General features: G+C 37.4%; 7 protein-coding genes and 1 pseudogene across 15 annotated transcripts in view; 4 read left to right on the forward strand and 4 right to left on the reverse strand.

Moving 5' to 3' along the window:
• Positions 1-8: 8 nt before the first annotated feature.
• On the reverse strand, positions 9-3,208 carry LOC131670768 (retinol dehydrogenase 14-like; annotated as a pseudogene).
• A 555-nt stretch (positions 3,209-3,763) lies between these two features.
• Positions 3,764-5,684, reverse strand: LOC131670769 (uncharacterized). The gene is made up of 5 exons (XM_058946668.1): positions 5,646-5,684; positions 4,951-5,199; positions 4,600-4,878; positions 4,323-4,535; positions 3,764-4,253 (listed from the first exon to the last, which is right to left on the reverse strand). The coding sequence occupies exons 2-5, from the start codon at positions 5,123-5,125 to the stop codon at positions 3,958-3,960; spliced, it is 963 nt and encodes a 320-aa protein (XP_058802651.1). The 5' UTR covers positions 5,126-5,199; positions 5,646-5,684; the 3' UTR covers positions 3,764-3,957.
• Positions 5,685-5,818: 134 nt separating this feature from the next.
• LOC131670767 (beta-1,4-galactosyltransferase 7) lies at positions 5,819-7,671 on the forward strand. The gene is made up of 5 exons (XM_058946667.1): positions 5,819-6,071; positions 6,301-6,503; positions 6,562-6,785; positions 6,861-7,007; positions 7,087-7,671. The coding sequence occupies exons 1-5, from the start codon at positions 5,969-5,971 to the stop codon at positions 7,343-7,345; spliced, it is 936 nt and encodes a 311-aa protein (XP_058802650.1). The 5' UTR covers positions 5,819-5,968; the 3' UTR covers positions 7,346-7,671.
• Positions 7,672-7,857: 186 nt separating this feature from the next.
• On the forward strand, positions 7,858-9,681 carry LOC131670750 (cytosolic non-specific dipeptidase-like). The gene is made up of 6 exons (XM_058946637.1): positions 7,858-8,076; positions 8,135-8,396; positions 8,463-8,721; positions 8,785-9,066; positions 9,125-9,305; positions 9,378-9,681. The coding sequence occupies exons 1-6, from the start codon at positions 7,858-7,860 to the stop codon at positions 9,651-9,653; spliced, it is 1,479 nt and encodes a 492-aa protein (XP_058802620.1). The 3' UTR covers positions 9,654-9,681.
• Positions 9,682-9,696: 15 nt separating this feature from the next.
• Positions 9,697-13,289, reverse strand: LOC131670749 (repetitive organellar protein-like). 2 transcript variants are annotated; one of them, XM_058946634.1, is made up of 3 exons: positions 13,214-13,289; positions 12,229-12,733; positions 9,697-12,156 (listed from the first exon to the last, which is right to left on the reverse strand). In XM_058946634.1, exons 2-3 carry the CDS (start codon positions 12,637-12,639, stop codon positions 10,357-10,359), a joined length of 2,211 nt encoding a protein of 736 aa, XP_058802617.1. In that variant the 5' UTR covers positions 12,640-12,733; positions 13,214-13,289; the 3' UTR covers positions 9,697-10,356. The 2 variants fall into 2 exon arrangements, with proteins under 2 accessions (XP_058802617.1, XP_058802619.1); XM_058946636.1 differs by having other exon boundaries at positions 13,168-13,215.
• A 308-nt stretch (positions 13,290-13,597) lies between these two features.
• On the forward strand, positions 13,598-25,308 carry LOC131670764 (huntingtin). 4 transcript variants are annotated; one of them, XM_058946660.1, is made up of 27 exons: positions 13,598-13,752; positions 13,908-14,025; positions 14,117-14,291; positions 14,365-14,643; positions 14,716-14,857; positions 14,923-15,546; positions 15,616-16,199; positions 16,265-16,578; positions 16,652-17,073; positions 17,133-17,461; positions 17,530-18,185; positions 18,251-18,836; positions 18,895-19,164; positions 19,240-19,875; positions 19,937-20,416; positions 20,478-20,660; positions 20,774-20,957; positions 21,104-21,239; positions 21,335-21,979; positions 22,038-22,427; positions 22,494-22,971; positions 23,203-23,408; positions 23,486-23,660; positions 23,986-24,402; positions 24,541-24,701; positions 24,789-24,876; positions 24,958-25,308. In XM_058946660.1, exons 2-27 carry the CDS (start codon positions 13,937-13,939, stop codon positions 25,054-25,056), a joined length of 8,748 nt encoding a protein of 2,915 aa, XP_058802643.1. In that variant the 5' UTR covers positions 13,598-13,752; positions 13,908-13,936; the 3' UTR covers positions 25,057-25,308. The 4 variants fall into 4 exon arrangements, with proteins under 4 accessions (XP_058802643.1, XP_058802644.1, XP_058802642.1 ...); XM_058946661.1 differs by having other exon boundaries at positions 13,935-14,025; XM_058946659.1 differs by lacking the exon at positions 13,598-13,752 and having other exon boundaries at positions 13,901-14,025.
• A 59-nt stretch (positions 25,309-25,367) lies between these two features.
• On the reverse strand, positions 25,368-30,805 carry LOC131670765 (uncharacterized). The gene is made up of 9 exons (XM_058946663.1): positions 30,731-30,805; positions 29,903-30,211; positions 29,202-29,402; positions 28,441-28,632; positions 28,045-28,165; positions 27,230-27,506; positions 26,202-26,358; positions 26,044-26,144; positions 25,368-25,949 (listed from the first exon to the last, which is right to left on the reverse strand). Exons 1-9 carry the CDS (start codon positions 30,739-30,741, stop codon positions 25,795-25,797), a joined length of 1,524 nt encoding a protein of 507 aa, XP_058802646.1. The 5' UTR covers positions 30,742-30,805; the 3' UTR covers positions 25,368-25,794.
• Positions 30,806-43,133: 12,328 nt separating this feature from the next.
• LOC131670743 (5-hydroxytryptamine receptor 1D-like) overlaps positions 43,134-70,355 on the forward strand; it is a 78,626-nt gene continuing 51,404 nt past the window's right edge. Inside the window, exons 1-2 of one of the 5 annotated variants that reach the window (XM_058946620.1) lie at positions 43,134-43,675; positions 43,822-44,252. The gene's annotated coding sequence lies outside the window, so the exon portion shown is untranslated. Of the gene's footprint in view, positions 44,253-70,355 lie in introns of all 5 variants that reach the window. The other 4 variants (XM_058946621.1, XM_058946622.1, XM_058946623.1 and 1 more) reach the window with 4 other exon arrangements.

The raw sequence follows: 70,355 nt of genomic DNA on the forward strand, positions 1-70,355 counted from the left end.
AATCCCTTGATAATCAACCACAGTCCCCATGACAAAGGAGCAGGAACATTGCGCCCAGATTCCACTGTCGATCATGCCAGGATGCAGGCAGTTCGCGGTAACGCCTGTACCCTCGAGTCCTGCGTGCCAGTTCGAGGTGAACACGATGTTTGCGTGATTTGGAAACGTAGTACAAAGTAAGGCTGGCAGTGACATTGTTGGGTTGACGTTGTCGAGGTTCAAACTTGCCAGGCGATACAGTTCAGACGCGACGACTACCACGCGACTGGGCGCCGAGCGTTTCAGCAAATCTTGAAAATTAAAAAAAAAAAGAATCTTTGATCGGGACATCCTTGACCACGTAAAACTGCGTGGTTGGTGTTTTATTGTTAATCAGAAAGAAAAGGAAAGAAAAGATGCAAAGTCATCGCTCACCAATGAGCAAAATGGGTAAGTAAGAACGGTCCGTAATGATTGGTACGCCATGGTCATCTCAATGCCATCCTCGCTGACCTTCTGGCAAAAGTCTCAGCTGTGCCGCATTGTGAATCAGAACGTCCAGACGGCTCTCCTCGCGGTTTATTTTGCTTGGCAAAATCGCGCACTGACTCCAATGATGACAGGTCCAGTTTGCGAACCACCAACTCGGTCGTTGCCGGTTTCTTTCGCCAACTCGTCTGAAATGAATATTGCGAGCAAATTGAGCAGACCGCGAATTGAATACAATGCTCCCATTAGGCGTCAGCATTGCAATCGAAATGATCGACGCTCTGATGCAATATCAAGATTGCACCTTTGTTTTTGGATTGTATTACGAGTTCATTTTGCACGGCGAATAAGAATTGAATGCAACACGGGACAAGTATAAGTTAGTAATACTAATTGTAAGAAGTCTAAAGTGTTCTTCAAATGAGAAATATATTCTCTTGCAAAGAATAAAAGTATTCAAAATAAAAAACAAATGATTTTTAATTGAAAAACTATGTCAAGTTCAGGATTTTTTATTCTTATCAAAAGAATAGTTATTAAGCAATTTAATTAAGATTTATACTCGAAATAAGAAACTTTCATAAAAAAAGATATTTCGTAGCGTGTGAAATATCAAATATAACGTGACTACTTCCACGATGAGAGAAAACCTTGCAAATTCAGTACACAAGAAAACAAGTGACACTAATTGAGTACTCACGTCGTGACCGATTAGCCAACGCGAATGCAAAAAAAAACACAACAATGAGTCAAAGTTGCAATCATAACGAAATCTACTTTACATAACGACATAGCGGTTAAATAGTGTCGCAATATACAGTCGCACAAAGTAAGTCGAAGTTTTTGAAGGTTGATCGTATTTCGGCAATTAAGACGTTCGGTCGACGCGCGGCCACATAAAAAAAAAAGAAAACGAATTCTAAAGTTCAACGGTCCACGATGCTTTCACTTGGCGCATCGGCAGAGATGCTTCGACCGCGGCATCCGGCAAATAGTAACGTGTGCGAGATTATTTTTATTCGGTCGTGACGCTCGAAAGTCGCGATACACGCGGAGGTTTCAGTTCGCGCGGCACACTTTTAAAAATTGGGAAAACTGCAAGTAGCACCTGGGGTGCACGAGCCTACGATCGCATCCGCAACGAAACAACGCGTTCACGCGTACGCATAGTCAATGACTTGAACTCTGCTCGATCCTCGCGGCGGAATCGACTGATCGACAAGCAATAGACGTGTAAATGTAAACATCGACGCACTCATCGAACTTACCTCGGATGTCGTAGCAGCTTCGACGTTTCGACAGGGCCATCACAACTTTCGCGCCTCTCTTGGCTAAATCTTTAGCAGTTTCACGACCGATGCCAGATGTGCATCCCGTGATGATAACGGTTTTGCCCTTCATACTTGCTTTACTTTTGCAAACGCCGAGACTCAAGTAGACGTAGAGACGTAGAAGCCCGAGGAGGAAGACAATGCCAGCGATCGCTAAGACTGCGGCCACCAGGCATATTATCGAGCACGTCCATAAGTTTAGAATCGCCATGCTATTTTATATGATCTGTCTGTGTCTGTTTTTTTATCGTACGAAGCAGAGAGTGAGAAAGAATAAGAAATAAGAGAAGATGAGTACCTGATTTTCTCATTCGGTGCATACATTTTTCTTTTCAACTTTCATGAGAATGGATGATTGCTCGTCATTGTCGTTATGTACGTCATGGAGATTTTTCATTCAGCCCACAATCATTACGATCCGGCGAAGCGTATTTATCGCGCAGACTTACACATCGATCGTACAGACGAAATATGTAATTGAGTAAGACACGAGGACACATAATTAACGGTGAAAGTAAACATCGACAAACAATCAATCAATTTTCACTTAGTCAGCCGACGAGTTTCATATCAATATTATATCCTCTACGGGCAGGAAAAACACGAAAGAACTTTCAAAACTTTCTCGAGACTGTGCCCGAGTGAAATATCCGCTCGCGTGCGTATGTGGAAAGAGATTCCGACTGTCAAGGTGAACGGCGCGAACGACCGGTTCCACGTGGAAGTTTGCCCGCGGTTTTTATCATTGCCATCCGATGGCGATTTTCAATATTTTCAGGACGTTTTCACGTAAAGCCTTGCTGTTCGTTGCGTCAATCATGTAAGTTTGTCGTCGAAGAACTGGACCATTGAGAGACTGAGATTTCTACGGGGATCAGGCGCGAATTCGAGCAGGAGAGAGAAAGAAACTACAGAGAAAATGTTGTTTTGACTTTAGGCTAATGGGTTAATCTTTGCTTCGCACTTTCTTATTGGAGAGACTCTTTAGAAAATTCTTTCGCGCGTCGCAATACGATTGTGGTTCGTTTGGAGAAATTATTTTCGAGTACGAAATGGTCGTTTCGTGTAGAACGAGGACAGTTCAAATAAATATATGAAAATTACCGAGGACAACGATTGATTATCCATCGATTCATTGTATTTTTCATTTTTAAATATGAATATCACAGTAGGAAATGAACGTAACAACCACGCAACTGTGCAATGCGAAATAAATAATTACCCTCACCGTCAAAACACAATGAACAATAATCTCTACTATGAAAATGCTACGTACTAAGATTTAGCAATAGCAATCATACCGAATCTCAAAGAAAACATGAAACGAAAAAAAATCTGTTATTACTTACAAGTATCCGGATGTACGCTTGAAGGCAGCTTCGAAGCGTCTGAGTAGCGTTCGTCCACTCCTTTACGGTGTAGCACCTGATTTGACCAACGTATAGGTATATTCTCCCCTCCTCTTACACGCGAACTTATTGCGCTTTACGGGGGCCTTGAACTCGAACTCTACTCTCTCTCTCTCTCTCTCTCTCTCTCTCTCTCTCTCTCTCTCTCTCTCTCTCTTCTCTTCCCTCCCCCTCTCTCTAGATCCTGCGAGAGGAAAGAGTTTCGAGGCGCTACGTGGGGATGGTTCGTTTCTCTTTTGTCGAATAGAAATTTACTAGCAAATCGCAATTTCTTGATCAGAGATGAAGGAAAATTTAGATGCAGCGCTGTTGATGCTACGTCTGTTGGGTTGCATGTGATGAGATGTAAAAAATGTTTTGACGAGTGTATTTCGAACTAATGTTTGTCGGAAAAATTTTAGAATAAGCGAAGCTGCTTGATTTATATTTCGCCCAGTCCAACTCCCCAATAAGACTAATAACGTCAAAGATTCATTTTTTATTTCCCATGGGTAAAAATGTAATTTCAGAAAAAAAGTGTAAATCTAATTTATCGAAATAGTTGTTGCGGAAAAAGTGGAATAATGAGAATTTTTATCCATCTTCAATTCAAATCTCAGAAACAAATTTCGTCGGCAGCATTTTCTTACGCGATGCTAAAAAGAGAAAGATCTCTATGCTTTTGATGGCTTGTCCAAAGTCCTATTTCGTTGACCTGTTATTGATCATTAATGCACATTCGCGAGAGTGCGAGTGTTGCGCTTCCCGCTTTAGATTTGCGTTCGCGGCCTCTTTCTTATCTTCGTCGTTGGATTGGAGGCTGCGTTAGACTTAGCCGACAATTCCGGTACTTGGAGTTGCTGCTGCTGCTGCATTTGGAATTGCTGCTGGGCGTCGAGTTGATTCGCCAGCCCACTGATTTTCATGTCTTTGAGCTTCATCGTTCCCTCAAGGAATGCAACTTTGTGGCACAAAGTTTTTATCACATCTGCTTTTACGCGTAGTTCTTCCAGCGTCTGAGCGTATGACTCGCGTAAATGGCTTAACTCATCTTCGTGCCGTTGCTCTACAAATATTTAATGGCCAAATGTTCCTGTAGTTCGTAACAAAACAACAAACATTAGATTGACGTTACCTTCCGATTCAGGTAGAGCTTTGGATTCCAGTTTGACGGATTGTGGCTTGGATTTTCTCGAGAACCATCGCCAAAAGCATAATATAGCCAAGATTATTCCAAAAATTGTAGCGAAAAAATGTACAATCGCTCCGAGCATTCTAGAAAATATGGATCTTTCGTTGCGCGGCTCGTCTTCAACTTTCTTTTGCGTAGTTACCGTTCGCGGTCGTTCTAAAAAATCAAACACACCTCAGAATACGCGCAACGCATTTCTCCCTATATAAATAAATCCTACCCAAATGATGCAGATTAACATCGCTGAAATCGGTGTCCTTAATTTTCGTTGCCATCTGTTTGTCGCGAAACTCATTGAGAAGCCTCTCAATAGCGCCCACCTGCGAGTGCGCCAATTGATCGATGGTCTCTTGATTCAGGCGCAAATCGATCTTCGTCAAAACTTTGCGATTCAGTGTGTTCCAATTTTCCTTCTTATTTTGAATGCTGTTCGCCGGTATGTAGTTGTGTGAGTTTACGAGGTTCGGATAGTAAAACTTGAGAATTTCGGACATCAGCACTGAAACGGTTATTCGATTAATGAGTACAGGTTATTACAGAAGCTTAAATCGACAAAGATTTGCCAAAGTACCGGCGTCGGAAAAATCACGAGCGAGATTTTTGGTAGTTTTGGAGAGGGGAATGCCATCGATCCACTCGAAAATGTCCTCGATTCTCGCTGGATTTTCGCTTTCGATTGAGTTCGCCTCGCTTTTCTCCGACATTTGCTCATCCTTAAGCTGCATTAGCCCTTGACTTAATACCATGATTGTTTGCTATTCTTGTCCTTTACCCGCGTCACTTTGATTTTTCGTCTAGTTCATCTTGTTGAAGGAGACGCCTATTGACAGTTACGCAGCTTAATGGAACCTTCAGCTTCATTTTTCTAACCCATGCATGTTTTTCAGCGTGAAGATGTATATATTTTTTCAATTTTAGCTTTTAAGGTGGTTTGATCGCGAGAAGAGGTTTTTAATTCTGTCAAAACTGCGTTTCGGAAGTTTGCAAGCTTTACAAATGTCGAGTCTTCTTTATTTTACCAATCAATGATAATAAGATGAACAACTTAATTAATTCTTTGTTAAAAACATACTTTTTAAATTTCTTGCTAATTTGATAAAATTGTACGGTATTTTATGTATCTTCTAAAAATAAATTTTCATTATTTAATATGAAAATAAATATGTTAAGAATTGTTATGTATTGAAGACGGATAATTACATTCATACATATTTCAAAATTCTGGTTTTTACACCATATCATATAAAATAAAAAATTATAACTTACGGTTAACTATAGAGCCGATATTTGGAAATTCGTAATACGTGGTAACCGGTAAAATATAAAATACGAATTATGAAATGTCAAGTATAGGTTATGTACATCAGCTGGAGAATAAAGAAAACATATGGCCACCCACCCGGGCCAACTAGTTCGCACAATATGTGTGTTGATTAATGTCAAAATGTAATTGGAATTACATTAAAATGTGGCATTATTTTCGCTAATCTGAACGAGTACAACGGCAAAAAATGTCGTGGACTCATTTGCTTACTAACAACTCTTACAGGTGCTTAATACTCTAAAACAGTCAAACCTATACAGAAATCATGGAGATTCTATTTAAAAATCTCAAATTTAAATACATTTTTACGTGTATCTTCGTTACTTTTGTTATTTCTTGCTTGATTAGCATTGCTCCTATTAGTATAGGTAAGTTAAAAATAGTAGTAGATATTTTTAATCAATCCCTTTTTAATTTAAATTTCATTCTTTTGTGCAAAATTGTAGGTTAAAAATGTTTGTTTACATCTACTGATTAAAGTCCTGGTTATCTATTAGTGAATACTTAGTTTTTCTATATTTAGTTTTTGTAAATTTATGAAATTTTCAATAATCAAAATTCCTTAGCGTAAAGCTCACATAATTTATTGTTTTACAGAAGAATGTAAATGTAATAATAAACCAGAAGTAACCAATGTGAAGGACTCTGCGGCTCGAAGAAAATTATTTAAGTATGAACATCGTTTAGCCATACTGGTGCCATTTAGAGACCGCTTTGAGGAATTGTTGATATTTGCACCACACATGAAAAAATTTCTAGATAAGCAAGACATTAATTATCATATATTTATATTGAATCAGGTAAAAGTAAAACTAGACCATTAACTTGTCATACATTAAATTTATATTCAAATTGCAGATTGATAGGTACAGATTCAATAGGGCTTCACTTATAAATGTAGGATTTTTAGAAACACAAAAAGACTTTGACTATATAGCTATGCATGATGTTGATCTCTTACCAATGAACAGTGAGTTGCAATACTTTTACCCTGACAAAGGTCCTTTACACATTTCATCACCTGGACTTCATCCCAGATATCATTACCCTACTTTCATAGGTGGAATTTTATTGGTTAAGAGGTACTTCAACAGAAAGTTTAAAATCTTTTTAATAGTTGAATTTTAAACTATATTAATGTTATATTTTATTTTTAGGGAGCATTTTCTGCAAGTAAATGGTATGTCGAATAAGTATTGGGGTTGGGGTTTAGAAGATGATGAATTTTATGTAAGGCTGAAAGAAGCAGGACTTGATGTTACAAGGCCACCAAATCTTCTAACTGGAACTACAAGTACTTTCAAGTAAGTAAAAGTGAATTACTTAATAATATCGAAAAATATGAAAGCAAGTTGATAATTATGAAATATAATATTATTTTAGACATGTTCATGATAGGAATTATCGTAAAAGGGACATGGTGAAATGTTTTAATCAAAGAGAAGTCACAAGAAAGCGTGATCGTCAGACTGGACTACACAACGTAGCTTACAAACTAGAAAAATCGATCAATGCAACTATTACCGATACTCACATAACTATTTTAAATATTTCCTTGATGTGTGATGAGTCTATTACGCCTTGGTGTGTTTGCGAGTCTGTTAGTATCGTCAAGGAAAAGAAAGTTAAAACCCGACGGTAAATTTGATTGATTTTAATCGATCTATCGTGTGTTTGTTATCCTATTTTTAAAGTGCACGAAGTAGGACTTGATATTGTGAACATTAGCACATTGTACAGTGAAGAATGACTATAGAAGAAGTTTTGTACAGCTTGTAATTTTTAATTCAATAGGAAACCGTTGCAAACAAATAGAAAGAACAAAAAATACGTTGCGCATGTGATAAATAGAATTAAGTAATTAAAAAAATATTGTTTGTATGGAAATTGCTAAACATTTTATTAATTTATTTTATCAAAATACATAAACAGCTGAGCCCATCTGCAAAAATGCTCTTATTTGCAAGATTGAAATAATATAAAAATATATATAAAACAATCTTAGCCGTTTTTGTAAATTGAACTTTATGATTGTGAGACGCGTTGAAAAAAAATATATTCATAATTTACCTTAGATCAAACAGTTGAATAACTTTCTCAATTTTAACCTAAATAATTAGATCCTTCTGCTGTTAATATTGACTGTAAACTAAAATGCCTATACCACCAGATCTGGTAAAATGTTACAAATATCTAGATTTGAATAGTCAAAATCATATCGAGGAGTTGCGAAAACTTGTCAACGTCCCCAATGTTAGCGCTGATCCATACGCGAAGGATCACTTGTCAGCTTTAGTTAGGTGGATATCTAAACGATTGAAAAATCTAGGTTTCAATTTAGTTACGAAGATACCTGACTATAAAAATTACAAGGTAAAGCAGCTATTAATCAATTAACAATAATATTTTTAATAAATAATTTATTTTATAGGGAAATAAGCCACCAGTAGTCGTTGGAATTCTTGGAAAAGATCCAGAAAAGACAACACTCTTGTACTACTGTCACCTTGACGTTCTTAAAGTTCAAAAAGCACAATGGAAAACTGATCCATTTGAATTAACTGAAATCGATGGAAAGCTCTACGGACGTGGCACAGCGAAAATGAAAGGACCGCTATTGTGCTTCATCCACGCAATTGAAGCTTATCGTGAGGTGGGAGTTGAGTTACCTATCAACATACGCATAATATGTGGTAAATGATGAAAAGTAAATCAAGTTGCTTGCGAAAAAAATATGCTAAATTGATATTCGACTATAGAATCGATGTTTGAGTGCAAGAATAAAGGCTTGAATAGCGTCTTGGAAGATTTGAAACCTACTTTTCTAACACAAGTCGATTGCATTATGATGATGGAAAGCCGATGGTTAGGCAAAGACTATCCCTGTATTGTCTACGGGATGCGAGGAGTTTGCTATTTTAATTGTACGATTGAAGGTCCAAAGAACGATCTACACAGTGGTGATTTTGGTGGCATTATTCGCGAGCCCATGCAAGATCTTATTTTTATATTAAATAGGTTTTGCCAAAGCTTTATTTTTAATTATCGCTTTTCAATAGCATTAATTTGTATTTTGCGTAGTCTAGCAGATGCATTTGGTCACGTAAATGTGCCACATTTTTACGACGATGTCGTCGAAGTTACACCTGATGAGGAATCATTGAAGAAAAAGATAAAATTGGACGTTGAAGATTATCGAAAAGATGTTGGCGTTGATACTCTTGGCCACAACAATAATTTAAAGTTGGTTCTGATGCATACTTGGAGGTACCCGTGGTTCAATTTGCACTATATCAATAACTCGTGCGAAAATTCGAATATTTTGGATATACCCAAGAAAGTTTTCGCGCGATTTTCAGTGCGGTAAATTATTGACGCGGCAATTTTGTTAACGCGATATTTACGGAAAAATGATTTTTAGTACGGTGCCCAATCAAAGGCATGAAAAAGTATCTAATTCGCTTGTGGCTTATGTGAAGGAATTGGAACAGCAGTTGAAAACGCCAAACAAAATTGAAATAAATGCTGATATGTCTTTGGATCCTTGGTGTGAAAACCATTTGCATTGGAACTATGAAGCTGCTAGCGTGGCTATAAAACAGGTTGGAGACTTTGTATTTAAATTAGCTAGTACCGGTTGTTTTTTCAATGGAATTGTTAAAAAAAATGTATAGGTTTACAAGGAAGAAGCAAGTTTTATCCGAGAGGGTAATGGTTTTCCTACTCTCCTCAAACTTCGCGACGCAATGCCAAAGCTTAACATCTTGATGTTGCCAATTGTAAACAATGAAGCAAAAGCACACACTGAAGAGGAAAATATTTCCATTAGATGCTACATCGAGGGAGCAAAAGTTCTTGCAAGTTATTTCTATGAATTACCAACAGCGAGATTAAGAAGTACATTAAGGAAAAAAATAGGAAAATTGAATGTTTGCAGAGATAAATTGTAATTAATTGACAAGATTTCCTTTCATTTCAAAAGATCTTTGTATTTCCATGAATCAATATTTACATGAGTTTTTGCTCAGTAAGAGTATGTGTATAAAAATTCTTTTGATAAACGCGTTAACCTCGAATTTCACATGAATAAAGAATGTTTACAATTGTCTTCCATGGTTTTTATTACGGAAGTGTCTTTCTTTGTTAGTTTTTCATAAACAGTGTCGTATAAAAACATGTGCATTCATAAAATTCTATTTTTTGTGTTAAACATGAAAAAAATTTTATACATTCTAATCTATGTACAATATACAATATACGCGCGCGCGCGCGCGCGCGCGTGTGTGTTTGTGTGTGTGTTTGTGTGTGTGTGTGCGCGTGTGTGTGTGCGTGTGTGTGTGTGCGCGCGCGCGCCTGTTCACCAATTTCTTTGGCAATTTCTTTAAAATTTTTCAATTTTTAATGTACTACCCCCTTTATTGTAACGAATTGGATAAAACAATAAGTACATTAATTATCAAGACTGTTCGATTTTTGCATATATTTACATCACTCCTATAAAAAATCATTCAACTTAATCGATAATACTTGAATGAGTCGATGTTATAAAAAAAAATTCAACTTTCGTTTTAGCTAGCTACATGGATATAAATGATTTTTTAGATCCGTCAAGTCAACAAAATTTTTTTACATAAAATTTACATTTTTATGTGACTACGTGTTATCATTAAAATTAATCATGATATGCTTTTTTAATTCATCCAAATCCATTTCCTCATTGTCACTGTTTTCATTGAAGATGTCCTGTACAGTACCACTCACAGTTTCATGCGATTCATTCAATAAATCCAAATCTATAAATTCTACATACTCCATATCTTCACTATCTTTTTTTTCATTTTCGTTGGTTTCGTTATTCTCTACAATCTCATTCTTTTCCTCTTTTACATTTTCGATATAAATCATATCGTTATTTTTATCCGAATTTTTACTTTCAGCTATAATATCTTCATCTCCAAGTTCATTTACATTTCCGTTAAAACTTCCGTGCAAATCCTTCAAATTTGGCAATGGAAATTCGTATTCCATTAATTTTAAATAACCCTGTTGACCACAAGCTTTCTCGATTTCCAAAGCCATTCTTCGAGCGTTTTCGGAATAATTTTGGTCAGATTGTCCAATAAGGAATTCATCTAATAAACTATTCTTCTCGTGCATAAGCTTTTTTCGCCTGACAAGAGCTTGCATACTTAACATTTTTTTTCTGTAGTTGTAGGCATTTTTTTCGGCTCTGTCTAAAAATTTGGATGCTTTCTCGAGTTTCCAATTTAATTCTTTTATTTTATTGTCTCGATTTTTCACTCGACACTCTAATTTCCGACGATTTTGAGTTTCTAACGTAACTGTTTTCAGGAGCTTTTTGTTTTTGTCTTCTAAGAAGTCTATTTTATTTTGGAAATCCATTACATTACCATTATTCAAATTTAGAAAGTCGCTTTTAAAACTTTTTTTCTCAAGTGAATATTTGGATGCTGCTCTGCGGTTTAGCAATTCTATTTCCTTATTTTTATTTTGTAGTTCCTGAGTTAATTTTTTTATTTTATAATCCATATCTTTATACATAATCACTTGATGTGTTAGTCTCTCTATTACTTCTCCTTGTATATCTAATTTGTTTAACAACTCATTAGAACATGTAGGATTAATCGTACTAGTTGCATTTTTCTGTTTAATTTGTAGTGGCCTATTAAGAATTTCACTTCTGAATTCTAATTGTATATCATTTTTAATAATAGGTTTATTTGATTTAATTATTTGAGTATTTTGAACAGTTTCACTTGTCAATAAAGAAACAGATTTGGTTTGTACATCACTCGATTCTGCAGACTTGTTTGATTCTAGGTCTTGAATGATATTGCTAATATTTTCTGGTAGTCGTGTATCATCAATTTCATTAGTAATTTGACTAGTTGCTATGACACTATTATCAATTAGAGATTCTATTTTTTTTATTGTTTTGCGCTTAGTACCTGTTTTTGTGATGGTTAATTCTGTTTCTTGAATTGAATTGTCACTTGTACTATCTACACCATTTTCTAGGTCATCCAAACTAAATGTACTAGTTGATTCAATTGATTGACTATTTATTTTTCTAGTGTTTTCAGCATTATTAGAATAATCAGTTTCGTTTCCAGATTGACAAATTTCTTCAAGTTTCCTCTCAATTTGATCATAGTCATCATTACTTAAACCATTTTCAATTACTTCCTCCTTCACTTCTACTTTAATTCTTGATGCACTAGTAGTTTTCTCTGAATGTGGCAAAATGTGCACATTTTCTTTTCCTATATCATTTCTTAAAAATATAAAGTTATTATCACTTACTATTTTTCCAATTTCCCTACTACTCTCATCGGATACAATGATTATGTTTTCATTTCTCAAATCCTTCAAGGCATCACTACTTACAATTTTAATATTTTGTAAAAATTGGCCAGTTGGTATCACTGCATTCTACAAATAAAAATATGATAAACTAAAATTCTTTGTATGATAACACAAATAGTGGAAAGTTATTATGTTTACCTGAGTTTGTACATTAATATAATTTGGCACAACAGTCTGATTAGGCAAGTTTAATATGATAGGTCGATCGCCATCCAAAAATTCAACCTCATACTCTTCATCAAAATCCTCTTCAATTATTTCTTGAGATCCTAGTTTTTGCCTTTTCTTGGGAGATTTCCTTGTGGAAGTTACTGTAAATATGGAAGGTACAGCACCTTTTTTTAATTTCACTCTCCCACTTGGTGTCAATACCCATTGATTTGCTTCAAAATGGGTATGACAGAGAAATGAGTTGTTAGATGGTTCCCAATCAGCTCTTCCTACTCTCTGTTTCCAAAGGTTTCTCAAGTTTGGATCCCGAGGAAAACATTTCATTGTGTAACCTTTCTCACTTCGATTATTACAACCTATTGCTGCACAACCAGGCATTTTGATAGTTGTGATTTAGAATAACTTTGATAATATTTTAATACTTTGAATACTATAGTTTCATATTTATTTTGTAATAATTCAAATGGTAATTCTGAAATAAAAGTTTTTATAAAAATTAGTGTTGCAATAAAATAAAAATAAAAATATGAATTGTTAATGTTAATTACAGCTAAATGTAACCAAATTAATTAATATATAACACTGATTTGAAATTCAAATGAAAAAGTGAATTTAATAGCATGTTAAAAATTAATCTTTATTTTTATTTGATATAGTAATTTCAAAATCTCAGAAGACAAACAAATTCATTCATTTACTACTAGTATATTTGCACTTTCTCATAGAATATTCTAATAACCTTTGTTTATACGTTGATTTTACGACATAAGAAAACTATTATTAAACTATTAAGAAAACTGTCAGGTTTTTAAGATAACTAATTAAAAAGTAAGCCAAAAAATGTATTATTTCTAGTATAAATACAATAATATTATTCGTTTAGGGTAAGAATGAAAAATTGCTCACGATTTCCAATTTTACTTTATAGGATTTAAATATTGAATATTATTACACTATTGTATTTTAAAGTTGTCCAACAAAATGTGTGTTGGTGAGTAACACAATCACACTAGCAGATATTTGATTACATATAACCTATGTAATTCCATTACAATGTGTTAAAGTAACAGATTAAAAACAAAAGTTGACATCATGTCTGGTCAAACTAACCCGAACCTGAGACGAAGCATCAGACGCGCGTAAGCCCTAACCTAACACTAACCTTCACGATATTCGGATAATTATAACTGTATATAGGCAGATACATTGTAATTTGTATAACCTATAATCTAACACTACTCGTACAGTTGATTCTTGCTGCCATCTGCTTTTTTTAACACGTCGCGACACCTGCTATGCATGCATTCCAGTTTCTGTTTATCAAATAAGTGTTTTTGTTCTAAGAAATGACAATAAATAATAGGTCCAGTGTTGAAAAAAATTAATGTGTTTATTTGTATTCGTAATTAGCAAACGTTCAAATTAGCACAGCTTATAAATTTAATTGACTATAAAAATATTCCAGACTACTGTAAATTTGTTGATTAATAGGTAAATACTCTCTTAATCATTTTAAAATTTTTTCAATTACTATAATTGTGAAAAGTTGAACTTTTAAATCAATAAATTATCTTGTATTAAAATTGAATACTTAATGAACTGTTATTGATTGGAGTAGGTATTTTTAATTGTGATTAGATTTTCAGACAAATAAATTACTTGCATTGTCATAGAAATGGCTACATTTGGTTTAATTGCAAAGGCTGTGGAAAATTTAAGAAGTTTACAACTTAATGAACAATTGACACCTGACCATGACACGAAGTAAATATTAACCATATTGTTTGTTATTGTTTATATAAAGATTTATAATTGTATAATATGTTTTATAATTGTATTTATATATAATCTATAGGAAAAAAGAAAAAATATCCAATTGCCTGGTTTTAACAAGTGGAGTTTCATTATCAACTGTGAAAACTGCACCTCAAGTATTAAATCTTTCTATTGAAACTCTTTTGTGTTTGTGTGATGATAGTGATTCAGATGTGAGAACTGTTGCAGATGAGTGCCTAAATAAAATAATCAGAGTAAATTTTATAAATTTTATATTCACTTAAGATGTATAAAATTAATTTGTATTAACTTTTTATTGATTTCTAGGCTGTATCTGACAGTTATGTATTGAAAGTACAATTTGAGTTGTACCGTGAAATCAAAAGGAATGGAGCAGCTCGTTGTTTAAAAGCAGCATTATGGAGATTTGGACTGCTTAGCCATATGATCAGGCCTGTTAAAGCTAAAGTGTTTGCTTCTCAATTGACTCCATGCATTTTAGAAATAGCTAAACGTAAAGAAGACATACTTATAGAAACTCTTTCACAATCATTACCATTAATACTGAAAACATTAGGCCACTATATTCCTGATAAAGATATACAAGTGAGTAGTAGTTTTTTAGACAAATGAATGAAAATGAATTTCACAATTAAAAATATTGTTACTTTTCAACAGATATTATTGAAAGCTTTCTTTCAAAATGTTACATCAAATGAAGCTGTTTTAAGAAGAGCATCAGCAAATATGATTTTAACAACTTGTTTAAGCTCCCGCAGACCCTATTTCTTTATAAATTTTGTAATAGAACAATTACTAGGTAATAATAAGGAAGTAGCATAATAAAAGGAATATTAATATTAAACAATTTTTATTTTATTTTAGATATGTTGTCTCGATTTGTTGATGAAGAAACCGATGAAAATGAAGGAAAAAATGATCATGTAAATACAGTGTTTGGTGTTTTTGCATGTTTGAGATTATTATTACCTAGTATTGATGCTAATTCAGATTTTTATCAAGATTTTAATGAAGATCATATACTTAATCATTACATTTGTATATATGAACTTTGTTTATTCTATGCCAAATTCTATACAAATCATAATGTGATAAATGCAGCTCTGGAGACTCTAATTCAGCTGCTACAAAATCCACCTAAAAATGTTATAGCATCTCTGCTTTCAAAGGAGGGCATAACACAGCGTGTAAATAAATTGAAGGAGAGAGGAAAAAAATGGCCAAGTAGAATAAGTCTGTCAAACACTGTTGCGTCCGAGGATAATTTGGAATCTTCGAGTAGTCTTCTTGAATCTGATATAATGGACATTCCAGAGATAGCTCCTAAAGTAGAGAAATGGATGACTGATATTCCAGATGTGGTGCCAGTAACACATAAAATATCAAGTAGAGTAGATCAGAATCAGACTCTTGAATCAGATTCTAGTCAAATTATCGATACCAAAGATTTGGAAGATTACAGCGGTCTTATAATCGGATCTATCGAAAGTAATATTCAGTTTCTATCATCAATTTGAAATCAATTTCAAAATCGATAAGTATGTTTCTTGTTTGCAGACGAAGATATCGAGGTAGAAAGTAATGCAAGTAGCGACGTTGATAGATTCGAAAAACCAATAGACACGAGCTTATCTCTATATCTAGATCTAAAAAAAGAGGAACTCGACGAGACCACAATGTCTGTAATGTCAACACACGAATTCTCGTTAGATCAATTCATGATGCAACGTGATTTGGCTATCGGTGGTTTCACTGACAATGCCCCTGTACTTCGATATTGCAGTCGTCTTTTAGTTTCTTCATTTCTACTCACAGGCACTCCAAACCAACTTATTTCCGATAAATTATGTCGTGTGAGTGTAAAGTCCTTGGCGCTGACATGTTTGGGTAATATTTTAAAGTTTCATCCGGATATTTTTTTGGAGACTCTGTCGAATTCGCCAAGTAAAAACGAAGAAATTCAAATGATTTCTGACATCTTATTATTTGCTGACCACTCGGATCCACAAATCAGGGGAAATTTGTCGATGATGATTGGTTATTTTTTGCAAGGCATGCTAGTGTGCAATAAAAGGTATTTTGAAGAAGATAATGAAAAACATTGCGTTACGATGGGGAATCTCATTAAATTAATATTAAAGGTATTGTTATCTCAATTTTTTTATAAATGTCGAAAAACCAATATATTATGAATTCAATTTTTCAGGGTCTTGAAGACGAATCTGCAACTACCTGCCGTCAGACTCTAACATCCCTTGGTGTATTTTTACCAAGTCTCTTGGAATCTAACAAAAGCGAGTACGCAATTGTTATTTTAAACGTGCTACCGTGTCTCGTACAGAATCCGTATTTTCTTGTCAAAATTAAGTTAACAGAAATTCTTAGTGATCTACCTTACACAACGATAGAATATGTGACTGGCGATATCAAATTTCAAGAAAGTATTATTAATGTTTTATTGAGGTTGCTTAGCGATCAAGATCAACGGGTGCGAAAAGCAGCTGGTACTGCTATTGTGAAGTGAGTAATTTTTCTAATTTTTCTATAAATGAAACACTAGTCAATTTGTTTTTTTACAATTGACCATTTTTAGAATAATCCCATCGTTATACTATGAGAGCCCCTATGAGGATTCGGTAACCCGCAAAGCAAGTTACTACGCAGACTATCATTTAGCTGCGATGCTCGAGTCTCCAACAACGTCGACCTATACCGAGCACAAGTTGTTAATTAGTAGCTTAACAAAACCATATGATGCTTTGTTTCAACCACCAAAACGTAATTCTCATGAAGAGGCGTTGTCAAGAATACTGGGTTTGCTAGCTGACAGATTACTTGTGTTTTCGTCAAAGTACTTAGCTTATGGCTGTTGTGAGACGTTGAGTTTATTAAGCGAGACTTACGCGACGAGTGTTTATGCCAAAGCTTGGGATTATGTGGTACTAGCTGGCAAGCGAGATGTTAGAAAAACGACGAAAAAAGTATCAAGAAGCGAGGCTGCAGATATTTGTCCTAGTGAGTACATTTAAAATTGACTCTTTTTTTCTCAACTATACTGAATGAAAATGTTCTAGGATTCACCAACGAAATTTTATCTTCAATATCCAATAGTCTATTTTCACAATCGATAATTATGCTTACATCATCGCAGCTTAGTCATGATCTCTCTATGCATCGACATTTACTACTTTTGGCTGGTAATTTAGCGTCAGGGATTGCTTGCAGTCACGCTCGACCGAAAGAGAATTCTCAATATAACAAGAATGAAGCTGAATCTGCGAGTGACTTTAAGTACTGGATGTTTTTCAAGGACAAGCAAAGTTCAAAAAACATGGAGCAGCTATTGATGCACTTGATGAGAGTGTTGAATATTTTCCATCATGTCGTCGAAGATTTACCTTCAGTAAGTTGATTTAAAACAACCACATGGTTGGTTCAATTAATAATTAATTGATTCGTGTTAAATTCCAGCCGATTCAACCAGTATCAAAGTCTTCCTTGCCGTCCCTCTCAACAGCTCAATCACTTTCACCAAAGCGCAAGCTCCTCCCAGACATATCCTCTAAATCAAAAACTTCCAATCCAGAGAAATCTTCAGAACATCACCGACTATCATTTCGTTTCCTCGGTAAAGATCCTTTAGGCTCTATTACCAACCATTCACACTATCTACGCTTGTATGAGTTACTGAAAGCAGCTCACTCGAATTATCAAACGACACTCGATCAAGAAGCAAGTGAATTATATCTCGGTCTTCTCAATACTGTTCTTCAAGTACTGTCGCAGATTTTCGAAGTTGCGACGGTCAATGAAGGGGGCAGATTAGCCGAGGAGTTGTTGCATTATTTGCAGTCGACAGTTTTATTATCGAGTACAATGACTATTCAGTGTGTTAGGCAGTTGCTCAAGTGCTTGTTCGGAACTAATTTGATTGTTAGGTGGCAAGAAATTTACGAGGTGCAATGCAAACAAGAAAAAAAAGAGGCTGCAGTAGACGAGGGAAATGTTGAGGTGGAGAAGGGATTTTATGAACAATGCTTCCAGAGGCCAGCTAAGCTTATCAGTGAGAGGATCAAGAGAATTGGTAGTAATTGTAGAGGTGGTAACGACCCTGACTCAAGCCATAGGTATGCTTTTCTTTTTTAAATTAAATTATTGAATATAAAATTAATAATCATCAAATTGATTCCAGACCTGTTGCCGCATTGCATCGAAAGGAAGAGCATAACTCTTCATCGATTCTCAAGATTCTTCGACGAAATTCCGATCAGAATTCCGTTAGTTCTTTCATTCGTCTCTTCGAGCCCCTAGTTATTAAGTCACTCATTCAGTATACGATTTCGAATTCGATCCCCCTGCAATGCCAAGTATTAATGCTATTAAGTCAACTTGTTCAGCTGCATATAAACTACTGTCTAATGGACTCTGACAAGATCTTCATTGGTTTCGTGATGAAGCAATTCGAATTTATTGAAGAAGGACACATATCACAAACGGAAATGTTGCTGCCGAAAATCTTTGACTTTTTGGTACGATTATCGTACGAGAAGTATCACTCGAAACTCATAATTGGCGTGCCTAAGATTATACAATTGTGCGATGGTTTGATGGCAAGTGGAAGACCACCATTATCACACTGCATTCCTGCTTTGGTGCCGGTTGTCGAAGAGATGTTCTTAGCACGAAATCCGTCGTCGAATATTAACGAGGAAAAGGAGCTTGAGACTACGAGGGAGGTATTGATATCTATGATGTTGAGATTGGCTGAATATCCACAGGTAATCAAAAAATTCTCCTATTTTTTTAAAGCCGTTAAAATAAAATTATCGATTGCAGATAATCGATCTAATCGCAAGATGCTTAACGGAATCAAGGCTCAGCAACGATGGCAATGGCGAAGAGAAATGGAGAAAGTGGTCGAGACAGACTATAGACACTGTCCTCCCATTGCTATCGTCTCGAAAGCTGAGGCTTGAGTCAAAACAGGCTCACTTTGCCCTCGTCAAATTATTATCATCAGTTTCGCCAACGGTATTTCGACCTATTGATCCACTTCTGAAAGTATTATTTATGACCCCGCCGAGTGTAGGGAATAGTTTGCTACCGGTAAAGACACTTCAACACAATAAACTATTCAATGAATTTGTAATTTATAAAAAGAATAATTCATTTTTTTCGTAGCATTATATTTTTTTGACGAGCAAAACAATTTTCGATTTCAAACGTTGGATAGGCATAGTGAACGTCATGATACTGTCGATAATTTCATACGCGAAGGAAGAAGTTATGTTGGCAAGGTTATCAGACGTAACAGCTTCAATAATCGATTTACCGGAAATACTCTTGATACCAGATTCTAGCCGGCCAATCAGCGGAGATCCCTTAAATGTATCCGGAATTTTAGAGTCTTTCACTATGCCACCTGAGAGGATATTTTCGAGATTTATATTCAGAGTTATTGGAGCTATGAGCTCGGTGCTTACGGAACTTTATCAGGGTGCTAATTCTAAATTATTTAATGATTCTACGAGTAATCGTGATATCGAGTACCTAATACAACAGTTTGCTTTACTTTTGCAACTGTGTATTTACATGTTTGAAACTGGCAGTCACTGTAAATTGGCCAACGCAAGTATGCAGCTTATACAAGGACACGATATTCCTTTAAATGAAAAGTTACATTTGAACATTTTGAATGAGGCAATGATGGAAATTGGTGCTAACTGTCCAGTACTAACTTGTCAATGGACTTATTTGCTGATGATTCTTGAATTTAACGACATGAGCTTTTGGTCCAGAGCTATTGGATCCGCACAGGTAAATTTTGAAAGTCTCTGTCGACTTTTTCGTGGATTATTAATAACTGATATTCTTTCAGCAATTGCATAAGCTACCGCTTCTATCGTTAAACACCGAAATCCAACGACGAGCATCAATTATTCTATTTTGTGATTACGTTTGCGAGAACGCAACGAGTGATTCTGCGCGACTTGGCTGGTTACTCAACCACCACGTAAAGACGATGATAAGTTTAGCGGATGAATCTCCAGTTCGCGAATTGCTTACCGTAGCTGTGCATCGAGATGCAGGAGCCAGTGGTTTGTTTTTACGCGCTGTCGGTGATAAGTGTTCGTGTAACGGTCGACCGTCTTTCGTTAAAAGACTATTACAGTGCCTCGAAGGCGCGCATCAGAGTCAGTCTGGACTATTACTGTTGACGTTAGTACCGAAATTGTTGAAATCCAAGTATTTGGTGTTGTCAAGGATGGCTGCTAAGATTGCTAGTAGAAGAGTTGAAGTGCTGCTTGCACTTGGAAAGAATGAAGCATTGATGCAAATGACGAGGGAAGCCTTTGAGGTAAGTGTTTTTTTTAGTTTTATAGAAAGAATACGAGAGGTAAATTATTTTATACGTGTAGGGGATGATGAAAGAGTTAAGAAAAGATGGACTGATTAAAAAACATGAGGCGTTGGTTGCCTTGTTGAACAAGTTGGCGACCAATCATTATCAATTGGAACCTTTGCGGTTAGATTATTCGAATTCATTCGATCCAAAAGAGATTAAAGCTATTACACTTGATCGTAGTTGGTTTTTATTGCAGGTATTATTTTTAATTTCTTTTTCTCAACTACACTGTGTAGTCTTTTATCACTACACAAAAATTCATTCAATAGAACAGCTTGACAATGTCAAATAAAAATAAAAATTTCAAAGGTAAAATCACGATGCTGCCAATCATACGTGGGTTACAGTTGCTTTGAATCAGCATGGCTTTTGAGCCACTTGAGCTTGAACGAGTGCCTCGACGTCTTCTCGACGAAAGATTTCAACGTGAAGCTGCTGCGTGAATGCGTGATAATTGGCGCTCGATTAACTGCACAAGCAGTTCAAGAAGCTGGTAAGATAAAGTTTTCCTTTTTCATGCGGTTTTTAAAAGTGTTTTACACTTACATAAGACTTTTCTTCGAAAGAGTTAATGTTGTAGAAAAAAAGTGATAAAAGTCAGTTTTCAATCAGCCGCGTAACTTCATTTTTTTTCATTAGAGCTCAACGACTCTACGGCAACGGAAAGTATTCTATACACGGCAACGAAGCATCACATAGCCCAACGAGTTTGTGAAATCCTACATAATCTCCGTGTAACTAATACGACAAACATTACGCATCGCCAGCAAACAAAGTAACGTATCTCTTTTTAATATCACATGAAAAACTCAATTTGAACTTTCAAAACAGAGAAACTTTGATTAAAAAAAGAAAAAAAAAACTACATAGGACCGAAAGTCCGTACTGGAAAAACTTGACTGATCAGCTCTCGAGCAATGCATTTCGTGAAAGACTCTTCTCGCTCGTGCCATCGGTAACAGCATACCTGAACTCTCAAGCGAAGCACTTGAAAGTGGTGGAGACCGACCATGAGGAAACCCTTGCGAACTTTGGCCTGCTGTGCCTCGAGACCGCTCACAACCTTGTTATCAACGCCAGTGTCAGTCCTCGCGAGCTCGAGCTTGTCCTCAAGTGCGCCAGCGTAATTTTCAGCGACACGTCGATAAGTCGAGTATTTGGTAATAACAATACTTGGATATGCTCGGCTGCTGCGGCACTTACGGAAATCATTCAATATTTTGCGGACAATCGCAAGGACGATGCGTTAGTGGAATGCAGTGGATTAAAGGAGACGATGGCAGATGAGAACACGCGAAAGTTCGGTGTTACGTGTCTGAGGATGGCAAGATTAGTCTGTTGGCTCGAGACAAGACAAGGAATGGAAAAGGAAGATAATATTCCCGAGTATTTCGAAAAGCTGTTGAAGAGTTTGATTATTAGCGTAGCTAGGCATCCGTTGGTCAATTCATTCGTGCTCACACCACCCTTGCTATGGAAGCACGGATGCAACATCGTTGGATCCGGCCCGACAAAGTAAGTTTTTCTAAACATTTTCTCTCTCGATTCGAAATAATATTCATGTTCTCCTCAGATGCCACTTCACTCTATTTTTATCGGAGCCCAATTACATTCCCGAATTGGACGTACTCGAGGAATTTATATATCGCGTGTCCTTACTCGGTTGGAGTTCGCGACAACAATTCGAAGAGATCTGGATGGTACTGCTAGGCGTGCTGAACGTCTCACAAATGCAAGGCGAAACGGACTCGGACGTCGCCAATAATCTCAGTCATACTGCAAGTTTGGCGGTTCAAGCTATTACTCAACTGTTGATGCAAACCCTTATTCTTCCTTGTCCCGGTAACCCGAATAATGGCACGTCTATACATCATCCTCGTGATCCTCAGCTGTCGTTGGCTAAAAAGAGTACGAAGAGGTTGCTTTACGTACAGAATTTGCTGCTGTGGAAATATGAAAACAGGTACATTTACGCGACTATTTAACTATTAATTTTCGAATTCACGTTGCTTCTTTTTGCATCGTTTAGTGAGATCGCGACAACGGACTCAGGAATGCCACAGTTAGAGCACATTTTTCAACGCGGTAATCTCGAGCCTCGTACCGTCGATTCGCACCACCACTGCTACGAACAACTATCGATCTCGTATCTTTGGTCTCAGTGTTCTTTGCACGAGGATAAACTAAGCTCGTCAACTTTGGCGTTGAAGAAGCGAAGAGACGAAGCTTTAGCTGCATCGTCTCTCGATGTCAACTCATGCGTGAGATTTTTATTGGAATTATATGCCTCGTGGTTAAGTCCCGGGAACAAGTTATCGCTCAGATTACTTTACGAAATTGTGCGTTCGTTATTACTCGTCTCGGAACTGTTTGTCGAAAGATCACAGTTTCAGTGGATGCTAGAGTCGTGTATGGAATTGTGGAAGAATCATCAGGTCGAGGACGAAATACTGAGGAGACATTTAATTGTTTCTATTTGCAAGACATCTGCTGTTCTTACTCCTTTGGTAAGGACGATTGTTTGCATTATTTCGTTTAATCAAAAGAAAATTTTTTTTTTCATTCAAGTGCACTTTTATATTTTTTCCGAATTTCATTTTTTACTTTAATATAGAGCTCTAACACTCGAAAAAATACAAAAAATAATCGAACTCAACTGTTGTCATCATTATTTTAGATTATACTTAATGTCTCTTCACTTAACAGAATTAACATTGCAAACTATACTGTGTTTACAGGATGCGGAAACCATGGACAAAGTGAAACGTTTAATCGACGGAAGTTTGAAGTGCGGTTCACTGTCGATGCGAATAGCCACGTTGCACGGTATTTTGTATTTATTGCAAAGTGCAGTTTTGGCGAACTGCGAGGAAACCATGAGCGCCGTACACCCGTTGGTCATTGAATATATACAACGTCATATCGACGTTCAAGATTCAACGAAGTTCGTTTGTTGTTATTACGAGAGTTTCCAAACTTAAATTACCTTTGTTGCTTAATTTATCTCGTTGACTTTCCTAGAGTGTCGAGTCAAAGCGAAGAGCATCAATGTGTCTTATGGTCTCTTGTGTTTTTTTTACTCGAGCATGCTGAAGGTTCACCACCGGATGTCGAGGCTCCCGCAGTATTAGAGTTGATAATGTCACTCGTTTCTTCACAAAATATTTCAACTTCGCTTCATCGTATGCTACTTCAGGTATTTAAATTTTCTCATGCAAAATACGTACCAAGACAACTATGATTTTTTTAAATAAAATTTAATATTTAACGCGATCTTTGATATCTAGCTAGCGTGTCAAACTTTCGCAGACCATTAATATTGATGATGTACTCAAAATTCAATCGACTCACGAAAAACTTACCTTTCATAAGGTAACCGTATGAAACTTTGTCGGAGAGTGTAAACGAGGTTGCGAAACTTGTCTTTCGTTCCAAAAGTCGCGTAATACGTATTGCTTTTGTCTCAGAGTGTCTTGAAAATGTCTAAATATACTTAAGTTTTATACTGGAATCTTGCATAGGGTTTGGAGCGTTTGGTGGCAACCAAGAGTGTAATTGGAAAAGTTTCCGAACAAGTGGTTAAGATCTCAATCGAGCGTCTTCGACAAACGAATCCCACGCTGTCCTTGCCTGCATTGCAGCTTTTCCTCACCTGTATGTACACCGATACAGCCGATAAATTTAATCGCCCACCCGACGATGAATCTCAGTTGCCTGATATCGAACCGGAAATACTGGTCAGATCGATCGAGAGATCATCGGCGATCTTTGATAAAATCAAAAAGGGTTATGCTGTAGAGGTGGAGATTCTATGTGCTGTATTGTCGGAGGTGTTGATTGATTTTTTCCCACCGTTAGAGATTCTTACGAAAGTCATCGGAGAATTTTTATCGCCGCAGCAACCTCATCCTAGATTGATGTCTGCTGTTGTTTTCAAGGCCAGTTTTATTAAAAATAATTTTTATTTCTCATTACTTTTTATTTGATTTGAAGTTATGATAACTAGAAAATATTTACATATAGTATGAAGCAAGAGTAAGCACTTGAAAATGAGTTAAATTGTATTAATTATGCAGGTCTGTGAACGAGCGTGCAATAGCACTCAGCTGGGATTATTACAAACTTGGGTAGTTTTCAGCATTCAAAACTTCATTCAAAGCTTACCACTTATAATGTCTACTTGGTGCCTCTCCTGTTTTTTCATAAGCACATCAACAAATCCTTGGCTCCGCGCTTTGTATCCTTTTTTTGTAATTACAAATAGTAACGAGTTTTTGTTCCAGAATACAAAACAATTAATCCTTAGCTTCGATACTTAATTTAGATTTCCACATGTGCAGTCGAGAATTGGAAAGTACGAAAACGAGGATAAAAAAATCCTGTGTCTCGCGGCTTCAGATTTTTACTCGGAGGTTGGTAGAAAAAAGAAGCTTTCGTCTCATTAAGAAGTAGCTACTTCGAGATTTATATATAATTTTATGCTTCTCTCGCAGCTGACCAACGAGTCCCAAAAAGAGACTTTCATTAAAACGTTCGAGGATGCAGCAAAGACTCCCGGAACTCCATTTGCAGACATCCTCGCATCCTTTTGAAGAGCCTCTTTTTACGCCCTCGTTTATATAGATATAGATACATCCACCTCGACCATCCCCCCTAGATTGCTTCTGCAGCCCGGCTTATACCGAAAAAAAGTTATACGACTGTATATTTGTTAAAAGAGGTCTGTTTGGAAGTGGATGTATATATGTATTATTGTATATATGTATTACTATACATATATACAGTATATATCGTCTATATGTATTACTGTACTACGTTGAATAATTGTATATGCAAATACTGTCTAACGGTTACTCAAAGAAAATACTAATAAATATCCTATTTTGTAAATATTTCTTTTTATTAATCTCTATAAGTTTTCACAACATTTATCGCGCATAATGCACAGGTTTTTTTCATCGGCAAAAAGAACATTCAATTGATGAATTTAAGCTTGACACTTTCACTCGGTGCTATAAACTACACGGAAGTTAAAGTTCCTCCGGCTTGTTGAAATATAAATCTACTTTGCTTGTAGGTTGCTTATCGCTTCTTTCGTTCTCGCGAAGAGAGTTTCTAGTTGAAGATTTTTCAGCGGAAAACTCGAGAGAGGAATTTCAGTGAGAAACACTCTACTCTCTCGTCATGTTTTTCTTCTTATTTCAAATTCATTTGAATCGCAGTCGAAGACTATGAATACTATTACTATAAATACTTTAATTAATTTCACATCAACCACGGCGGCGTCATAAGAAGAGAAAAAATAGAATCTAAAGATGCAATCTGCAAGATTACTTGTAACCTCGCAGTAGCTCATTGATCTTGTTCTCCTTGCGTTTTTCCTCAACCAGGTAAACCAACAGTCTCAGACTGGCAAAGTAGAGAATCTCGCAGACTGATAGAACGCTCGCGCCAAGGAAAAATCCAGCTGCTCCTCCAATCGAGGCTTATTATATTCCACAACAAAAAATCGAGAAAAAGTGCCTTTCATTACGGAAAAAGAAGAGCTTTTTGTTTTTTTCTTCGTCAAGTATACTCACCCAAGAAGTCAGAGAAGCTGAACAATTCATCCCGGATGTACTTGACCTGCGGGAAATCTAGATGTAGATTGATTATTGCATCTGGTGGCGAATCGTCATTCCTGTAAAAGTTAGTTAGAAAGTTGAAAAAGAATTTTTGTAGCTGTTAAGTGACTTACAATCTGAACGAGGTGTATTCTTTGTCAACGTAGATGGCTTCATTGCAATCCGATAGGCAACCGCATCTCTTTAACTTCGAGCCCTTTAGGTGTACCACTTCTTCCTCGTGGTTGGCGATACATACCAACTGCCGAGCGTTGCATGTTGGGATACCCTCTGTCAATGATTTCTTGTAAAATAATTCTTATTTTTTTAGGCAGAATAGTTTGTGTAAACAAATATACTCGAGTTCTATTGATTAAACACGAAATTCCAGAGATCACTTGGTAGCAAATTCACAATAACCGCATGCCCGCAATAAGCTTGACATTCACCACAAGAGAGAGAGAGAGAGAGGGAGAGGGGGGGGAGGACAAAGCATATCACTTTTCCGTGGGCTTTTCATTTAAAGCCGTGTAGCTGGGTAACTTCGTCCTGTGTGAAACCGCTCAAATCCTATTTTGAAACAAGATGAAATTCGTCGCGCGCCAACAAAACTTTCAGAGCATTAAATTTTTCCCGAGAAAGAAGTTGACCGAAAGACAGTGGAAGCTCGTAACTCAAAACAAAAAGACAGAAGTGAGCGCGAAATTGCGCACTCGAAAACAATGGAGCGCAGTGGAAATAATAGCTGACAATATCTATCGGCTATTTCTTTTTTCTTTTTTTTAGAGAGAGAAAGAGGGAGAGAGAGAGAGAGAGTGAGAGAGATGATATTTATATTTATGGTATTCAACTTGTCAAAGAAAATTCAGTCTCTGCGGATTGGTGTTATATTTTCATTTATCAAATGCATTCATGATCGTTGGTTTTTTGACTTAATTTTTAACTTTTGACGTAATTGTCCGAGGAAATTGGGGTCCTTTTGGCATTTTTGCGTATTATTTAACGCCTTTTCAAATTTATTTATCAACATTTTTAATATATACTCATTCATTTTCTAGGCAGTTGTCATTAAACTCCATGTCATTCTGCAGTCACGGAAAAGTACGGAATAAATTCAATGTCGTATCTTGGGCACAAAGAAAGGAAACAAATAGGAACTCACCCATAGGCTTAGCAAAATGAGGCAAGCAGCCGCACACCTTGATTGCGAGCTTAAATCTACATTCGAGCTCGCACATCCGTTGGGTGTAAATAGGCCACGTGTCAAGTCCTCCATCTGTCGGTAGCTTACAGTTACGATGTCCCACGGGCAACCGAGCCGCACTGGCCGAGCTCGAAACTTCCACGATCTCCAACGTCAGCGAATTCAAGCTGGTCCCGCGTATTATCAGGCCGCTTGTTGTGTGATCTATCACCGTGTCCGGATGATGCACGCTCATCTATATTAAGGGATTATATTGAGCGACTCTTCTTCGTACTCACTGCAATTACAAAACTGCTGATCGGGTGAATTTCTGATTCTTTTCCGTGGGCTCGGCGAGGCGATATTTAATATTTAAAGAGATATTTTTAGAGACTATTTCTTCTTTGATTTTCCGAATGATGACATTAGCCTACCGTTAGCATTTTCTTCTCTCACGTGATCAACTCGATTAAGAGTAAATTCCTTATAATAAATAATTATTTGCATGATTTATTCGAATTCTGAACGAAGTCGTGACAAGACTATCGTCAAATTTTTGTATTCACGCCTGTACTCAAAGATCTGAATTGGTAAAACTTCTCGAAAGTGTCAAACAAAGTGAATGATTTATTATTGGAAAATTGTAGTTTATTCAAATAAGTTCCACCGCGTCGTGGTATCAAGAAGTTTAATCTACTTTTGAAACGCGCCCGTTGTGAGTTGAAAGCCTTTACGCGAAAATGCGCCTTTCATATTAAATGTACGATGACATGTGAGCAACTAATGAAACTCACCCAAAATTCATGAGTTTTACAAGTAATCGAGCCGGTAGCTGCGAAATTTTTCATGTTGTAATATGATTTTTTAATTTTCTGTTTTCGTTGAGAGCTCGAAGTTTTGTTGGATAGCCAATTGCTGAAATGCGATAAAGTTATTGATTATTTATTTTCACGTTGGTATACAGGTATCGCATTTTTTCTCATTTCGTATCTTTAATCTACGTCGGGAAAAATGCTATGCACTGCTACCGTTAAAGATCTTCGTGAAAAAGTTAACTTCCAGCGCGTCCAGATTATACAATCGTAAACGCTAATTTCAATCGCAAACGGAAAAGATGTCTTATTATAAGCCTTGTTACGATCTCCGCAAGAAAAAAATATCGAGAAGGAAAAGAAAAGAAAATCACTCACTATACTGAAATATCCCGTGAAATGGGGGAGGCAAGCATAATACACAACCCGCGTTCGGTGCTGACCCAGTCGTACCGCTCGCCCGAGTAAAGAGATTCGACCTCGACATTGCCACGCAATTCCACGAGCAGCTGCAGCCAGAGTTCCGCTGGGACAGCCGTAAAATCCGCATCGATCGGCAGTTCCACGATACTGCGATACGACGTCAGATTCGCCAGCGTTAGAATGAAGTTGCGCACATCTGGTGTGTCGGTTACGTTGTACCTCGATTGTGTGTGTGTGAGAGAGAGAGAGAGAGACAGACGTAAAGATCGATTAAAAAGTTGCAATACTGTTGCGAGATGTAAAGCGGATGGACGAATTACGATAAATTTAATTTTCAGGAAACTCGTTGTGAGCAAGCTTGTGTTTATGAAAGAATAAATGTGTATACATTTTGTTTTAAAGTAGTCTTTCATTATTCATTGTGCTTTTATGCGAAGAAATGCTGCTGTCGTGAAATTTGTGATTTCGTGTGTAGCGAGCTACGATGAAGGATTTGACAGCTGTTTTAATTTTCTAACGCAGTGTTTATGCTCTTTTTCATGCCGTACGGGCTACTTATTAGCATGCAAAATATTCATAAGCAAGTATCAATCAATTATGTGACAGTGAATGTCGCAGCTGACACGATGTATCCGAACAATGTAAAATTCAGACATAGTTTGAATTCTCATCAACATTTTGAATACATTTCTTTGAAATTTGTATCAGTCATGTACCTTTTCAGAACCTCAGGAAATTTGTCTTCGTCGATAATATTGATCGGGCAAATGGTGATCGATGGCTTGGAAATTTCGAATTTACGGAAGTTGTTGTCGAGAACAACCAACGTCGCTTCGTGACTATATCGACGCCACGAATCCATGGACATTGCAATAAGAGCACCTAGAGCTCCGATAATGATGAAAATGACCAGAAATCTTGGAGTAAAATATGATAAATTATATTAAAGTTAAATTTTATAGTCTCAAAATTTGTCGAATGCGTGCGAGTGCGACTTTTACGAGGGGTCAGAGACTAATTTTTCCCTTGGGACGTGGTGGAATAATAGCATTACCTTGGTCGAAAGGCTCGGGGAGCAAGAAGTTATTTCGATTTTTCTTTGCAACTGATGAAGCACCATCTCAATTATATAATTTTTAACTACGAAAGTCTAAGACTGCAATTGAAGTATTAACGATGACAGCAGATGATATTCGAAAGAGTTTTGTTCGTACATCACGAAAATTCTGCGCGCAAGAAATAAGCGTAAATAAATTTGTATGCTTCGGATAAAAGAAGGGCTAGATAGAAGATAAAAAAAAACGATTTAAATGAAATGATTGATCCTCGGTAGAAAAACGCCGATGAGAAGCTTCGTTTAGCCTGTATTCCGTTCTCATGGGCGCGAAAGAAGAGAATATAACGAATCCTTGCTTACCTCTCACACGTATGTCGCCTTGGCGCGACAATTTGATTGAGCCCGTGTAAACTGGCAGAGTTGAGCGCCTCGACGATAAATTTACCTGCGCTCGTGCTCGTGTACATCTTGTCCATGCCAATGGCTTGGGGTCTCGGTGACTGCAAGACGCCGGGATCTGGGACACGTTTCATTCGTCCCGTCGCCGCCGCTGCCAATTCGCTCACGTAGAGCTCGCGGTGCACCGAGCGCCGCTGCTTCATTTTGTTGATCGACCAATTAGGAGCGAGCACCGGCTTTAAGCTCCATGTCGATGTTTGCCCTGCGAGACTTGAATTCGAAATTATGCCTCGGAGAAAGCTCGCCTTTTCCTCGCGCGCGCTCCCAATGTATTACTGCGCAGTCCTCCCTCTGCCGCGCTCGTCTTTCACTTTGTGTTATCCACCCGTCATATTTGCCGATGAAGAGACTCGGCCTGGATTAGCGCGGGAGTGTCGCAAGTTGCGTTCACGCGTGTTGATCTACGTTAATTAAGCCTTCCGGCAAGAGACAATTTTCATCGTTTCTGTTTTTGCTCTTATGCGCTTTCTCGGCCCTGACGTTAAGATACAATTTTCTTCAAGAATTTCAGTCCCGCGGAGCAGTCGGAAAATTAAAAAAGAATGATGCCTTTGAAAAGCAGCCAATGTATTTTGCAATTTTAGCGAGGCCGCAGGGTAAATTTCGTCAAAATTCTCGAGCAATAGAGCTTTGCGCGATATCATGCGAGCGGCAGAAAAAAGCTCGCGGAGCACCTTCAAAATAAAAATTCCTCGAGAACACTATTGTTCTATTAATTCCTCTACGTACTTCGTACTCATAGCTTCGTGCACACGTGAGCTTTTCACACCGAGAATAGCAGTAGCAGCGGAACGACAGCCCCGATAAAAAGGCTTCCACAACTGCTAGGCGCGACAATATCACGGCGGTTATGCGCCGCGACGGCCGATTAATATCCAACGAAGCTTTCAGCTCGTAATGCTAATCCCTCATCGCCGACCCTTTGCCCTGGAGCAGCTTGAGCTCGAGCAACCTCGTCGGATAAAAATCTCTCTTGGGCTTGCATAATTTACACGCGTTCTTATGACTGTTGGCTTTAATTTTTCATACGCTTCGTTAGTCTTTTACGCAGGGCAGCGTTAAGCACCAAGGACGTTTTTTTTTCATGCGACTTGCGTGAAAACGTTGCAATAGGAACAAAGCACTTTCACGTTCTAAATGGAATAATGGTTAACTTTCTATATTTTTATGGCGATCAATTTGGATTCTCATCGATTGGAACACTAATGTCATGAATTAATGATTTGATAGGTTGTTGCTGACGCAAATTAAATTTGACCGAAACAATAAGATCATATTACAGCGTTCTACTCAGTTTTATATTCTTGGAAAGAAATTTAATGGACTTTAAAGAAATTTAATTTAATGAACGAGTTGTTTTGTTGTGTTATCAAAAATAAAAAAGTTCAAGAGTATCAAATCAGTATCCGATTGCCCACGAAAGCAATAACATTTGCTTCAAAAGTCCCTTTGGACAACAGCGTTGATTAACGTCTAATTGACGCCATTGTAGCACGAAGAAGAAGGAGCAAATTCCACAGTAATCGATCCGCATGAACTTGCAAGCGAACGAGCGACGTCGTTAACGGCAGCGCGGGTGGACAAAAGCGCGCGCACGTCACCGCGCTCGTGTCGTCGATACAATTCAAAAAAACACCGGGGGTTTTGCGAGCCAGGGACGTAACGGGAAGATGCTCGACGAAGCACAGGATGTGGTTAGTATCAATATTTCTCTCTCTTTCTTTGTTCTATATGTGGATGATTATTCAGTCTCTTTCAACTAGCTGAGTTTCCTCTTCGACATTCTGTGATTTTTCAGTACAGCTTATGGTAACTAGAAATGGTTTATGTGTGTTGTTTTTCAAGGCATATCTGACTTAGAAAAGAGAAAATATGTCAAAAGTTTTTCTCACTCTCATAACCTAATTGATTTAGGTTAGAAGTTTGTCGATCACTTGTAATCTTTTCTTTATTAAATTTATTCTGTTGCATTCTTTTTATTACATTCCAACTCTAGATCGTAAAGAATTTCTGAAGATTTTTTTCGTAGCCTACATATAGTCGAGCGTAATGTATTAAATTTCTGTTGCCCGTCTGTGTTTTTAAATTTTCATCCTTGCGTGGCACGAATAATACCTAATATTACCTTTTCATTCATTTTTAACCAGACTCGTTGAAAAATCGTTCTACTCCACTCGATCGTTTGTTGTGTAAATGGCGTTTGATGCAATGCGAATTTAAATTAACTTTCTATTGATAGATTTATATAAATTTTACATTAAGTGTGATCGCGTAATTATACAGCAAAATCAGTTTTCTACTAAAAAAAGTTCATCCAATCTTGACAGTCTTCATCTGTCAGCTATTCAAAATCTCAGCAGCAAAAGAGACAAAAAGAAAATAATCAGACCCTCGTCACTCAAAATCATGACCATTCAATCGAATATTTATCGACAGCTTCTAGCAGCAGAGACAAGTCTGGCACGTCATCGTAGTAATCGTCGTCGGAGTGGCAGACGGCCAACTGTGGTGGTACCTCACTGTGTCACCTGCTGCTGTCTTGATAATCGACAGGTTCCTTGTACTCCCCAAAGGTGAGAAATTGCAACTTCAAAGATTTACACGTACAGAATTTAACAAAAAATGCAATTGAAAACCACAAAAACTCCTCAAGATTGTGAATTTGAACGAAATCATTGCAGAGTAAACTGGTGTACTGGTGTATATTTTAAAGGCGTATGACTTGTAAAACGAGATATAAAACGAATAATTTGAGTACGGAAAATACATATTTTTCGCGATGATAAATTGAAATGGGTCTTTACTCTTCAATGTCGATAATGTATATAGGTATAGAGCATTCTGTAATTTATCTGTCGAGTAAATATTTAATCGAAATGAAATAATATAACAAAAAAAAATTTGATCTAGTTTAGACGAAATAAAAATAACGAAAATGTAAAAAATTCAGTTTTCGTCCAAATTTGCTGTCCGCCTGACCAAACTGGCGTACTACTACTAATTTACCAAGAATATTCTTTAGCTAAAGAAAGGGAAAGGGGTCTCGAACCAATTATCCGATCAGTAAATCGTTACATCATCGTTGTGAACGAGTTTGTACAGTGGTAAATCAATTTAAATTATTACTGTTCACAAATCAACAAAAAAAAAGAAAACGGGTCAATTTTTCACGACACCGAAAAAGGAAATCGAGCAGCACGGGAAGGAGTCAAATGGCACACGTTACGTACTCGACTAGGCGCTAATGAACTCGATTACCGACTTCTCTAGAGCTCAGAGCTCGAATTCATTAAGCTGCCAAATCGAGCGTCACTTACGACGTGGCAGTGGCGCCGAGGGTTGGCGAATTCTCCTCGCCGTTATCACATCGATCTCACTTTCTTTTTGGTCGCAGGTGTATCTCCAGTCAAGGTCATTCGGCCAGAAGAAACATCGTCGATGAATTACTGCGAGAGATGAGCTTCAATACGCCTATATTGCCTGACGAGGAGACATATGCAAAAGCCATGAATGAGGTTTTGTTCCTATCATATTCGCTCCCTCTCTTTTCTTTTATACGAAAGATATCAGATGCGCATTTTTCTCCGAAATGAAGATTTACGCGACAGCTCTGTTTTCTTTCGTCTTATTCTACGAGAAAGATGATATTTGTGAGAAAATGCAGGTCTATGTTCCACATGTGTATAACAAGTATGCAAGTACAATATCGGAATTCCTAGTTCAAACCCAATGAATATTATACCAGACATGTATGCCCACTGTAATGATCTTCATTTTTTAATTCAATCGGAAAAATTGCTTATTAGACTCATACTTTAAGAAATATTGAAAAGAAAGTTTCAATATGAAAATATTATGGACGAATGTATCCATGAGAGCGCGAAAAAAGGTACGCTCGATTAACTGGAATTCGATATCGTTCGTCGAAAATGCGCGCGTGACTTTTCATCTCAGTGGGTGCAATCGCGTGTGGATTTCCGTGGCAGCATTCTTACCCTTCCTCCCGAAAAAATGAATCGTCTTTTCTTTGAGCGGAAATCGATTCCTTTGTCTGCTTCGCGACCTGGAAACACAATACTACTGTATTTTACATAATGACAGCTTTTTCAATCATATCGGGAATTCTTTTATCTGCCGCGCCGCTATTGCCACTTAGCTTCAAATTGTCCTCTTTTGAACTGCCGAAGTTTAATTAGAGCGAGATAGACTTTGGCAAGGTTGTCTCTCAATATCAAAAAACTGTATAATGACAAGTTTAGTTTAAGGGAAGTGCAGAAAAAAAAAGAGAATTTCATACTTCAACTGATAGTATGGTTCTTTTGAATGGTTTATCAACCCTCACATTATGAAACAGTTCTTTGTTTATGTTTCGCTCTTTCCCTTTCCCTTTCTCTCTCTCTCTCTCTTTCCTTTTCTTCTCCCCCCCCCCTTTCTAAGCAATCGGTTCATTGGATCCACCCCTCCGCAAACCATCCAAGGGAAAGACTGGATATATATATATTCGCTCCTAGGATACAGTTGATGCGATCCGTCATACGATAGTAGGGACTAGCCAATACCAATCCTTCCAGGCGTGTCCAACCGCCTGACTGAATATATTTACTTAGTAACGGAGACATGAGGTTCAGCAATACCATTGCATTAAGATGCCTACTATATTACCATGAATATCATTGATAAGCACACGTGAGTCTTGTTTGTGCAAGTGCAAAATCTGGATCGTTCATTCGAATGTGTATGAAGCTTCAATTTTGGAATCCAACAGAGCTTGCAACTGTATTGTATCTCTATTCTCTCGTTGGGTTGAACTATCATGCTAGCTATAACCAAAAGTACTGTGTGAGATTGAGCAGCTTATGTATGCAAGGAGTTCACAACACTGCGAACTCATATGATTCGGTAGTGTGAGGAGTCAAGAAGGCACGAAGGTAGCAGCTTAAATATAGAAAGAAACGCAGATTGAGGCAGCACCTGAATAGTCGGTGCACGCAATGCATAGGAGTCAGAATCACCAGACATGGCCAAGTGAGCCATGAGTTCAGTCTTAACATTAACGTAAGCGTCCTCATACATATAGTAAAAGTTCTGCATGAAGTACTCGACGGATTCTGTTAAATAACAGTTTTCTTGATAAATTCTGCTGTGGTTATTAATGAATGCCTTCCAGTAACTTTCCATTTGAAGACGGTTCGTAAGAGCTTGAAGGGTTTGGAAAGCCTGCCCCTCTTATCAGTATTCACGAGCACAATACTATTTTATTATACACAATCACTTTTTTCGTAAGAGACTGTATCTATTTGCAAGAAAAAATAAGATAAAACAAAAGGTAAACAATCAATAAGGTATCGTGAACGAACGAAAAGAAACAACTGAGCGAGGATTCGAAATCCAGCAAAAAAAGTTATTAGCATCTTCAGGAAAACTTATAACTAAATTATTAACTTATAACAGTGCATATAAATTCCTCTTAACATTCAGTTATAAATTTACTGATTTCAAATTGTGTAAAGCTTCTATTTCATCATGTGATAAACATGCATCGATCATTTCAATTTTACTATTCTTATTTATATTCATTGCTCAAAATATACAACGTATCGATCATCCTGTAAATCTACATATCTAGAGAAAAAATTCTCCTTGAGCATTGCACATTTCATAAAAATAGAAGTCCGCACAGTTCCTTCCAACAATTTCTTAGTGGAAAAACGTCTAGTGCAGATGGAGGATGGCGGCATGGAGTCTTCGTCGTCGACGCCGTTGGCATGCCCACCAAGTCGTGTTGCTCGTGCCAGCAGTTTTTGCGAGGCTAGCAAATCTCCCAAAACAACTGTTCGCAGCAGCTGCGAGAGATGGCTGTCTCACGTCGAACTGGATAATACTAGTCAAATTGTAAGTTTGCTGCACTTAGACTTTTTTCCATTGCTAGTGCATTTTAATAATTCTTTTGCTGTAATGAGGCACTCTAAGGTATTCCTGATTGATTTTTAACCTTAAAAAAAATAAGATAACCATATTTTCGCTTTGCGTTGCGTTAATAAAGAAAAGAATGCACATGCACAGGAGTTTAAGTGCCGTAAATAAGCCGGTCGAATCTCATTTATCACCGGTGTTACACACGCGTGCGTTCGCATTCCACTTTATGAATAATTACATAATATTTTGGTATGGAGCACGAAACGCTGTCAATAACGTATATATTCATATACGTACGGGGATACTAGGTAGCAATTCGATTTTCACGAGTGTGCGATATTGCTGTTTAAGCGAAAATTTTATTTCAAACTAAATTATTGAATTTCGTTGTACCATGAAAATTTTAAATTGACAATATTAAGTACCGAAGATTAAATTAGTTGTATATCTAGAAATGATTTGAGAAAATTTTTGTACCACAAGTTTAAAGCTAGTTTTTTTAGATTTTCGAAGCTTTGTTGTAATCTCGCGAATACACAAGAAATTGTATAAAAGATATGTAAAGTTATTCAGGAAAATTCATATGAAAAGAATTATATTTGCCTCTGAGTGCTCAAAAATCTATAACAATCATGGAATGATTGTGCTATTATCCATAATAATAAAGCTGTAATAGTAAATGGTAAATCTGTAAATACGTGAAAAAAAACAAAATAAAAAAATAACATATATAAAAAGTCTCAAGAATAACAGTGACGTAGACTTATTTTAAATCGCATTGTAGGAATCTCTTGGGAAAACTGAAGTAGGTCGCGAAATACGCGATATCCGTATTTCTTTTCGCTGTCTCCCCATTCTGTTATATAAATAATGTTATTCTTTCCGTTTAGCACATGGTTATTTTTTGTTGTCTTTGATTAGCTTTATCTATTGATTAGCTACGCAATACAACAGTTCGGTCGAATCGGTTGTGTATAACGTTAGATTCAAATAGCAGTAAATTATGCTTTTTAAAGTCATAAGTAAGTTTCGATATTTACAAAATCAATAACTTAATGGTACTTGTAGTGAAGACGAAATAACAATCATTCAATTTTCTAATTCAAGTAGAACACACCAAGTTTAAATAAATATCCGTATGGAATAGGTTCTCCCACACGGTATTTCAAATATCATAAAGTTAACGTAAAGTTCAAAAATTTGAAAAATGCTCTATAAGAAACTAATTTAATAAACCACACGCAGAGGTCATCAAAGTCGGATAACCTCGAGCGAATAGAGGGACACTCGGACAGGTCGAAGCGAAAGTGGCCGAGTGACAGGAACAACTCGAGCCGGTTACAACAGATGCTTAATCCTAGTGACCGGAATACTCAACCCGATGAACCGCCAGCCAAAGCTACCGACGACGATGAGGTGTATCCGTGTTTTTTTTATCGTCGCCTCGACGACGAGTCGTCGTAACTTTTATGAATTCTTTCGCGACTATTATGAATCTTTCATTTGATGTCGCCGTCAGATTTTGTTATAAAGGCGACTGATGAATATTAATTAAAAACTCACGATTTTAAGCACAGTTTTGTTACAAGTGTCTGCTCACATTATAAAACGTTGTTTTTGCGGGCTTGCTTCATTTGTTAATAACTGCCTTTAATGAGGATATAAGATCGGCAAATAACATTAATAAAACTGCAAATTTTGCAGTGTAATTTAGCAAAAAACAAAAGCTAATAATTTGAAATTAAACTCAGTTAAAAGCCCAGAAGTAAAATTGAATTCAATTGTAAGCTAGAATTAAAAAAAAACGATCGTCAGCAAAAGAAATTTAATTAAAGCTTCCGGCTTGAAAAAAAAGGAAGCGATCGCGATATTCACTTAGCGCAGTGAAAGATAAAAAAGAACACAGTATAATCTACTCTTTTGCACCTTGAAAACAAAAATAAAGAAAAAAGTTAACGATGTGTATTGATTAAACCGTCAGATGGTAGAAACACGATACGACTCTAAGTGCGTCTCGAGAGAGTTAAACAGAATTGCTAACTAGGATAAATTTTTTTCTTTCTCAGGAAGAGTCGTCGAGTGAGACGACAATAATCAAGGAAGCGCACGTTCGCGAATTGAAGCTGGTGCGTTGGCAATTCATCGAGCGTATCCGCGACTTAGTGAGCAAGTTGCATCGTCTGCAGCGACGCTTGGACGGCTGCTGTTCGCCACCGTTGGCTCGCAAGCGAAGCGTCTCTACGATGACAAGCGCCAAACTCCTGACAGAGCCCGATGTCTCCGGGCAGTTTTGAAGTGACTTTTTTTTCTAGGTCGTTATATACAAGTTTGTTTTTAGAAGTAAATGCACTTTTGCCCCTGTATATGTAACGCGTGTACTTTCATTTTTTGTCGTTAGTTTTGAAAGCAAAGTTTTTTTAGAAAAGACTGAATTTCTTCAGAGACTTATCAATAAAAAAACTAAATTTTAAGTTGAACGGTAGGCTACAATGGCAACTGCTAATGCTCATTAAAATTGACTTGGATTCTCCCGGACAAATTCAGATAATTGATTGCACTGAAAAAAAAAATCATATCATAATCGACCAATTAAAATATGATACCCATTCATCTTGATTATCTATCTGCCTTTTGTAAAATTTAATACGAAGTTAATGATGCCAATTATTCATTGAAACAGAGTGTATGAACAGAGTTTTATAGATCAAGTTATCAAGTGGCTGTGCTGTGTGTTTCAGCTAAAGTTACGGCGGATACAATAGATCGCAAACTAAACTTCAATAGGGAAAAGTTAAGCTCTACTGACCGCAACCGGCTTTTACTACGTAAATAGCGGTATGACTATACATTCGTTTGTCAAGCGATTTTACGCGTTACTTTTTTTTTTTTTACTATTTTTTACAGAATGGAGATTGAAGCTTTGGCGAGAAACTTTTTTTTTGTGATACACGTTCGTCGCAACGACGTATATTTGCTATGAATAAAACTTTTAACTTTCCGACAACAAAGAATTCAACAACAATAAAATAAAAAAAGAAGGCGATGAATTCTCGTAACAAAAGGTTTTATACTTTCATGAATAAATTCTTCTTATAAATCTACAACCTATTGTTCCGGGAATACGCGTTTTGATGTCGGTTCTTTTATTGGTTTACTAAGTCCACGTACAGATGAATAAGGTGTATCAACCGAACGCTCGTAAACCTATGAAGCGGGGAAAAAAGTGACAGAAGAGCGAGAAAGGTGTAGCCATTATATAGCAATTTAAGAACAAATAAGTCGACGTGCGACGCGTGATAGCGCACACCTCGCACTTTATTATTGGCACGTTCTACTTTTACCGAGCACTTTTTGCCGTGCCTTCGATTGCTCATCATATGCACCCGAACGAATTATTGATTACTACTCCACATTTTTTTCGTGCAATTATTGGTATTCGCGAGCGAGTAACTTTGTACTATAGGCTACTCGCAGATATTGGAAAATTGGGTATCTCGCCATGAATATCGATTTATAGATGAATATGGTTAATTATCGAGCTTTTACAATTCAGTAAGAAGGTATACAGTTGGTAAAACTCGTTGGCGTTCAAAGTCGAGTGAAGTGTCAAGGGTTTATTTCGCGGAAATCAGAGCAATGTGACTTTAATAGTTATATTTTTATCAGCTTTATTCGTGGTAGCTGGTAGGTAGTGATTCTATTACACAAATAATTTTCATCTTCAACATCTACTATATACAAAATTTAACATGATTTTCTTAATGCATCAAAAACATCATATAAACATGCGTGACACTTGAAATATATCAAATCCTTGCGCGAATGTTTTCTATCTGCGTAATTTACAAGCGATTTTATTCATCGTCAGCGACGCAAAAGTCTTAAAAATAATACACTTCGCAAAACTTAGAAAAAAAAGAAATATCGACAATCCTGTTGAGTGCATCAAAAACTTCCGAGTATACATTTTTCCGTCTTCTCTTTCCCCTTAAAACTACTTATTCCAAGTAACTAAGTGCATATGCCCTGGTATATCGATACGCGCGGCCAAAATTTTTGCCGTCATCGCCAGAGCAATCCGGCAAATGGCGAGGCTCTTCAATACACTTAAAGAGAAGAAAAGAGAGAAGCAATATCCCCCTTTCCTTTAAAAAAAGTTGGCAAGCAGAGATCGCGAAAGTGCAGGGAAAGGCTGATTCCAAAGCCAGGGGCGGCATGGAGAATTAAAAAGGGACGATAAGATGCGTTTGCGATAAGACTACCGTTATTACCGCTGACTTGCCGTCGACGAGTACATACGCGTTCGCGTGCCGTTTTCGTAGAAAACGGTGCTGCTACCTAGGTATAGTTCTTGATTTGCTTCTTTCGAGAAATTTTACTTTGCCGGATAAGAGCTGAAACGGCGTGTTCTTATCTTCACGCGAGGCTTGGCGTGGAAAACATTTGCATTGTTCGTTAATTTCAGCTTCAATTTATAAGACAGTTAACATTTTGATAAGAAAAAAAAAACAATTATCGGACAAGTGAATTGTACGTTTGATTTATCGACAAAAGTATTATTACAAAAGTTTGTAGACCCAGGACGGAACCAATTTCTTCATTCCACCCTACCTTTTCACTTGTGTTTTGATGGTTACTAAAAGTCAGTTCCCCCTATCCCACATTGAGAGCTGATTGGCGCACCACAACTTGACCTGTAGATCTCTCTCCGAGGTTCTCACCGTCTTTCTCCGAGGTCCCAGTATAGGGTTTCTCGAGCCGTGTACTCTGATTGGCGCGTTGCGGCTTGTGGAGAGGTAATATAAACAGCAGCCACTTTCAGAGGAAGTGCATTCGATTCTCAACCACTCTGGTGATGGACCGTTTCACTCTTTGTTGTGTACTTTTAAAACCCTATTATCTACTTTTCAACAAATAGTGTTACAAATGTATTGATGTAAATAGGTATAGGAAAGGGAACTCACAAATGATTTGTTTAGGAGCTATTTAACTGATAGCAGGCAATTTTGGAAGTTCGACTACTTAAATAGTGATAAAACTGAGGTTATGCTTGAAGTATCGCGAGCTATTAACATTGGAGTATTTTTATTTATAGTATATATGGACAACGTTTTTGCCAAAACAGGCACTGTCCACTTATCATTGATTTGAATGTTTGCAGAGTAATCTCAAATGATACCGTAAATACCACTCGTATTGATTATATAAAAATAAAAAATCTTGTTGAAAAGATTGATTGGAATGTCATTACAGCTGTGGAAGATCAGGAAACAAGCATGCAATCTTTTAATCATCATGATTAAAAATAGAATTAAACTTGCCATCACTGCTATCGCTCGAGATACGAAAAAAAAGATAGCTTAAAACTTGGATTACCAAAGGCATTATGAACTCGTGCAAAACCAAAGAAATATTATACAACAATTGGAAAAAAAGCACCATATAATTTTATCTTACAACATGAGCACAAAATAAATGTAACAACCTATCACTTTTTCCTTCTATAAAAGAATACATTCTTTTGGAACAAGATAAGGGGAATTTTAACACGCTATCTCATGAATTCATGAGTTCAAAAAATATTACTAAAAATAAGTTCGTCATTGCGAATGTTAATAAGATCCTAACACTTGGAAATAATGAAAAAATTGATACCAAAATATTTATAAAAAAGTTTACAGGGTAATGAGGAGTCTCAACATTACAAACAACAGTAGTAAACTCAAAATCAAAGAATAGTTTCAAACTAAAACTAAATTCCTAATTGATATGGATGTTGTAAGCAGGGCTGACCTGATCAACAGATAGTTTAACATTGCCATTTAAGGAATTAGTCGAAGTAGAGAAATTTACTTATTATCTTTTATGTCTTTGTTCTCATGGTTTCTCACTCACAGTTATAGTTTAAAATTATAAGTTTTGTATATTTCGTTATGTCAGCTTGCGCATAGATACTTGTGTGTATCTCTGTGTAAAGAGAGTGTTCTTTATAAAATACCTTGGGATTATGATAGATTACAGACTGAAATGAAAACACCGTGTAGATTATATTGTTGAAAAAACTAGATATATCGTATTCGTAATGTTGTAAATGAGGAACTTTGACATAAAAGCCTAAAGGATAATTTACTATGCACTATTTCATCGCATTGCCACTTTTGGCATTATTGCCTAAGGAGAAACTTACAATACCAATTTTAGCAGTATTCAGAAAATATCAAATAAGTTACTAAAAATACTATATAAAAAAACAAATAATTTAATAATTCATTTTACAATAAAAGAGCACTTCGTGTTATAACCAAAAAAAAAAAATTATAAGAACCTACTAATGAAATACACCAGGTCAGAAAACAAAACTACGTAAAATAATACAGCCTAAAAAAAAGCACAAAATAATCGTGGTGTTAATAAAACATTAGCTCAACAGAGTCATTACTATGTCTTCTTTGCTTTTTCTCTTTTCCTTTTTTTTTGCGCGTGAAGCTAATTTCGCCCCTCGTAATATATAATTTCAGGCGCGTGTGGTTGGTTCACCCTCCCGCACTCGACTTGCCTGTCGAGTTTCACACGCCTCGATTATTACTGTCTTACACGATCGTTCGCTAATCAGATTGTATTTTATTTACGTATTTTATTTAGTAAGATAACAATGCGAGTTTATTTTTCGCATTGTTTTTTATTTATATGTTATTTGCGAATTTAGAGTACTCTGCTACACAAGTTTACACATCAATGATGAAAACAAAATACCGTTTGTCTTGACTTATTTACCGTAATTTATTCACGCAAAACAAAAACCCAACCATAATGGGAATAACTAATTTCACTTCTGCAAAGTTTAACAATGAGCTTACTCAAGCAGTCATTAAAGTTTACAACGCTCATCGGAATTCCCTCTAAGCGACTCGCAGTCCACGAAACTTTGGTACAATTAGAAAATAAAAACATATCCAGCCGAGCAAACGTCAGAGTCATGTAGCAACTGTGCTAAACAAAGAAAAGAAGTAAGGACGTTTTTGTAAAAGCTGTCTTCCGTATGTAACTGTTGTACATACGTCATACAAACAGGTAAAAAAGACCGCGCGTCACTGAATCCAGAGGTGCGCGGTAGTGAACTTAAAGAGAGAAGGGGTGGTTAGCAGTAGTAGTGCGCTCAACACCCCCGTCTACGTCGTATCACTGCTACCACGGCTCTTCAGTTTGCGCGCGACCGTCGCGGCGAACGTTTCGCGCACTCTCTCTCTCTTTCTCTCACTCTCTGTCGGCTTAGACGTTCGCGATTGTGATTTTACCAGGACTCAATCACTGAAAGTGATATGGACTGACGTTTCATGATAAATTTTCGTTGAAATGTTACACGATTCGTAAGGTAGGACAATCGTTCGTGAACTGCTTTTTGATTTGAAATAAAGGTCTTAGATTATTTCTACATTGATCGCCAACTTGTCATTCTGTTGTAACGCTGAAAGAAAAAGTTATCGCGTAATAAGCCAGTAATAGTGCAGTTTTTACCATCGGCGTCTCTGATTGTTTGCCATTATTCCGTATCCTTTTTTTTGGAATGCGCGACACTAACTCGCATTATGTACTTCAGTTTTTCGATAAAATACGAGCGTCGCGTATTATTAATCCGGGATTGAAAACATTTGTCAAGCTTTGTTTAATAGCGTAACGATATGCGGATGAAAGTGTTTACTTTTAGTAAAATATTCTTCTTTTGTTTCGTCGACGTTTAACAAACAAAATTGTATTTTGGTAAGAATTATATTACATAAAATGCTAGACGCGTTTGATCAAACTTTGTTTTATCGTTAATTTGTCAAACATTTTTCAAGTACCTAAATGTTTAACGTAATTTTTTTATTTTTTAAAAGATGTTAAGGTATCGCTTAGTTTTGCAGACGAGATACACGAGAAATCGTTGATTTTCATTTTAACGGTTGCATCCTCGAACAATAATCGTCTTCCAGTGAAATCGATATCCGTTGAACAATCTATCAGTGACTGTGACAGTAAAACTACCCTAATGGGAAATTAAGCTGCGAGACAGCCATTTACATTAAAAAAAAACAGACTGATTCCTTCATCTTCATTACCCTGCAAGCTTTTTCTCTTCTATTTTTCAAGCGGTGACCTTCATCAAGTTTATCAATTCGGTTTTTCATCAAGCAGTTCCTTTGATAACGCAAAGTAGTTGCTTAGAAGTCGAATGGCTCAAATAATTTTCCTAACAGTAGTGTGCGTAATACTCTGATGTAATAGATTCAAGAGAAGTAAGAAGCAATAATGGGTTGCTTAATTAGAAGAAAAAAAGGCATCAATTTTTTCGTTAGTAAGTATTTTTCTGCTTCTAAGAAAACTATTTATTGTTGTTTAAAACAATAAGTACATAAATCCAATTATTCGCTAATATTACAGAGTACATTATTAAATCAACTGGTCTTCAGTTAAAGACATCATTTGCTAGTAGCTAAGTAATTGAGTCTCCCCAGTATCCGAGTCGCAAACTTTTTCACGCAAAAAAAGTCGAGTTTGAAAAAGAAAGATAACAGGACGGATGAATTAAACAGTTCCACGGATAAGCCTGTTTATCACTGCTGTAACTTTAAGACTGAACGTCAATCAGTTGATTAACCTGTAAATTCCCTTTGAAAAACATGTATATTCATCGCAAGTAAATTTCATGGTATTAAATCCATCGTAATTTCAAGTTGCCGTCAGCAAAGATTACAATTCATATCTTCAACAATTCAATCCACTTCTCGACGCCGCTATTTCAAAAATAATGAAATTTGTTTTTTGATAAAGGTGGTTTCGTTACTTTGCTTCAAAGAATGTCAATTTCTCTCAGAATTTAATATTCAGTTAGTAATTAAGTTTCTGAAATGATTCCGATAGTCGAGCTTATTAAACTTGCAAGAAATTTTACTAAAATCCAAACTTTCCCACGTAGGTGATGGAAGTAGCATTTCTCGCATAATAATTCATCAAACGAGCTCGAAATTATGTAACTTTATTGTAACTTAAATTATTATAATTAAAGTTTTTTCAAACTTCTGAGAGTAAACCTATAAATGAAAAACATACACAATTACTTATTCATGATAACGTTTTACTGGTGTAGGATCCGGTCTCTCCAGATCATTACAATAATTATATCTCACATATAAGTTAATAGATTATGAGAATATTGAAAAGGCAACGATTTTCGAGTTAACAACAGTAAATAAATAAATAAATAAATAAATAAATATATATATATATATATGTGTGTATAAGTGTAAGTGTATAAGTAAATGTATAAGTGCAACCATAACATTTGAATCATAAATTTGAAAAAAACTTCAATTATTTACAATTATGGAAAGTTTATCCAATGTTAATTTGAATTATTATAGTGCTCCAATTGAACTCGATTCTTAGAGCTACAAAATCATATTGTAATTTTCAAACGTTCACATTATAACATAAAAATACCCAGTAAACATAAAGCCAATGGTAAATATTGGATGTAGCCTGTGGTGGTGGCAGCAACGTTTAACGCCTCTGGAATTCCTTAAATGGAGCGTGAGAATCTGTCGGAATTTTCGGCGCTTTCGCCCGAGTGCAACTTCGTGTTATACACGTTTGCGACGTTATATCGGGGAGGGACAGAATGATGAAAATAAAAGAGAGAACGGGCGCTGGATTAAGGTTCGAACTTTTTCGAATTCGCGAACAATTTCGACGACTTCCGGGTTATATCGGCGATTTTTTGGACCATGTTCGACGAAATAAACAAGAGGAAAATTTAATTACGCAAATTACCAGTCGTAGAGACGGCCGAATTCTACATCAGCACGCATCGATAAGAGCAAACCGGCAGGCCCGCCATTATCAAAAGCTGCAGACAATACTCCGTCGCGGAGTGCGGCAACTATTTGTCAGCAGCCTGGCGTTGAGACGCTTGTCCGCGACAGTTGAAAAAGCTCGAGCAGATACTTTTATCTGGCTTCTGATTATCTTCCACAAACGGGGAGGGGAGGCTAGACTTGATTAAAAGCAAAGAGCACCCCTGACCTAAGAAAGCCACCGTCGTCGTGTCGTAAATTTCAAGTCTGCATTAATCGTCATTTTGCAACCGGTGCTTTACACCTTGTCTCACGCTCGTGCTTGTTTCTTTGTCGTTACTCTGGCAAAATCTTTTAGTTTATTTTTCTCCAGTGGTTATGAGGCTTCGGGGGGAGGGATCCCTTGAAAGCATCGAAGTAGAAGAAAAAATTTTGTTTTTTCCGTTGTCGCCGTGGCATCACGAATTTTTTTTATATTCCAGTCGTGAATGGAAAAACCGACGAGTTGATAATGGGTTCGTGCCCGCAACTTTCTTGATATCACGAAAATGACATTTTTTTTTCTCCTTCGTCGGAATGGAATGTATAAAATCGCGTGAAGCGTATTAAAATTGAATTGAAATTCAGAACGCGGGACATGCTTCATGGCAATTTGAATTTCAATTTTTTCCCCAAGGATCACGCGTCAAGTCAAATTATCTCGAGCAGGCATCAATGGATTGATGTTCGTATATAGAAAAGTCACTGATAACAGAGTCGTCAATTGACATAGATATCTCACTTTCTCTATTCAATTGGCGTTATCCAATATACGAAATGTTACTCCACTGTTAGCATCAGATTTATGGATTCTAGCTGTCAAAGAAGAATAGTCTATGCGTCGCCTTATCATATAATTATCTTTTTACTGCCGGATGGATAACCTAAACGTTGGAAGTTACGTAAGAATTCGCCGCCACCTCCTGATTCGCTTCGATAAAGAGCGGCGCATAAATTTGAGTTGTGGTACATAAATAAATGATGACGGGAAGGTGAGCACGATACAAAAGAATACTGGCAAAGTATCATTTTCATTCTCGCCCAACACCTCTCGCAGGGATATGCATTTGTCAATAAAAATATCGACAAAAGCAGAGATAGGAAAAGAAAAGAGTTTCATCCGAACGGTTCGCGTAAGTGATTGGCCTCCGCATGACGCCTGCGCCGGCCCGACTGTTCTTGCGCGTAAAACTGCACGTTGCACAGGCAGCGCCCGCTTCGGCGAAGGAAATCCTTGCGGTGTGGCGACGTCGGAAGAGAGAAAACAACTGTCGTGTGCACTTCGAAGGTGCAAAATTTATCGTCGTCTCTCGGGTTTGAATTTATAAGGGCGCGGCCGAGCGTAACAATGGCTAATTAAAGAGAGGTGGGCGCGCGTGTAAGTTGCGGAGTTTCGAGTATTATCATAATAAAGTTAATTACGACTGCGGCTCAGCTGCTGCCGCGCGTGAATTAATGTGAATGTCGCGCCCAGCTAGACGGAGAGAGAAATAGCTTAATTACAACGGCAATTAAACGAACGGAAAGGGGGAGAGGGGAAGACGCGGCTTCTCGCACGGGGCCGCGATGCCGTCATTGATGACGGGCCTCGTTATTCATTTTGAGCGTGCCGACTTCTTTTTTCTCTTTGCGAGTTTGCACTTCCTATACCTCTCGAGATGACGGGGATCGTTCTTCCTTTGCTTTGCGAATTCTTCATTCGATTCACTCGATAAAGCGCTGGTTAATCAATAGGAAAATTCGCAAATCCGAAAGGAAATAGTAAAACTTCCGCGTGATATATATATGGCTGGAAAATACAATTGACTTTAAATGCTCGGTATGAATTTCATAAGGTTTATTCTTTCTTATGTAAATGCTACTCCAGAAGATTATTAAAGTTTAATTGAGGGTCACGATGAGAGATGTAACTATGTCTTACCCGGGGTAAGTTGCGCGGGCTACATCGGTAGAACGCAATGGAGTCGGATAAGGTTCTGAAGATTTTTCACGCTTTATCGATGGCATTATAAATCCTACGTAACTCTAGACGTAGAGATCGAAGCTTAATACAAAATGCGACAGGACGAATAATTTATTAGGATAGTACGTCATAATAACCCGAGTACGATGTACTTATCTGCCGCGCCAGTATTCGAGAAGCGATGGCTTTTGATCTGGATCCACGGGATTGGAGCTCTTCTTTGACCACATAAGAATTTCAGCGTTGCCCAGTCGGCAATGATCCAAGGGAAGTGGCGAACGCGTTGACCAATGCCCTTCCTTTTTGTTGGGAGCACGAATGTTTCCTTTTTCTCTCGTGTTTTCAAACACGTACAGCATCGCGGCCGCTACGCGCCGCTTCAGCCGGGTCATAAAATGTAGTCCGGTAGTTAAGTGACCGAGCGAAGGGGGAGAGATGAGTCTACATGAACTCCGCTTTGCGCCACTCTCCGAAATTTTTGGTTGGACCTCCTCTAGAGGGCCCGAAGGAATAGGACGCTCTTTCGCGAGTTTTCGCGCCGGGAAACTGCGGATGTATCAAGCAGTTCCTCTCGGGAAATTAACTAGTTCGGCTCACGCTCTTAGTTTGGCTGTTGTGCGATCCGCGTAGCACTGTCTGACTTTGCGTTCTACTGTGCATGCATCTACTTGATATTGTGCCCGGTGTCCATGCTATTAGTCTGTGTCACTGCGACTTTGACATGCGTGCGTACGAGTGCACAGACGTGCGAACCTTTCCTTTGACCGCTCGAGATGACCAGCGAAAGCTACAAAGAGCTAAGGGCAGGGTTGGTCTGCTACCTGAGCAGAGAAAGTGATACTTCTTCTGGAGCGTCTCCTCTCGGTGCAGCATTGTGTTCCACCATTATATCACTCTTAACCGTACCCTAGCGAGGGTTGTCCCCGTTGGAGTTACGTTCGCGTATTCACGTGGAGACACTTTTCTCTCTTGATTACTACTGTCGACTGCCGATCTGGTAAGCGAGCGAACTCTTTTATTGGATTGTCATTCAATTCAGCGGAAATTACACCTTTTAAAAGGTTTTTTTTTTTTTTTATTTTATTTTAACGTCGCTCTATTATGCTCCATCAGTGCTAATCAGCGACGGAGGCTTGCAATGTGTTTGAGAACAAAGCACATGAAACTTTTTTCAGTGGTGCTTGTATCAATCAGCAGGAACTGGGAATCGAACCCGGGCCTACCGGGTGCGAGTCCGTCGCCCTACCGACCGAGCCATTGCAGGCCTCTTTTAAAAGGTTAATTGAATCTTTGGCGAACGTCACACTGCTGTTTAGATGTCGTTTTGATCACTGTAGCTTCAGTATTTATAATTTTATTTATATTTTAATTTTGTTGTATAGTATTTATAAATGGCTTTTCTCCTGCTTCAGTTTGATTTTTTTTTAAACCCGACATATTGTTTCGAAATTCCACACACTTAACTCATTTCCCGTAATTTATCGTTACAGTAATTTAATCATTGAGCTTTTATACCAAGGTGAGACTTATTTCTTTTACGTATGTACACATATAGTTAGTTTGCTAAACGAATCAGCCAAAAATTTGGTGTTCACTGGCGATTATATGAGACAGATGGTAAATGTGTTGTAAGACAATTTAGCGTTCCACATATTGTCGCTTGGTTACGCGTTGAACAATAAAACGGGCTCCTACGGCAGCACGTCGCCACGGTTATCTATCCAATACGTCGTCAGACAATTCGCCTTTTCGCCTAGTGACGTTTGATTGCGTCTTAAGGAATAAAGCGGGAAGATGCTTCCACGATGGCGGATCCTAGACAAGGGATTCGGAACCAATCCTTGCGACAGTACATCACCACGATCATCTGTCGAATACATCGTCAGACAATTGGTCTTTCTACCTAGTATTGAGGCGGGGTATTTTTTCGAATCGTCGCGAGGACTCTATACATTCGCAATATAAGTGAAATATATTAGCCTTTCTATCGCTGCGGATATTAAAACTCATCTGAACAAGATTTTAATTGAGATTGCCAACTGCTATAGTTTTATTTCTACTGGGTGCATGGTTCTCTTGTATATATCGATAAATATTTTAAAATTATTTGACTTTTAGCAAAGTATTCATGGAGATTCTCGAAATAAAATGAAAATGTCGGCCATCAATTTACCAGCGTGACCGAAAACAAAAAAACAAAGCTGAGGCAATCTGCTTTTCGGCGGCTACTCCGGATTAAGCTGCGCGGTAGGGGCCGCATTTATCACACGCTATATCCCTCAATCTACGCTACTCCATTAAATCCCTTGCGATTCGTTCCGGCCCGAGAGCTTTTATTTTACAAACAAAAAACAATCAAGCTTTTGCAGAACATGCGACTGCGTGCGCAACGAATTTTACCATATCGGACATCTTGTAGAAAGCAATGCGTTGTCGACTTTGACACAATATTGTTTGAGCATTCCGAGAGTCTTCCGCGTGTAAATGTGATAGGGTTGTAGTTAATTATTGGCTACGTCTCAGCCTATTGGTCTAGAGATGGAAGGAGAACCATCCACCACCTTTGTGTGAACCCCACTAGGAAGAGAATTTTCTATATCTTGTTTTCCCAAGAATCATCGAACTACCGCGTTCCGAAGTAACAATAATTTTGCTTCTTCAGTTGTGATAAAAGCTTATAGTTAGCGAAGGTAATCATCCACCGATTACTGGATTCTACAATTTATTGCTAGTGAAATCCGGATCACTGTGAGAATCACGGTGTTGGTTTTGGCACGTACACTTTGTTTTTGTTAAAATCAATCGAACCCAGTGCTCCCTCATGGGAACCTGCGACCTTATTTCAAAGATATGATTTTAAGCGATATATCTATATTACATGATAAACCTACTGGAATGTCTGATGAACTCTCGAATTTATCAGATTATAAGGTAGTTTATTGAGTGATATAAGTATATTGCTGAAAATCATACCGTTGAAATAACGTGTCACCCTCTATCCACGAGACACGGCCACTTATTATAGTGACAGAGTGAACAATTCTGATAATGTACGAAACAAAAAAGCGTGTACTTTGAGGGATCACGGTCGTTCGAAGTAAAGTATAGCCGAAGCTGTATAACGTTTTACGAAAATTTTTCTGCTTGGAATTTAAATTTTCGCTATTTTAACATTCCGCAAAAATAAAAAAGTTTTATCACACCGCAATTGAAAAGCTTTTCCGTGCGCATAATTTCGGCGCAAAGCACATTGACTACGAAATACTTTTCCTTGGGGGAAGATGCCTCATGAATATTTAGTCTGAACGATCGCCTCAAGATTAAGGCCAAATCGATGGGCGGCGTGAGATCGCATACTCACCTGCTGATTCATATTTCGAACGTCAGCTGCATGCAGATGATTTATCATCTCTGTCCTATATTTAACCTTGTCACCTGAAATCGCGTACATCATTAGCTCTTGTCAGCTTCATGAAAATTTTGCTCAAAGTCAACATTGATATTTTACTTGTTTAATTACTTTTATGAAAAATATCTCGTTTAAGCAAAAACTACTATACGTGGCCAATATCTGTGTCCTATACTTTAAAAAAAATTTTTTTTTTCAGAAACGTTATTTTGAAAAGGAATTGGAAGGTTGGATGTGAAAAATTCATCGATGTTAAAGCTAGGATGCTATACGCAAATGTTTATTAAAAAGTGCCAAAATGGAGAATTAATGAAGCGTTTCAATTAACAGGAAAATGATCGAGCTCTGAAAATATCTATTTCACGCAAAACCTTCGTGTAGAGACGCGATGCTTGCGAATGAAAATAACCCACCAATAGAAAAGCAATTAACGAAAACAAGATTATTACGATTCAATAAAAATACTTTTTTTATATATCGATTTCACGCGACTAATGACTGAAAGTTAGAAAGCAACATAACTTAGTTTTCTCTTCGACGGTGCAGTTGTATTAAATTTTACAAAAGTTTCGTCCACAAATCACAATAAGCAATCAGAGAAGAAAAAACCCAATTGAAAGTTGCTCCTGAGCCGACGTTAAACTTTCGAGGTACTTCTGACTACTAAACAACTTGATAAATAACTCAACGTGATTATAGTTAACAAAATGAATGAAAGCGGCGCAATTTACTCTGTGAAAAAGTTATCCTCCGTGAGCTTTTATCAAACTGAAAAGATTACTGAACATACAGCCAGTCATTCAAGGTAGCAAAGTTTTGTTTTCATCGAAATCAATTGGTCGTGCAAATCAATTTTCAGCTAAATTAATTTATGACAACTACGTAAGAAAGATGAAATTTTGATAAAAAGTAATCAATTAATTCAAATTATAAAATAATTACTTTTTACTTTATGTTAAAAGCCAATTAAAAGAAATCGTCGCCAGAGGCTATGGCGGTATGCTTTCTTGAAGAGTGAGAGATAACGTTTGTTAATTTACATTGATCGAATGTAATGTAATATAAATTTTTAATTTTGATTATAATAATTTAATAATTTATATATCACACAGTAAATTTGTTTACTCTGAATTTTGTTACTGTTGAATTTGTTTACTAGAGCGTCTTGTGCATGCGAATGATGGCTATAATTCGATAATATAGCAAGTATATAATTGTTACTACTGGATGGGTGTGTATCTCATACAAATAATAAGAAAGAATTTGGTTTGAAAAGAAAAATTTGAGTTTAATAGCGTAAAAAACCTTCTCAGTGTTAAGGAAAAAGCCGCAATGAAGTGAGAAAGTGGAAAGTTCTACAAAATGATGAAATTATAAATTTAGCTAAACTTATGGTAAAATAGAACGGAGGTTGCTGAGTTGGAGCGATGAAAAATAAACAACGAGGCTCAGATAGTCATGATTACGGTGAATGGCCATTCACAGTTGTTCCATGGAGAGGGCTTTTACCTTGTTCAAGCGAAGTGTGTACACATATTATACAGGTAGAAGAAGAGTGCGCGCGCAGTCTCGACGTCTCGGAGACAGGACAATCCTCCGTGATGCAATACCCCAGAGGACCGTTCTCGTCTTTTACTAGCGTAGCGGGTTACGTTCGGTCACTAATCCAGGTAACTGACGCCGGATCACAAGGCACATATCGCACAGTATTGCACGCGAGCAATCGCGCGCTCACGAAGAGACAAACGTCGCGTTGGCTGGTCTCAACTCAGTGGTTTCTCAACAGGGAGAGCCCGTGGAAGCGGCAATTTTCGCGGAAGAAATGCGACAGATAGCGGCGAATTTCCCTTTCTCCCTTTGAGGCCCATGTTGGGAGCCAATTGGAAGTGAACGGAGGCGGTGCGACGCGCACTGAGCATAAGAGTGCCGTTGCAATGCCGTCGACTATGTAAGATTGAGGCCGAAGCGCGCAACCCTCTTTTTATCGTACTATGCAGTTTCGAAGGCGCGGTTTAAATTACCTGGCAATTCGGGTTTTCTCCAGCCGTGCCGAAAGAAGAAAATAAACGGACTTTCGCGCGTGCTACATCTCTTGCTCGAGGAAGCGGAAAAGCTTTTACAATAGGGCAATAAAATCGTGCGTTCTATTTGAGAAGTTAGAGCTGCCATTGGATAGAGCGTAGAAAAAACTTGAAGACGTATCTTTCCGTGACTGTGGTCCGCGATTCTTCGAGAATTGATGAAGAAAGTACAAGGACCAAATAAAGGAGATAATGCGCGTCTCTATAATTTAAGAGCGCATTGATCGCGAAAAGCCCTGTTATGATTCGGTCAATAGCACTCAAGGCTTATAATTTTCAACTTGACAGTAATTACCTGCCATATGAGTACCCTACACTCTTTCGAAGGAAGCAAAGCGACAATTAAATCAAGTAGAAAGGCGCAAAAAAAATTTCATAGAAAAATAGAAATAAAGAAACGTGTATCACCTCTCAACAACGTTGACACACAATACGAATGAATGAGACATGACAGAATGAGAGAGAGAGAGAGAGAGAGAGAGGGGGAAAGAGAGAAATCAAAGTTCCAGTTGAATCGCAAGCGCGAGAACGTTCTTTGAAAAGAGGACGCTATTCATGATCGTATGTGCATAATCAGCGAAATGACAAGGGAAGAAAGAAAAGAAGGCCAAGCGAGCTGGAGTAAAAAAAAAGAGAAAGAAATACACAGCGTGAAGGGAAACACCTTTGTCGTGGTATGTTCGAAAAAGAATGAAGAGAGGGAAGTCTGTATTAAAATGGAACGCTAGATGCACATACGGGCAGAGATAGACATACGTGTTCATGCATTATGCACGTACTTGCGCCTAATTTCATTGTTGTAATTAATGCCAGAGACGGATTTCTGCCGGCAAACGTATTTGACATGTATGCGCCCTCCCTTTTTTCTCGTTCTCTTAAAAAAAAAACAATAAATAAATAAATAAAACAAAAAACAAAATGAAAGCTGTTGTGCAAAAACAATTGTTGTCTTTTTTGGGAAATTTCATTAAGTGCTTTCCTTAGAAATCGCAGGTAATTAGACGTGAATATTCAGTGGTACAAGTGACGGTTTAGTCAGGCATTTGAAAATGGAAATGAAATGTGAACGAGCTGAATCTAATAAAACCAGAGAGAATACTTTTATTTGAAAGTAAAATTAGTTTCTACATTTTTTCGTATGTGTGTAAAAAGCTTTTGACGTATTATGTATCTTTCTTATAAAGCCGGAGAGAACGGAGCGAAGGGTCATTTAAGAAAATATCTAAATTTTGCATAATTCGAAATTCGGTCATGCACTTCATGAAGGAGTGGGATGGAAGGGGATAGTTGTATTTATTTAGAAGCTATGTAGATTGCCCACTATTTGCCTTTCTTCCATCCAAGATATAGTGCGCTCTGGAGTTTTCCGAGTATGAGTATGAGTATGACGAGGGTAAATAACATTATAAAGTTCATCAACCGCATTCCAACTAGTCAATATTCATTTCCGTTGTTTGTACTTTCGAAAGCGCTTATAGTTTTCATTTTCATTTCTCTTGTAAAATAATTTTAATAAAATATCGAATAAGAAGTGAACAATAAAATCAAATGTTAATAAATCATGAAAGGACGTAAAAACGGCGACTGTATTTTGTATTTAAGATCGCCTGCAAAACTAATTAATCTCGATCATAAATAAGTCTCAAGAAAAGAATGGCTAGGATAGATGATCTAAAATAGAGGGTGTGGTTTCTATAAATAAACAGAAAAGGCTTATATTATGTAAGCAGATTTAATGATTTAAAAAAACTTAAGGTGAGGCGAATAAAAGCTTTAAGCTAATGCTTACAAATAGTTATAAATAAAATAATTAACAATAAAATAGAATGAAAGTGCACTTATAAAATATAGATTGCGAAGGAATCTATATCAGATTAGAAAATTACAATTGCAGTCGATTAAAGTTAAGCTTAGTGGGATTTTACAGAGTTTGCGATTAAAAGACCATTCGTTCTTCTGTACGATACAAATACGATCTTACCTCAATCTTACTTCAAAAAGCATTGATCGTGTAAGGAGATGCTGACAATAAAGGAAGGGGTACGTAATTCCGATGCCTCGGGGACAGGCATAGCCGTCACTGCGATGTCGCCTAGCGGCCGGTCTGTGGGGAACAAGTGTTTGACACTACCCCAGAGAAGCTGTATCAGCCTCTGCTAGCGTGGCAAGATCGTCATCGCTAGCTTTTTACAATGTCGTAGGTGAAGAGCTATTTGATATTACCGGATGAACGCGTACTTGTACAAATATGGAGATAGCACGTCGTTGGTTTCAAGGACCCATAGAAGACTTCCTGCCGCATAGCTCTGACTTTCAGACAAGACTTGCTCCTTGAGCCCGTTGCTCTTATTTTGTGGTGAGTGCGCAAAAAGGAAAAAATAGTAGGAAATTTATTTCCCTATCTCTTTCCGGGATCCAATTAGCGATCGAGAAGCTCAGGCAATGACGAGTTCGTGCGGACGGTCAGTTACCTGAAAGTTACTGCGCGTAAAAGCACCTTTTTTTATAACACGATGAAGTTCACCACGGACACAGGGCATTTCGGGGAAAACGTCGGCATGCCAATCTTGGGAGCAGGCGGGTTTGCGTTTTTATATTTTTTATGGTTAGTACCGAGACTGTCGAGGAACGTATAAGACGCGAGCAGCGACTAAACAGCACGTACAATGTTACATAATCTAGCATGATATGATTAATCACGATATTAAACACAATTTTAATTTGACAACAACCAGATGCTCGGTGAAAAAAAAAGAAGAAAAGCCATAAAATTAGCATAACGACTGTTATACCTCGATTTGCGACATTGTTATTCAAGGCGTTGTCGCTAGTTCCGCTCGCTCTAACTTTATATTTTGACGACGATGTTTACGAGGTATCTGCATGCCTGCGGTTAGTTACAACGTGCGAGCCAAATATGCGGCCACCTGGGACGAGTTAATTTATATGACTTTACTAATTTCGACTTTAATGTTCGCTTAGTGGGCCATTTTCATTCTTATGACTCGGACTCTTAACTTTCTTTCTAGGAATACGTTATTTTTTGAAGTAAAACTAACCGTTTGGGTTAATTGCCGATAAAAGTGAAATCGAGATAAGTTAGCAGGTTATTTGTCAAGCACTCTGCCTCTGTATTGTGCAATCTCGATCTTTCACTTTACAACATATTGTTTTTTTACTTCGTTCAAAATAAATGTACCGGGATGCATTAAAAATATCGGAATTCCAATTTTACGTCTGTAACCCATTTTCGTTCCAATAAGAATTGTTTCGAAACAAGTAATCTCAGGAAAAAGTGCACATTGGGCACGTGAATTGTGCGGTCGTTGTGCATTCCAAATAATTCTTTATTTTCGAGAGTGAGAGCTGACCTCTGAAATGGCACACAGTTGGTTTTCATCAAGCTCTAAGAGCCTCTTCCTATAAAAAAAAAGCTCGCGCTCAATCTTCCCCGACAAACAATGGACCAACGGGACAAGAACGTTCAATTTCTAAATGCAAATAAAAATGAGAGCGTGTCAAGTCAAAAAAACGGGAAGGAACAAAGCTCATGGCGTTTGCAAATGCGAATAATTTACGCACCAAAGTCAACCGCGTGCAGCTCATAAATCATTTGGTAAAGTTCAGGATAAACCATGCTGGGTCAAACAATAGCAACCGCAAGCCGAAACCGCCGAATAAACGCATCTGATGTAAAATCATAGGAGCGAAACGATAAATCGCATAATCGCGAGGAGTAAGTGTCGGATAGTAGAAGGACATTAGATGACGTCGTGTGTGCATTAATCAAGTCCTGCCGCGACGGCAATTATATCGTTCTACGCCGTGGGAATTCTATGATTGAGTAGCCGAGGAAGACGATGTATGCGGGTTAGAAATTGTATCCGAAAAATGCATGACTTGTGCTTCTTTTTTCACACAGTTGTTCTCTTACGATTTGAAAAAGCTTTTGGATGTTGATCTTTTGTGCTGTGCTAATATTTTTTGTGAAAAAAATATTCAAATAATATTCAAGTGTAAGTAGAATAAGTTGATTACTGAAACGTTAGTAAAATGTTTTTGAAACGTTTTAAATACCCCGTTAAAAAAATCAAGTTGATAATCGAGAGTGAATTTCCTTATCAATATTTAGGTGGATTGGTAAATGGATTGTTATGGATTCCGTATGGATCTCATGTGGCTTTCAAATAGATTTCCAGCATAAATTTACATGTAGATTTTATGAAAAATTCAGATGAATTTTGTGCAAAATCTAAGTGAATTTCTAAACAAATTTAGATGAGTTTCAAGCAAATTACCGGTGGATTTTTTGATAAACTTAAATGAATTTTCGTATAAATTCCATAAAGATTATAACTGGATTTTTGGATGGGTGTCCAGATGGAAAATTAAGGTAGATTTTTCTGTATTATAATTATAAAAATCGTCTCTTTCGTGAAATTATTATGCAGACACATAAGAAAATAAAGTCTTCTGTATTAAAAATGGCATGCATGTATTCTTATGTATTTTGACACGCTGAGGCCAAATCCAGGGTCCGTATGATTCCAGCATTTTAGGTCTAAGAGTATTTGAAGGTCAAATTTTGAAAAAAGTCGTTTGAGAGATAACTAGAATTTCTATCATTTTTAGGATCGCTATCAAGCTATCCAATCACAATTGAATGAATATAATTCGCGACACATTTATTAAGGCATAAATCTAACTTCGAGGTGATAAAAATTGAAAAACTAAGAATTCATACTTTTTTCTTTTGTGACGTATCGTTTTGCCTTCAAAAGATCTAGACAATGGATTTCTCTTTCTTTGTTTTGCGTTTTCAGTTTGTTTTCACGCCTTTAAGTCGGTGGCCTTGAGAATGGTAGAAATTGATTTCCATTGGTCATTCTTTCTATACATAGTGTTTTTTTCTATCTCTTCTATAGCAGAGACATAAAAATAGGGATATTTTGTAAAGCTTGAATGCTGTCTCAGAATAAGAGTCCCAAATTCTAAAATCGACGCAAAGCTTACATTGGTGTTCCACGTAATTAATTTTCTCTCTTCAACGTCTCGTACTTTTCCTTGAACTTTATTGAATGAGCTACTGGAGTAGATGCAAATGAGCTTCCATTATGCAGAAGAATATCTTTTAGGCTCAGTTTTAAAGAGTCGATAAATAATGTCCACTGTTCATTCTTATAAAGATTAGGTTTCGTTTCGTTCATAAACTTTCTAACATCTGTACAGAACATCAACGAACATTCTTTATCTTTGGCAAAGAATTACCGAAACTTCTTTTCCCTGCCCCGATAAATATAGGCTTTGAATTCCGTTGAAAAGTTTTTTCCCTTAGAATATGATAGCTAGATACTCAGTTCCATCTTTGGGTAATCCCGAATCTTGATAAGATCATTCAACTCCTTTTGATCAAAAGCTCTGGAATCTTATTTTTGATAATATCTGATAATTATTTGTTTTCTTTGCTATCACTTTGACCGTCATATCCCTCATCTGAGCTTTAAGTAGCCATTTCCCCTAGCTCAAATAACTTATCAATTTTTGTAGGTTTTTGAAATGCAGTTTCCGTTACGGTAGTTGGCCTTTGTATTGAAAGTACGTTGGTATATAAGACTTTATTTTTATTACAGCTGTTAAAGCCAAATGTATTGGTCATACAGAAGTAGTAAATCTCTCGACATAATGGTTCTGATCATATCATAGGCTCAGATAAATATGAGCTGATTAACGTTTTCTCTCACTAAGATAATATCGTGCAATAAGCGCAAATCACATGGGCATCTGGTACGTATTTTGATTGTTGGACGTGGAGATGTCCTGTGATAATTTCTTTTACATTTGTGGTAAATTTTTCAATGCTAAAAAACACAAAAATTTATCTGATAAGTTGATGAAAATTTACAATAAATACTTCGATTCACCGGTAGTATCGAATGCGATAGTTTCTCTATATCTATGATAAATAGTTAAAGCTGAACCAATCGCTATAAATTTAATCAATAAATTGAAAACATTAATACTGAAAAAACTTTTTTAAAAGGCGTTGAAAACTTTTTCGAAGCGCTTCGATATCACTTACACCCGAATTGATATTGAAAAAAAAGGGGTTTTAATACTTTTGCAAAACGTTCTAATGTAACAGCATTTCTCGATAAGATCAGTAAAAAATTTTGAAATGTTTTCTAAACATATTTATGACATTTTCTAGATGTTCCTTGACTAAAAAATTCTGTCATATTTAACGTTTTTAAAACGTTTTTAATCTACATTTCTAAACATTTTAAAAATGTTTCTGTGTTATTCGGGATAAGAGGATTCAAAAGGATTAAATTTTTTTATTATACAAATCCTTGAGGATTCTTTTCGTTTCTTCTATACGGAAAACTCTTCTCTAAAAAGATTATCGGCTTCTCAGAAATATGACTGTTATCGGATCGTTATGAAAATAATACGCATCCTACGGGCTGAAAATTACAGCCGAGCCACGTCGATCGAGAGTGACTAGTATCCGCCGGATCATACTTGAGCAGTAGGCCTGCAATTAACACAATGACGAATCGGTCAAGCGCGAGCTGCAACACTGCTACGATTTTACGTCCCGTGCGAAATCCGACATCAGTCGAAGTTTCAATTAGCCGTGTGAATCTCGGCCATCAATTCCCGAAGTACAGTCCGTCTGATGTTTTAGCCTGTAATTCAATGTGCGCTATGTACACATTGGCTTCTTTCTCCAATGATTTTGGTAAAAAAATTTGCTGTAATCGTTATCTAAGTATCGATTTCACTCGTTATAAACGCTCATTAGATTCTCCTCTTGAAAAAGGCATTTCGGCATACCTACTCTACATGTACGCGCGTATATGTAGCGATTATCTGCTGAGAGGTGAATTATCGTTTTACTGATGCTACGATCTACCGCTTTGCATCCTTTACCGTAGAACGCGGTTATCTTAATATTATATCTCCGTATTTACCAGCACCGGAAAGAAAAGGAAGTAAAACTCTCAAATTATAGGTTTTATCGTTGATCGGGACGTGTTTCTAAAGTGGTGAAACTTATCTTGAGCGCCCTTCCTCGCATGTAAAATACGCTTGGCCGGGTGCTTGAAATTAGAAAAGTGCTACGGCTAAAAAGAAAAATAAACAAAATCCTCTCGAAAGAGTCGATAAAAATTAAGCTCGTTGCCGCTCGTGCATAAAAAGCCCATCGATCGAAGCGAGTATGGCTGTATAAATTTGCCTAAACAAAATACTTTATGCTTTATGAAAGAAAAGCAAGAAAACTTGAACGTGAACGGGTGAGTGGCTTGAAATATCGTATTACATGACTTGATGGCTATAATCGTGGAAATTGGTTTAGGAGGGCTGGAATTAGCTCTGCATCGCTCATGAAATTGTTTGCTATACGACCTTTTGCCTTGTTGTTTTCGCACACGTACGAGAATGTTAGATAACGCTGTCAATAAACGAGAGTGGACTCCGAGGAAAAAAAACAGGCCTTGTATGTATTTGTCTTTGCGTGATTGGCAAAATCAAATACTTATTTTTCCTTGACATTCTTTTATTTCCTTCTTTCATTTTTATAAACTTCAAATTTTTTCTCTAAGTAAGCAAGAGGATAATACAAATGATAAATAAATTTATACTATTTAAAGACATATCTTTTAAGCCATTTAATGAATGATAAGAGATGAACGTCTTTAACAGGAGGTAACTATTGCTCTTTTTTTATTAGACATATTCGTTTCGGCGCTTGCATATCAACGTTACGAAAAATATAACATCACGTGCTCTAAAAAGTTCAGCCTCACTCCAAGCTCACTTTCTGCATTACATAAAGATGCGACCGCATTTTTTCTTTTTCGAAGGATCCATATTCTCGATGTTGTTCTTTACGAAGTTTTAAAAGTTTAACGATATCCATTCCCATGAGTACTGTTCCTCAGTATGTTCTCAAAAGTGTCAAGTTTCTGAAGATGTGGTAATAATCGGATGAATTTCATATGTGATAAAATTTATAAAGGATAATAAGCTTTTATCACATATGTTGAAATATGTAGAATGATTGAAATATGTAGATGTGAAATATTTCGCATGATTCTCGTATTTATCAAAAAAGTTAATCCGTTTAGATGTTGCGTAATATATGTAAAAAAAGTGAAAATAAACATTCATTTTCAAGCACGCCTGGAAACTACTTTACCATTTCCAGAGAAAATGGTGTTGTAATGGTGAAATAATATGAGTTGTAAGGTAGTTTATCATTAAAATGAAGCTAATTTGAAAAGTATCTAGTAGTACGAATACACTTGTAGTCAGGCAAAGACAAAGTATTCTCGTATTTGCCGTAATCCTTCCTTTATAACGTTTTTATGTTTTTAAAAATATGTAAAGTTTCGCGGAATGAAACAATATTTCATTGGCATCGTCGCCAATATATTCGTAACTGGAAAAAGTTTCATCGACCGCACCATTACGCAAAATCTTGAGGTCATTTATTTAGCCTATTGCATAAGCGGATTTTGGAAGTTTTCGTTGTGAATCTTCGTGACTTATCAAAGAGCCATGTGGACGCATTATAAATTTCAGCACACACCACACGAGAATCGGATTTGGCGCACATACACAAAGCTTCGGTGGCGGATTAAAGCGTTCATTTTTCTTCGGAATGAATTCTTCACCACCGAGGATTTCGTATTTTCCCACGCGCACTCCGCTTCATCTTTAACGTAAAATATCTATACTAATGGACAATGAGGAAATAGCTTCTTCTCGCGTGATTTATCGTTTGCTTGCTTTCTCGTTAATGAATTTACAAAGCTTCTCCGTGTATTATTATTATAGACTGCCGCATAGAGTATTGCTTTCAACGAATGTTTACTCGACGTAAATGACGATATTACATATTAATGCGCTGACAAAGGTTTACATATTAGTGCGCTGATGGTTTATTTCAGTTTAATGATTGAAACATATTCACAATGTAATGATGTTATATTTGTGTTGATAATACGAATTTCTAATAACTTATAGGAGTGTATCAGCAGACGTACCGCGCGGCTGGAACTTAATGTTTTGCATACAATAATATGATCCGATGGAAGTTGATAACAGTATATTTTGATACGTTTTCGAGTGGCCGAAGAGTGACGTTCTCTATTCAGGGAAAACTCGTATATATTATTTTAAGGAAATATGACGCGGCGCATACATGTGCGATCTACGCCTCGCATATTGCCAAATTGCAGCTTCGGAATTAACCCTGGAGATATCTACGATACGCGCATATGGGTACTGGAATGTCGAAAGGGTTAACACATGGTTAATCCCTGGGCCGGTAGGCCGACGAGTGAAGAACAAATTAGAGCGCAGGAAAGTAGGGACGCCGAGGAGCTATACGCGCGTAAAGGCCCAATACCTTAGCGACGGTGAACAAAAAAACGACAGTTCTGTTTTGGGTATTCGCTCGTTGATATACTTCGTTTATCGCCTAAGTTTAATTTATCAAATAACGGCTTTTTTATAGTTTCTTTCATTAAAATTATCAATTTAAATGCACTAACTATTTTGATTCAACCTCACCCCTTCTCGACATATTTACTTGTATGAATAAAAAATAATGTACGAATGTTTTTGTGCTTGGACGTACTACGATAGACTTACTTAATTATTGTATTATAAAATTTTTTCGTAAAATACTGATACTTTTATAAAGATTCACAACCATACCATAACACTTCACTGATATTCCACAATCGTAACCGCGATGGATAAAAAAAATGAAGAAGTAGAAGTAGCAGCAAGTAGTGGAAACCAAGCGCGACGGTACATTTCAAAATTGAAGGTGAGAGAGAGAGACGTTTTATTTGTACGTGCCAGAGGAAAATTTACGGACGTAGTTTCACTCGCCACGGACAGTTTAACTCTCGGCTGCAGCATAATTCCTTGTTTTTGTTTTTCTATACCTACTATTCAGATGTGATGGCAGTACGCATTCGCGAGTTTTGAATACAACCCAATCGATATGCAGTGCAGGCTCGGAACTGTTAATACGATTGGCACACTTGCGCGCGGCAGAGGGCTAGAGATTCTCTATGCGAGGCTGATTTTATTTGCTGATTCGGCGTATTCGAGATAACTCCGCGCGCGGGCTCTCTTATTGCACGGATTTTTCTGATATTTGTTCGTAAATCGACTGATATGCTATATATATGTATATATATATATAGATGTATGTGTAATATACATACTTGATGCTGATCATCTGAAGCGAGAAGTCATAGTTGTCTGAACCTTCACATCGGAAGCTTTTTTATATAGCTGTACGAGTAACTGTAATGCTTTGGGAGCTCAGCCGTGGAAATGAAAAATTTCCCTGCGGCTTACAATGAGTTTGCTTTGATGATGATGAAGATACAAAAATATGCAAACTTACTCGACCCTCTTTCTTCTGAAATACTCATTGTGCTGGGATTCTTAGATCGACCAATTTAGCCGAACGAAGCTCGATGCGTTCGGATGCTCTCTTTAAAGACAAACTGCTCCTCGCTGCGAAAAATCATTCTCATGGCAATTACATTCGCGCTGCAGCATGATCTCAGGTACAATTTCTGCGACTTTTCGACATGCGCGCGCGAGTGAATGCATCCGGTGAATTTCGAAAGCGCGCTTTAATGTAGATTGAGTGCGCTGAAAAGAACAGGGGCGCGCGACACAATACTCGCCACTTCGATGCGGCCACGCTAATGCAGCACTTTCGACACTCGCGCAAAGAGGAAAAAAAACGCCCGACGGATTTCGACCCAACGAAATGTAGACGCGACGCTCACTTTTGGCGACGGCACGGCAATTTACACGGCTGGATCAAGAGAATTATCCATACACTTAGCTAGAAAAAAAAATCGTCGACCGGGGATTTAAACCCACACGCGAGAGACTCCGTTGTTTTTCCGTTGATCGCAGCTCTGTTATTTTTCGAGTATACGTTAATTCAAAGCTGTTATCTGAGGTATAATATGGTAGAAAAGAGTGGATTGTCGCTTGTAGAATGACTTCACGAGGGCGATGGAAGTTGCTGTAGCCTGTTATTCTCATCGATTTCTTCAGAATGGGAAAACAGAGGGAAAAGTTGACTCGACCATTCCTTCTCGTTTGATATATTTTCAAGATTCGAGCGACGGTTCGAGTGATGGATAATAAAGTAATTCCTTGTCTGCCTTCGAAGTGAATTCAAAAGAGCGTTATCACGTTATTGCTGGCAAAATAATAAGTACCGTAAAGTGGTCAATTTGCGACGTGGGGAAAATCATACGATGCAACTGCGGCCGGATAAGTGAGTGTCGAGGGAAATTCTTTCGCTGCTGAAAGAAAAATAGTTCTTCGAACTGATAGAACGATGGTAATTCGAATGACAAGAAAAAACGAACAATAACACGAGTGAGAATTCTAAAAGAGCGAGCAATGAAAAAAAGGGTAGCGAGAGAAAGAAACGCAATAGCTCATCGGCGAATAATAGCGGCTAGTTGGTCGACGACGCGTTCATTCGAGTCCACTTTCACAGTTCGAAAAAACTGCCCAGGCCAATTGTGTATCCTTCGTTCCTGTTGCGATGCGAGGAAAAGAAATGTGCGGCAGGGGATTTTCAATTTATATCCGCATACAAGTGGTTCGTTAATGAGACTACATCACGGTAGGACACATCTCGGAAAGTACACTTTCTTTTTTCAAATATATTTTTAAGTTTTTATTATTTAAATAGTAGACCTTTCGATTTCCTCGTTTTAGCTTGCGAGAGTTAAGTTATTTTCATTCCGATAAAAAAAAAGCTATTCAAAACTTTCTCGGATAGAGAAGGCCAAGTTGGTTAATTAGTTGCTAGAGTCGGGCACGTCTGGCCTAATTAGTACATTAAAACAACGCAATTGATAAAAAAATGAAAAAAAAAGGAGCGAAGAATAATCACGTTAAGCTTTCACTTTTTTTTCTCATTCGAAATAGCGCTAAGAGCGTTTAGCTGAACGACGAAAAATTGCCAACTCGCGTCCGAGGGCGCACCAAGTAACAACTTTGCCCGCCCCCTGGACGAAAGAAAGGCAAGACGCGACGACGGCGAAGGATAGTTCCAGTAGGAAAAAGCATATAATTGGTTCAAAGAGACTCTCGAGGGCAACAAGTTTGCCGGAGGAAAAATTTAGTCGAAGCATATTGCCGGAGCGCGCCAAATTGAATTTACCGGCGGTAACTTCCACCTTTCCCTTCCTCCTCGTTGTTTTCGGGATCGCTTAACACGCGCACCTCGCAAAGTGAACGCATACATATCGCACGGTGCGAACGCGAGCCGTCCCATTTCTTTCTTTTTATACTCGCTCGTCTGCTGCGAGAAGTGTAGTCATCATGGCACTTTCGTAATTACACCACTGGCTGCCTCGCAACGTGAAGATCACGAATGTCTAAAGGCAGAGGAGGAAAGAAATTATGCTAATGATGACCGCGAGTGGAATACGTCAAGGGGAACGGTATAACGTTGAGTTAATTTTAAATGAATGCAGAACAATGATATTCTATAATTTGTATTGTAGATCTAATAAAATTCATATGGCCTGTATAAATCTTATTCCTCTTCGCGACACGTAGATCCGTTAACGAGTACAGAAGAGACGCGTTGTTACACTGCGCTGTGACATGTATCAAACGAAGGTCAAATGTGTTTGAAGAGGCACTTTCTATCATCGAGTGTGATTGGGTGTCTGTCGAATTGACAATATTTTATGCCGCGAAGCGACGTCAATATTAGTTCGTCGTAATTCCCCCCTCTCGCTAATGGGCGCAATTGTAAACAGTTTTTTTTGTTAAAGTAAACTCATCGATCTGTTACTCGCTAGCTAGAAGAAATACGATTGCGTAAGCGTCGCACTAACTCTCGCTACATCAAAACGAATATTTAGTTGGAAAAATCTCTCGACCGAAAAATCTTAATCTCAAATAAAGTCATACGAAGTAGTTTAATTTCCGAGGTACATTAGTCAAACTTCAATATCGTGGTTGGCAGCGATTTGTCTATGGGGGTGGGTGCAAGAGTGAGTTATCGCGCTGCGTTTACTGAACTCGTTGTTTTTTCCTCCCTTTCTCGGTCGGACGCCTTCGTAAATCATCACGACCTTTCTCCGGCGTTAGGTTTAAAGGCTAAAAGACACGACTGAAGAATTGTTCGTAGCAATGTTCGTCAGTCCATGCGCAGCGGCGGAAAAAGTTCTCTTTCTTCGACTACTCTTGTGGCTCTCTTTCTCTATCTCCTTCTATGGTAATAATTTTCTGTCTCGAAAGCTTTATGGCTGTTTTTATTATTTTTCTTTTCTGCTCTACAATAATTTCTTTCAGTTATTGTACTTTGTAATCACACAAGCTTTTGTACATTATAATCACGCAAGCTTGACCATTTGTTCATTATTATTATTTCATGCGAAGAGACTTTAAGTCTCTGTGTAGGTGGCATATTTGAATATCCACACTTGTGCCTTGTCGACATGTATATTCGTGTACCGGTGATTGTCTCCTCGAAGTGACCAGTGACGCATTGCTAAGAGTCTAAGGACAGAGGTATCTACTGCCTTAGCAGAGGAGACACTACTTCCTTTAATGTGTGTCTACATTACGTGACATTTTTTGTCCCTTCTTGTAAGCAACCTTGACTAGGCGATAATGATGGCTGTTCCTATTTGAACTAGGCTCAAGCCATCTCCGTGTACATACTTACCTTTTCGCACTGTTATTGATGCGCGTCTAACTAATTAAGCGAGCCAACTTAATTGTTATTACGGTTTCCTGATTGCATAAGTTCATTGATTTGTTATACTTTCGTTGTATTTTTTACTGTATTTAAATGGCTTTTCCTCCACTTATGAATTGGGTATTTTATGCTGGTTAAATATTAGTTTCTTTTATTTTAATTAAAATTTGATTTAGTTTTTCATTTGAACCTCTCTATTTACGTATACAGTCACACACTTGCCTCGTTTCCTAATTTAATTTTATGCTTGATCAGCTTTCACGTCAAGATAAGACTTATTTTTTTTAGTTCTCTAAAGTATTCAAAATACGTGATTTACTTTATGAACCTTTTGTTGTAGTATATGAGCAATGATTTTCAGAGCTTTGGTTGATTGATTAATTCGTTGATTGACTAAACAAAAGTCTGGCCATTGTCAATGGAACAATTTTTCAGTGAGTGGACTCGAAAAAACCCGGTATAAAGGATATTGGCTCTTTGAAAACATAAAAGATTTGCTCGACGACCTCTTTGATAAAAGCGAGTTTGCGTTGGAAATTGCTAAATAACGAATTGAATTAAAGAAAGATAATACGTAAGCTCGTTGTCGAAATTTTTCGTGTCGCATAGGTTAAAAAGCAAACTACGATTTAGCTTTCAACTCTCACGGCTTCGCATTATTGGTTTGTCTCATTATTGGGAGCCTCTCTTTTCGTCCACTATTGCTGCTTCTCCTGTTACTGTGATTATTCCGTTGTTTGTTAATTCAGAATATTTCATTCTTACCGCAGACGTTGTTATACGCGATGACGTCTGTGCACGCACGAGAACGTAATAAACGCAAGAATAACGCATAAATTTGTAGTGAGTACATTATTTAAAAAAAAAACGTACAGCGATAAAAAATGATTACTCACGCTCACTTCTAATAGTAACGAATCGACAACCACGTGATCGATTCTTATCATTTCAATAGCAGAAATTCATTCGAGAATGTCCTATGATAACCACTGCTTTCAAAGCCTTAGAGCGAACGATGTTGATTAGCCATGCCGATATTTCTTTTTTTTCGGACCATGTGTTCACATTTCAAAAACTACATGCTTTTCATGACTCAGACGTACACAACATCGAGAGCACTTACTTTTAATTGCAAATCTTTGCTGCGCCCGAGGCTTTTTTCAGGATTAGCGGGTGAACCACGTCAACGCGATACCCATACACTTTACCGTTTTTGGGCTAATTGGGATCACACTGTAATGTAAAGTTTCATTATCATAACTGCGGTTCATTCACTGTGGGTTGGATATTATCTTTTTTTTTATTGAAAAATCGAATAATAGGCTTCTTCGTTAATTTATCCTTATTTGAGCACAAATATTGCTGCGTAAAGCGAGTCTTGACATTGCGAGCTTGGACAATCTGTTTGAATATAAAACTCGAAGAGCAATCAACAGAAAAAAGGGTGGGAGAGAACGTTATGCAAATCGCAAGGTAAATACTCGAAAGTAATCGCATGTAAATTAGCATCTCTCTGCATTAGGCAGCTTGGATAAACACTAGTCTGTCGCGTCTGCGCATTTGGAGTTAACATCAAACAATCGAAAGTTAATTATCTGTCTCGAGTCTGCTTGATTACAACAAAAATTTTTTTTTAGAGCGTCTCGGATGTTTCTATTTCTGTACCATGATTCCTTTATCTCTTCCACTCCCCCCCCCCCTCCCCCTACGCACATTACCATCGCTGTGTATGCCACCGTTCATTTGAAATGCATTGGAAGCAATGGAGTAGCGCCGATGTCATACTTTCACAGTTGGCCTGCTTTCCAAACCTTCAAGGAGATAATACCGTTTTTCTTTTTTTTCATTTCTCATGAGTCATGACCTTTACTCTTTGCGACTTGCCGATTGGTTGCAGGTACAAGATGAACGACTTCGATGTAAAATTATAATTGTTATTTATGTTAAAATACGTAAAATTCTGAAATGATGTCTATTTCATTTGAGGTATACTTCACCATCGAATTAGACATCAAAGCACTAAAATATTCATCGTCAGATTAAATAATATGATGAGCAATTAATCCTCTCTATATCGGTATTGATTTACACTGGACTGCTGACGTTTCTACAGTAAGTTATCAAAATTTTATCTTTAGAAATAATCATCGACCGAGTAATACGCCTATTTAGTCGTCCTCGTCCGAAGCCTGCACGCAATCGAATGTTCAATCTGAAAATCTTGAACGAGCAGCAGCAACTAAGCCACTTCTCAAAGCGATATACGTAGTAGGGCATCAAACGAGCGAAGCATTTGTAAAATACTTGAAAGAAACGCGCGCGGTGCACTTTCTGTCACGCCAGACGTCGCAAGGTGCGAAAAGTATAATTGCGATGACCTCGCCGCGGTTTCGCTCTTGCCTAACGAGATTTCAAGAGCTCGCGTGTGGGCACTATGCCGTTCTGTATGGCTTATTGTCAGCGCGACGCGACGGCTCTTTTCGCACGCAAAGGAAGGGATTTTTTCTTGACGACTTCGCGCGAAACTTTTTAAAGTGGAAAATCTCTCGAGTCCCCCGACTGCTTTCTCGAGGGACGAATTTTATTCGCTTAGCTAAATGTCAGCGCAACCAAATTTCGAATTTCTCAAACGAGAGTATTTTGAAAAGGTGCTCATAGGAGCCATGCTTCGTGCACATTAATTGTGCATTTTCCAACCATCTCCTGATGAAGTAGCTTTTCTATCTCTCATTCGTCATTATTGCGAAGGAAAAAAATTGCTGAATGAGGCTACGTTCCTAGAGTTGTCTTTGTGTTGGATCAACAAGCTACTCATGGATTTTTTTCGAAATAAGCCAGTTGAAAAGCTGTAGCTCCTTCCTCCTCAGAATGTCGGGGTGGCCTCTAACAATAAGGGTGCCGTATCGTTGTTGCTTTTTAGCGAGTCAAATTTTTTAATTTTCAATAGACCGGTAGCCTTCTTTTTAAGTACAGAAGCAAATATCACCTATATTAAAATTTAAAAAGCTCTATCTATAGAATTTAAGAAACTAATTCTCATTGCATTCGCGATGAATCTACAAATTTTATTAATTTACGAAAAACATCATTCCTTCAAATTTAACGCATTGTAAGCTATTCTCAGAGTTATGAAACTTCTGACTTTCGTCAGCCTTTTCTCGTTTATGTATGATTATGCGCAGCTCCATTGAACATCTCTTCGATTTTAAGTCGTATTTTTGAATTCTATCCACAGTTTTAAAGCCTCTGGGATATGTATTTTATAAATATTTTTTTAGTTATGCGAAATTCATACGAAATTCATTGAAAAAATATTCTTGCTTGGGT

This window comes from Phymastichus coffea, unplaced genomic scaffold (genome assembly GCF_024137745.1).
Source record: "Phymastichus coffea isolate CEN01 unplaced genomic scaffold, Cenicafe_Pcof_1.1 PCOF00115, whole genome shotgun sequence".
NCBI lineage: Eukaryota > Metazoa > Arthropoda > Insecta > Hymenoptera > Eulophidae > Phymastichus > Phymastichus coffea.

Coding starts and splice junctions, on each gene's coding strand:
- LOC131670769 (XM_058946668.1), bottom strand. CDS start 5,125: ATGGTATTAAGTCAAGGGCTAATGCAGCTTAAGGATGAGCAAATGTCG. Junction 4,879..4,950: donor TCGTGATTTTTCCGACGCCG/GTACTTTGGCAA, acceptor TAACCGTTTCAG/TGCTGATGTCCGAAATTCTC. Junction 4,254..4,322: donor AGCTCTACCTGAATCGGAAG/GTAACGTCAATC, acceptor AAATATTTGTAG/AGCAACGGCACGAAGATGAG.
- LOC131670767 (XM_058946667.1), top strand. CDS start 5,969: ATGGAGATTCTATTTAAAAATCTCAAATTTAAATACATTTTTACGTGT. Junction 6,504..6,561: donor ATATATTTATATTGAATCAG/GTAAAAGTAAAA, acceptor TTCAAATTGCAG/ATTGATAGGTACAGATTCAA. Junction 7,008..7,086: donor GGAACTACAAGTACTTTCAA/GTAAGTAAAAGT, acceptor ATATTATTTTAG/ACATGTTCATGATAGGAATT.
- LOC131670750 (XM_058946637.1), top strand. CDS start 7,858: ATGCCTATACCACCAGATCTGGTAAAATGTTACAAATATCTAGATTTG. Junction 8,722..8,784: donor CTTATTTTTATATTAAATAG/GTTTTGCCAAAG, acceptor TATTTTGCGTAG/TCTAGCAGATGCATTTGGTC. Junction 9,067..9,124: donor TTCGCGCGATTTTCAGTGCG/GTAAATTATTGA, acceptor AATGATTTTTAG/TACGGTGCCCAATCAAAGGC.
- LOC131670749 (XM_058946634.1), bottom strand. CDS start 12,639: ATGCCTGGTTGTGCAGCAATAGGTTGTAATAATCGAAGTGAGAAAGGT. Junction 12,157..12,228: donor ATATTAATGTACAAACTCAG/GTAAACATAATA, acceptor TTTTATTTGTAG/AATGCAGTGATACCAACTGG.
- LOC131670764 (XM_058946660.1), top strand. CDS start 13,937: ATGGCTACATTTGGTTTAATTGCAAAGGCTGTGGAAAATTTAAGAAGT. Junction 16,579..16,651: donor GCTGGTACTGCTATTGTGAA/GTGAGTAATTTT, acceptor GACCATTTTTAG/AATAATCCCATCGTTATACT. Junction 18,837..18,894: donor GATTGGCTGAATATCCACAG/GTAATCAAAAAA, acceptor TATCGATTGCAG/ATAATCGATCTAATCGCAAG.
- LOC131670765 (XM_058946663.1), bottom strand. Junction 27,507..28,044: donor GTAAAACTCATGAATTTTGG/GTGAGTTTCATT, acceptor CCCTTAATATAG/ATGAGCGTGCATCATCCGGA. Junction 25,950..26,043: donor CAGCTTCTCTGACTTCTTGG/GTGAGTATACTT, acceptor GAATATAATAAG/CCTCGATTGGAGGAGCAGCT.